General features: G+C 42.7%; 1 long non-coding RNA gene across 1 annotated transcript; it reads left to right on the forward strand.

Annotated features, from left to right (window-relative positions):
* The first annotated feature begins 9,944 nt into the window (after positions 1 to 9,944).
* LOC122462060 lies at positions 9,945 to 35,632 on the forward strand. Its single transcript, XR_006284399.1, has 3 exons — positions 9,945 to 10,077; positions 25,157 to 25,159; positions 35,622 to 35,632. It is a non-coding gene; the product is annotated as an uncharacterized LOC122462060 (long non-coding RNA).
* The last annotated feature ends 36,457 nt before the right edge of the window (positions 35,633 to 72,089 follow it).

The raw sequence follows: 72,089 nt of genomic DNA on the forward strand, positions 1-72,089 counted from the left end.
GGTGCCCATACTAGCTGGATGAAAGCTAACTGGGACATGAGCTGCAGACACACCCTTAGATACTGTACAGAGGTGTCACAGTGAGGTCAGACTATGATGTACGCTGTTTACGGTATGTCCTTAGTTTTTTAATGCATCACAAAGTTTGAAACCAAACATTTTAAGTAGATTGTTAATAGAAAATTACTATGTCAAACCTATCGTGTTGTTGCTTTCCCAGGAATATTTTTCCAACAGATGTGAACATAAAAATTTGTAACACAGATTTTATTTTTCAGTCTTGTTGGTTCCTTCATGTAGCTTTAGTATTGCTAAAATGCATTTTTAAATAAGATGGGTTTTCATAATCCTTTTAATATAAGAGAGATTTTTTTCAGCCTACTCAGCAGCTAATGTTTCCATCACCTGTAAATGAAGCAAACACATCTGTTGGCAAATTGCTTTATACAAGACTACAAAATTGTAGTCTATAGTCTCTGTATAAAAGCTATCAGTGTATCATTCAGTTCATCTACGTGCATAGCTGGGGTAGTTATTCAAGAAGCATATGCATGGGCTAATTGGATTTTCCATTTTGCATTACTTCATTGTTGAATACGTACAGGCTTAGAAGATTCAGGCTAATAAAACTGGCATAATGCTACATGTATATGATTACCTCTGTCTTGTCAATGACTTAATCCACCATCTATTACAATATTAAACTGACTCTCATACTGCATTATTAGATATGCAGAATTAGAACTATATTTAAAGTTCTTTCCGGCTAGAAAATTGACCCAGATCTAGCCATTTCTAGATAGTGTTATAGAGCTCTGAAACTCTGTTGCTCCATGATGTCTGAACAGCTGTTAAGAAGGAGGTTACTTTAATAAAATTTTAAGTTACCCACTTTTTACTGCCCTCATATTAACAACAGTTAAGGTTTTGGGTTCTGTCACCACGGTTTTGGTTTTGCTTGTTACCACTGAGGAAAAATAGCATTTTAAAACACTGAGTAGTTCCTGGCTCCCAGTTCTGTGCTCAGACTACTAGATAATGCCTTTCTCCTATTAGGTCAGCAATTCCCAGGCTTTTCTACAGGATATTTGATATTATAGGTTCATTCAGTCAATTTTTTGGGGACAATTTGTGCTAAACATACTGAATCACTTTCATTCACAGATAGTCATAATAATATTAACCCAAAAAGAAAAGGAGTACTTGTGGCACCTTAGAGACTAACCAATTTATTTGAGCATAAGCTTTCGTGAGCTACAGCTCACTTCATCGGATGCATACTGTGGAAAGTGTAGAAGATCTTTTTATATACAGACAAAGCATGAAAAAATACCTCCTCCCACCCCACTCTCCTGCTGGTAATAGCTTATGTAAAGTGATAACTCTCCTTACAATGTGTATGATAATCAAGTTGGGCCATTTCCAGCACAAATCCAGGTTTTCTCACCCCCCCGCCCCCCCCCACACAAACCCACTTTCCTGCTGGTAATAGCTTATCTAAAGTGACCACTCTCCTTACAATGTGTATGATAATCAAGGTGGGCCATTTCCAGCACAAATCCAGGGTTTAACAGGAACGTCTGAGGAGGGGGGTGGGGGGTAGGAAAAAACAAGGGGAAATAGGTTACCTTGCATAATGACTTAGCCACTCCCAGTCTCTATTCAAGCCTAAGTTAATTGTATCCAATTTGCAAATGAATTCCAATTCAACAGTTTCTCGCTGGACTCTGGATTTGAAGTTTTTTTGTTGTAATATAGCAACTTTCATGTCTGTAATCGCGTGACCAGAGAGATTGAAGTATTCTCCGACTGGTTTATGAATGTTATAATTCTTAGTTGGGGGCTGAAGGTGACGGCTAGTGGCGTTCTGTTATTTTCTTTGTTAGGCCTGTCCTGTACCCCTACTCTACTTGCGCTATATTGATGACATCTTCATCATCTGGACCCATGGAAAAGAAGCCCTTGAGGAATTCCACCATGATTTCAACAATTTCCATCCCACCATCAACCTCAGCCTGGTCCAGTCCACACAAGAGATCCACTTCCTGGACACTACAGTGCTAATAAACGATGGTCACATAAACACCACCCTATACCGGAAACCTACTGACCGCTATTCCTACCTACATGCCTCCAGCTTGCACCCTGACCACACCACACGATCCATCGTCTACAGCCAAGCTCTGCGATACAACCCCATTTGCTCCAACCCCTCAGACAGAGACAAACACCTACAAGATCTCTATCAAGCATTCTTACAACTACAATACCCTCCTGCGGAAGAGAAGAAACAGATTGATAGAGCCAGAAGAGTTCCCAGAAGTCACCTACTACAGGACAGGCCTAACAAAGAAAATAACAGAACGCTACTAGCCGTCACCTTCAGCCCCTAACTAAAACCCCTCCAACGCATTATTAAGGATCTACAACCTATCCTGAAGGATGACCCAACACTCTCACAAATCTTGGGAGACAGGCCAGTCCTTGCCTGTAGACAGCCCCCCAACCTGAAGCAAATACTCACCAGCAACCACATACCACACAACAGAACCACTAACCCAGGAACCTATCCTTGAAACAAAGCCCGTTGCCAACTGTGCCCACATATCTATTCAGGGGACACCATCACAGGGCCTAATAACATCAGCCACACTATCAGAGGCTCGTTCACCTGCACATCCACCAATGTGATATATGCCATCATGTGCCAGCAATGCCCCTCTGCCATGTACATTGGTCAAACTGGACAGTCTCTACGTAAAAGAATAAATGGACACAAATCAGATGTCAAGAATTATAACATTCATAAACCAGTCGGAGAACACTTCAATCTCTCTGGTCACGCGATTACAGACATGAAAGTTGCTATATTACAACAAAAAAACTTCAAATCCAGAGTCCAGCGAGAAACTGTTGAATTGGAATTCATTTGCAAATTGGATACAATTAACTTAGGCTTGAATAGAGACTGGGAGTGGCTAAGTCATTATGCAAGGTAACCTATTTCCCCTTGTGTTTTCCTACCCCCACCCCCCGACGTTCTTGTTAAACCCTGGATTTGTGCTGGAAATGGCCCACCTTGATTATCATACACATTGTAAGGAGAGTGGTCACTTTAGATAAGCTATTACCAACAGGAGAGTGGGTTTGGGGGAGGGGGGGCGGGGGGGGGGGTGAGAAAACCTGGATTTGTGCTGGAAATGGCCCAACTTGGTTATCATACACATTGTAAGGAGAGTGATCACTTTACATAAGCTATTACCAGCAGGAGAGTGGGGTGGGAGGAGGTATTTTTTCATGCTTTGTCTGTATATAAAAAGATCTTCTACACTTTCCACAGTATGCATCCGATGAAGTGAGCTGTAGCTCACGAAAGCTTATGCTCAAATAATTGGTTAGTCTCTAAGGTGCCACAAGTACTCCTTTTCTTTTTGCGAATACAGACTAACACAGCTGTTACTCTGAAACCTAATATTAACCCAGTCACTGATATTTAATAAATATTTTTGAAATCATATGCAACTTGAAGGACACAACAAGACTTAAATGCTTATAGTTTTTACCTATGGCTTTAAAAATTCAGATTGTACATCTTTATATTATGCTGTACCACCTTTCAGGCAGACAGCTCCTTCATCACATACAGCCCATGGTATATCAGACAGCAAATTGAATTCTGCACTTTCAAAGAGTCCTCACAACTCATCATACTGCTGAAGCTGCAGGAACAGTTGGCAGTAAGCCTTACAGAAAAATCTTTCACTTCTGTTATTCTCCTATGAAACTATGGCAATTTAGCATAGACTTGTACTAACAGCTCACATTTTATATACTTAAGAACTACAAAATCAATGCTTGAGTAGATGGACAGATACTAAAGTGCCAGCAGTCTGAAAGGGAGGTTCCTTGTAAGGTTCCCACTTTATCATTCTGAATAAGCATCCCGAAGTCTGGAAGCTTTTGTGACTGTAAGCTCCCTAATGATGGAAATCTCATGAGAACACAGGATTTCTGAGACTTCCTGGTTTCAGAAAGAAAAGGAGTACTTGTGGCACCTTAGAGACTAACAAATTTATTTGAGCATAAGCTTTCATGAGCTACAGCTCATTTCATCGGATGCATGTAGTGGAAAATACAGTGGGGAGATTTTATATACACAGAGAACATGAAACAATGGGTGTTATCATACATACTGTAACAAGAATGATCAGGTAAGGTGAGTTATTACCAGCAGGAGAGCGGGGCGGAGGGGGGACCTTGTGTAGTAATAATCAAGATGGGCCATTTCCAGCAGTTGACAAGAACGTGTGAGGAACAGTTGGGGGGGCGTGGAATAAACATGGGGAAATAGTTTTTACTTTATGTAATGACACATCCACTCCCAGTCTTTATTCAAGCCTAAGTTAATTGTATCCAGTTTGCAAATTAATTCCAATTCAGCAGTCTCTCGTTGGAGTCTGTTTTTGAAGTTTTTTTTGTTGAAGAATTGCCACTTTTAGGTCTGTAATTGAGTGACCAAAGAGATTGAAGTGTTCTCCGACTGGTTTTTGAATGTTATAATTCTTGATGTCTGATTTGGGTCCATTTATTCTTTTACGTAGACACTGTCCAGTTTGGCCAATGTACATGGCAGAGGGGCATTGCTGGCACATGATGGCATATATCACATTGGTAAATGTGCAGGTGAACGAGCCTCTGATAATGTGGCTGATGTGATTAGGCCCTATGATGGTGTCCCCTGAATAGATACGTGGACACAGTTGGCAACGGGCTTTGTTTCAAGGATAGGTTCCCGGGTTAGTGTTTTTATTGTGTGGTGTGCAGATGCTGGTGAGTATTTGCTTCAGGTTGGGGGGCTGTCTGTAAGCAAGGACTGGCCTGTCTCCCAAGATCTGTGAGAGTGGTGGGTCATCCTTCAGGATAGGTTGTAGATCCTTGAGGATGCGTTGGAGAGGTTTTAGTTGGGGGCTGAAGGTAGTTTAACCCCACCTTCCCCCCGCTCTCCTGCTGGTAATAGCTCACCTTACCTGATCACTCTTGTTACAGTGTGTATGGTTACACCCATTGTTTCATGTTCTCTGTGTATATAAAATCTCCCCACTGTATTTTCCACTACATGCATCCGATGAAGTGAGCTGTAGCTCATGAAAGCTTATGCTCAAATAAATTTGTTAGTCTCTAAGGTTTCACAAGTACTCCTTTTCTTTTTGAGGATACAGACTAACAAGGCTGCTACTCTGATTCCTGGTTTCAGTCAGTCTGGAATACCATGTGAATAGCTTTTTCTTCCTTGCAATGGGATTTTTGCTTCTGTCCTCAGATAAAACCAAAAAGTGAAGGCAGCTGAACTCTCACAAAACACATTTTTTAACCTCCAAAAAGTTTGGTTTATGTTTAAGGGCAAAGATTCAGGTCAGTTCTTACTCCGTCTGATCCAGTTCACTAATCCCTAACTGGAGATGCTCACCGTGCTTTATTTCAGTGAATCAGCTCTCACAAAACAATCTTGCTGCAAACCCTTCACATTCATCCTCAGCCCCTCCCCTAACTGTACATCTCCCATGCTAACATTCTTGTCAGGCGATAAGGTGGAAGTCATAAATAGCTCTGAAACTGCAGTTGAAGACAATTTGTATGAATAGTACATTTAATTGCCATGAAATACATATGTTAAACGAATGTTATTAAGGTTGCAAAGTCAAGCACTCCAAAGTGAGGGAATGCCACATATAAGTCTGCCCATGCAAGTTTAACTAGGCTTCCTTTTGTGCATGCATGATGCTACAGGCTTTAATTGTGTGATCACATACTCTTTTTTTCCACAGGACCCATGCTTCATTCGGTGCACAGGATGGATGATGCTCACCAAAGAGCAGCTATTCAATATTTTGTTTTCTCTTCATTGTTCAGCGTGAGCCCCAGACTTTATTTACTGCATGCTGCCCAAGCCCTGCTCTGAAGACAGATTTATTAATTCCCTCATAGGCTTTTCTATGGCACTCATCATTATAGTATCTGAATGCTTCATAAACATTAATTAATGCATCTTCACAACACCCCTATGGGATGAGGGGTATTGTCAGCCCCATTTCACAGATGAGGGAACTGAGGCACAGAAAAACTGAGTTGAAAAGTTTTTCCACTAATTTTGGGTGCCCAATATGAGATGACCAGAGTACCTAGCCTTATATAGACATGTTACATTCAAAATGCAGCTCCCAATGACTTCAGTTGCAGCTGTGAGTGCCCAGCCTTTCTGCAATCTGGACCTCAAGATATCTGAATGGGCACCAAGAAAATGAAGAACACATAAATAGTGGCCACGTGTGAAAAGACTGGATTAATCACCTAGGAACTCTGTGGCAGAGGCAGGGATAGATCCAAATCTCCAGGGCAGCATGCAAATGCCTTAACCGTAAGACTGTCCTTTCTCTTCCTGCAGTTCCCTGCTTCATTCACTACCTTCCAACGTCTGCAACAACTGAAGCAAGGGTCCTGCAGACACCAGCTTCCTTCAGTCCACACAGCCCTGATTCTTCCCCAGAGCACAGTCCAGTCTATGCGTTGAATCAGGGAGGGGGCCCATGGAGAAACAGTATGTGAACCTGTAATTAAAAACTCTCATAATGGGGCCATATTAAGGTTTCATAGGCAACATTAATTCCAGCATTTTCTAATTTCTGAGAGTGTGATCTTGCAATTTTAATAATGTGCTTTTAACATATCTTGTGTGTGTAATTTCCTGTAAAAATGAAAAAACAGACATTGCTTCATGTGGCATTGTATTGACTCCCAGATGGGTTGTCGGTAGAGGTGAGCAATTGATTTTTTGGTTGAGGTGGGCCAAACTGAAAAATCTGGGGAAAAAATAGTTTATTTTGAACTGAAACTGATTTTTTGTTTGTTTTTGTTTGTTTTTCTCACCAAAACAGCAGCAACACACACTGAAAGAAATAGTTTTGGATTGAAAAACACTCAGAATGAAATAACCACTAATATGAACAAAAAAATGAAAAAAACGTTTGATTTCCAGGATGGTTTTCAATATGAAACCAAACATTTTTGGCTTTTTGTTTGTTTAGATTCTGGGTGTTTTCCACACTCCTTTAAAAATAAATATAGGGAAATTTCAAAACAAAACATTATTTGAAAATAAACAGTTGAATGATTTTGTTTCTAAATGGCCAAAACAAAATTAACCTTTTAAAAATATATAATCAATTTTTGGGCAAAACTCTTCACCAAATTCAACTGAAATTCACAAATAGCTTCAGTGCCCTGAAAAATACTACATTCCCAGGAAAATGCACTTGCCAAAAAATTTTTGCCCAGCTCTAGTCATCACCAAGATTGGTCCCTTTAGATCCCCTCCACAGACCTCTGCCGTTTGAGCTATCAGTAAGCAGCAGTAGGTTGTAATTCTTTGTGGACCAGTTCTAGTTGGGGATGGAACAATCTGCCATTGGCTATAACAGATGTCTGCTGACAGCAGAGGGAAGGTGAGAATGAGGAATCCTGGGTTCTATTCCAGGTTCAGTAGGCGGAGATTTCTAGTGGGTAAAGAGTCTTCTGCATATTGTCCCTTCTGCCTCCCACCTGTCCCTGTCCTGCTTCTCCCCCACCACTGGCTCGTTGTCTCAGTCCTGTCTCCTCACCTACACAATCTCAGTCTCCACTCCTGTCAAGGTTCCTTCCCCGCTCTGAACTCTAGGGTACAGATGTGGGGACCTGCATGAAGGACCCCCTAAGCTTATTCTTACCAGCTTAGGTTAAAAACTTCCTCAAGGTACAAACTTTGCCTTGTCCTTGAACTGTATGCCCCCACCACCAAGCATGTTAAACAAAGAACAGGGAAAAAGCCCACTTGGAGACGTATTCCCCCAAAATATTCCCCCAAGCCCTACACCCCCTTTCCTGGGGAAGGCTTGATAAAAATCCTCACCAATTTGTACAGGTGAACACAGACCCAAACCCTTGGATCTTAAGAACAACGAAAAATCAATCAGGTCCTTAAAAGAAGAATTTTAATTAAAGAAAAGGTAAGAGAATCAACTCTCTGAAATCAGGATGGTAAATACCTTACAGGGTAATCAGATTCAAAACGTAGAGAATCCCTCTAGGCAAAACCTTAAGTGACAAAAAGATACAAAAACAGGAATATACATTCCATCCAGCACAGCTTATTTTACCAGCCATTAAACAAAAGGAAATCTAACGCATTTCTAGCTAGATTACTTTCTAACTAACAGAAGTTCTGAGACTGCATTCCTGATCTGTTCCCGGCAAAAGCATCACACAGACAGACAGACCCTTTGTTCCCACCCCTCCCGATTTGAAAGTATCTTGTCTCCTCATTGGTCATTTTGGTCAGGTGCCAGCGAGGTTATCTTCGCTTTTTAACCCTTTACAGGTGACAGGGTTCTGCCTCTGGCCAGGAGGGATTTTATAGCACTGTATACAGAAAGGTGGTTACCCTTCCCTTTATTTTTATGACAACTCCTCAGGCTTCTCATCTTAGTCCCATACTCCTTGTCCAGCCAGTTCTAGTCTCCCCTGCAACTCAGCTCCTTGTTTGATCTATTGCCCTTCTCCATCCACAATTTCCTAGTCCCATTGTTCTTGACCAGCCAGTCCCAGTCTCCCAGATCCCCTTTCAATCTCAGTGTTTTCCTCATTTTCCTCACTGACTCCCAGTCCCTGTCTTTCCCTCACAACTCCCAGTCTCCTAGCCTAACAAGTCTTAGCCCCAGTTCCCCCTCTGGATCCCTGTCCCAATTTCCTTGCCCAGCCACTCCCATTTCCAGTTTTTCTCTTCCTCCATTCCCAGTTTCGCCAAAAATCCTTGTCCCAATTTATTCATTTCCATCCCCTCTGGAATGGCTTTGTCCCCTCTGCATTTGAATACTCCATGGTGCCAGCATGAGTGTCACTAAAAGCACAGGAAAACCAGGCTCCCAGCTCTCAGTTCCAGACAGTGTCCCCCCTCCCCATCCCCTATAGGGTGACTAGATAGAAAGTGAAAAATCAGGACAGGGGATGGGAGGTAATAGATGCCTATATAAGAAAAAGCTCCAAATATCAGGACTGTCCCTATGAAATCGGGACATCTGGTCACTCTAATCCCCTAGCCCAGAGCAGCTGGAAGCAGCCTTCACGGGGAATATCCACCTCACCCCAGTAGCATTGGTCTGGAGAGTGCTCGGTCACTCTGTGGCGATGGTGCAAGTGTAACCCGGTCAGGTCAGTGCTAGGAGCTATTAGGACAACTCATCAGCAGTTAACATAGTCATTCAGTGCATCCTGGGTGTCATTTTGCAGTGTGGCCAGTCACACTCAAATTGGCTAACCCTAGAGTAACCCTAGGTAATTTGAGTTAATCCTGCGGTGAAGAGAGACGCACAGGCTTCAAGTGTGCCAAGGACACAGAGCCAGCTAACATTGCCTGGAGCACTGGCCAGCCCCAAAGGGGATGTTTGTTTGCATGTAGAGCAAGGTGGGGAAATGGCCCTGTCCCCTCTGCAATGGAAGCAATTGCCACCCCTTTTTAGAGATGTAGCATGACACCATCTGTGCCGTGTTCCCCACTGTGCATTTGAAGTCAGAATGCTTCCAGGCAGACCTTTGCATATGTAACCCACACACCACCTGCATGTGGTGTTCTGTCCCATCTAGAGAGAGAGAGAGAGAGATTAATGAGTCTGCTCTGCAGCCTTAGCTAGCATCCAGTTGGCTTTTGACTCATGCACTGAGGTCCCAGGTTTGATCCAGCCTGACGATGACCAGGATCTGTTGGCGTTACAAGTCGGGGCTCATCTGGGATTTCAACTGGGAAGTCTCTGAAGCTCGGGAAGCATTTCCTCAGCTAGGGGAAATATGTAACCCACACACCTCCTGGGTATGATGTTCTGTCCCTTTGGGTGGGCATGGGAGGAGAGTGAGAGATTAATGAGTCTGCTCTACAGCCTTAGCTAGCAGCCAGTTGGCTTTTAGCTCACGCGGTAGAGGCTCATGCACTGAGCTCCAGAGGTCCCAGTTTCAATCCCGCCCGCCGATGACCTGGGTCTGTGGGTATTTCACGTACCTAGGGGGTATCTGACAACCGCACAGTGCACGTCTTCTCTCAGCTCCACGTGGTTTAGCTTCAGAAGATGTACACCTGAGCCCTAAATATTATCAGGAATATGCACATGTATGTATAAAATGCCATATATGAAGAGCATATGCATGTTCCATACAAGGACATGTATAGAAACTGGGTGATTTAGTGCTGTTAACTGAGCAAGCCAGTGTCTGTTCCAAAAGTGAAGCTAATCCCCCAAATCCAGGGAGACAGTAGTTAAAAACTGCCTTTCAAACTCCTTGCTGTTAATGGTACAGCCTAGATAGAGCACTTAGATCTCCTTGCTCTCTCTCTGGGATAATTCATCTCCAGAGCAATATTACAGATCAATCACTCTGAATCAATAATATTTGCATGCACTTATGTGTAGTTCATGCTAAAGAGGGTAAGCCAGAGCTAATCAAGCCAAAACATCATTTGTACCCTTGGCAGCTCCCTGCTAACTTTGAACAGTCCATTACATTAAAGTGCAATGATCAAACGATCTAGAACTGAAATAGTGAGTACAGCTGATTTTTAAATGGAATTACTATAAAAGTCAAAGTGCCTTGTGAAAGCATATGGGTTTCTACAAAGCTAATAGACAGATCTAGCTAATACCTAAATGCAGGCAATAAATTTCCCACAACCAGCAGACAGTTCTCAAATCTATCTGTCTAATCTATCAATCGTGGAAATGTGGGAAGCCTTAATCCCAGCCATGCTGATATAATCTAGCTATCTGCCTACCTACGTGTGTAGCCCCAAGAGTCACACTGATATTTAAAAACTGAAATAATATTGCTCTTCCTGCCTGGCCTGTAGGGGAAATAGCTTGATTTGTTTATAGTGGAGGGTTTTTTGTTATTTTTGCCTGTTTGATTATATGTGTAAGTGAGTGGGTGTGTTGTGTGCCTGTATGACTAATCAGGCTTTCTTTCTTTGTCCGGAGGTGAGGATTTCTGAAAAAATAGACTGGATTTTATTTTAAGGCCCTCAAGCCAGGACAGTTATGAGTTTAGGCCCTTCTATCAAGCTGTATCTGTATTCTGGTCTCCTTTTAGATATTTGGCAGCAGCAGCAGCAACATTCTGGCAGAATTTTTCAAACTGCACAGTTCACAAACTACGTGAACATGCAATTAACTATATCTGTGGTTTTGGTTTGCAATGGATTGAACATTAATCCAATATGTTTGCATTTGTGTACAGTGCATTTTTATATTTAAAGGCTTTTTATTTTCATCTTTTGACTTCAAATTTTGGGCATTTAAAACCACATGTGCATATTTTGCTACATACACACACGTTTTGCAGAATCATACTTCTGCATGTGCAATTACTAATTATAATACCTGCATGTAGGATAAAGGCAAGCGATAGATTTTGCATCCTTAAAAACCATTTGTCCCAACAGGCTTTACAGAGGCATATTCCTCCACTTACACACATGCAAAGTTTAACATTTTTTAAAGTATGTGCACAGTGCTTTGCATCGAGACGTGCGCATATAGATGTGGAGACCGGAAAGACTTTGAGAAGAAAGTTGCATTTACTACTATGAATAACAATTCTTTGAACATTTTATAATTTACAGCTTAGAATACAAGAGTAGCAATGATTGTGAATCTCCATAAAACATCCCTTTTTTTGCAGATAGGGGCTGAGAGAGAGAGAACTTAGCTATTCTTCCAGGCCATACCACAGTTGTTAGCTAATCTTGTCTGGGTAAAAATCCAAAATTAAAATTGTCAAACTGAGCAGCAGATGTTGAAAGGGAATTGGGCATTGCCAGAAAGTTGGTGTGCCAATGTAAGCTAGTGGATGCAGCATGGAGAAAATTGAAGAGAAAGGAAGTTCCAATTAAATAAAACCCAGCAGGTGACAGGGACACAGAAAGTTAAACTAGAACATCTAGCCAGTTTATATTTTGGCAGCCACATTCATGTTTTTTACACTGCTGTGCTACATCCCTACTCCATTTTCTGAAGGCTTGGACTGGCTTCATTTTACAGGTGACTCCTCTACAGTCTTCTCCTAACTTATTAGATGTCATGATCTGGTGATTTAATGACTCTGCCCATCGAGTTGTCTGCCCACCTATCTCCACTGGTGCCTGCAGCCATAGGCACATTATGCACAGTGCATACCATTGGCAGCCTTGCTCCACTTCCAGCACCTCTCAGGGATGGGGAGTGACAGTGCACCTGGGTGTGCTGCTCTGGAAGGTTGGGGCTGCGTGTGGCATGGATTTGATGTGCAAGGAGCTATGGCCCAGTGGCTGCGAGGAGGATGGCTCCACAGGTACTGATGGTGTGTTCCCTGAGAAAATTTCTGGGGGCACCCCTGACTAGCTCCACCTGCACACAGTCAAAGAGGCTTCTGTTGGTTATTTGTGGGGATGTTGAATCCATCTAGATTTGCCAGAGTAGCAACACCACTGGGTGAGCTGTCTGGTATATATATATACCAGATCTCTGATTTAGTTGGTCAAAAGGGAAGTGACTAGGTCACACATTTTCAGCCGAGAGCTCAGGATTTTCATTCTTCTTTCGTACGGCGATAGTGAAACAGGCAAAGCAACTGCATGACTACAGTTGGATCTTGAGGTTTCTTATCCAGTTCAGAGCAGAGGGCGTAGCCATGTGAATGGCTGTGACACCTCCAGGATGAGCAGAGATTGGACAATCATTTGTAATATGTCTGACCATTTGCACCACGCCACAGTTGCAGTTCTGCAGTTCCCTCATTTTCCATCTTTGGGGGTAAGTATGCGCATCTTCCATGTTGGGTGCAGATACATTTTAGAGCTCTCCATATGCGCCATGGGGAGGGGTAGCCCAGAACTTGTACAGTTGGGTCCCCAATTAGATATTTGTGTGGTACGCTGGCAGCCGTCCATGCTTCAAACCATCTTCTGCGAATGTCCTTATTTTCCACAAGGAGGGCTGTGGCACTAGACCAGATGGCTTTTCTTGATTTTAATAGGTGGTGAAGGGGGTGTTCTAGATCATGGTGGAGCAGCAGTGTGGTATTTGCCATGATCTTTATGTGCTCCCCAACTGTCGCAGTGTCTCGTTGGGTATTTGCTGGCGCATTGCTAGCCAGTACCGATAGCCATGGAAGTGGCATTGATGTGAAGGTTGTTACCAGATTTGCCCGTTACTTTGGGGTATGCTCATTTATTAGGGTTACTCTTCTGGCGGGGCAGGTCCCCTCCCAATGGAGCTATCCTGCAGGACCTAAGTTCCCCAGGGCTGTGTTCCTCCAGCCCCAGAACCAGATGAACACGCACATGCGTACACACACACACACACACTAACAGAGAAAGTCTGAGCGGACTGGGTCAATCAGCATTTTCAAGATGTCATCGTTATATGTCCCTGGACTCAGTGGGCTGGGTCAAGCAGCACTTTTAAGCTGTCACCCTTATATGCCCCAGGGCTCAATAGGCTGGGCCAGGCAGCATTTTCAAGCTGCAACCCTTATATGCCACAAGTACCGCACTGGAATAGAGTACACCTGAGCAGGCTGGGTCAAACAGCACTTTCAGGCTGCCACCCTTATATGTCACAGGTTTAGCACGTCCCTATCCCCACATTCACGTCACAATTGTACTGGTTGTAACCCACTGGATGAGAAAACCCCACAGTATTTTTGGGCGCTACAGGGATCTTTAGCTTAGGTAAGAGGAGCGTTGCTGCAGAGTAAATGGGGAAGCTAAAAACACAAAAGAATAAAGTTCAGAGAGAGAGAGAGAGAGAGAGAGAGAGAAGCAACCAGCTTAACCATAAAAGTTATTTATTGAATAATAGTGATAACTACACAAGGAGAGCCTAAACCAACAAAACAGTTACATTATTAAATACCTTAATACCTAAGGGTAGAATAATACCTGGGGTAGAAAAGAAGAGAGAAAGAGAGATCTCACCCACTCCCTGAAGCTTGAACTGGTCGGGGTTCCCAGGTGATGGTGGTAGCTCAGGGTCCTGAATGCTGGAGACTGGCAGAGCCCCCAGCATGATCAGTCAGGAGAAGATGAAATCCCAGTGGAACAGGTGCAGAGTTTGGGTCCTTACATCAAAACACTTACTTGAACATAGGTAGGGGTTTTTATAGAGAAACAACAATGGTTCAAGAGAGAACACTAGATTTGTTTATGTGTAAACTGATGACTCAAGGGTTTTCTTTAGGCTAGACAATAGAAGCTGATCACTCTTGGCTATGGGTGGTATTTTCTACCAGGGAGCTCACAATGCAATTAGGCTGCTTCAGTATTTTGGATATCAATCAAGGATTCATTACTAGAATTGGTCTGATAACTGCTGAGCTGGGTGTATGCAGGCATAGGTTCATTAACATCTGGAGCAGAGATCCTCCATGATGCAGTGCTTCCCTGCTTTTCTGGTCCCAAAGTTCAGTGCAGTTCTCTGTTCTCCATTCTGTATGCTAATGGAGATGTCTCCCTGTCTCATCTTTCATGCAGATGAGGCTAGGGAAGTTGCCTCTGTTCTCCATTCTGTATGCTAATGTAGATGCCTTAATCTTGTCACCCTTGTCAGGAGGGGTCTAAGTGTGTATCCCAATGCCCTTCACTGCTCTCTGCAAGTCTTTGATCGGTTTTGGTTCAAGCAGAGACTGGTGGTGGGGGGATGTTTTTCATGAGTCAGACAGGCTAGATACTGCACCCTGGTTCCCCCAAGAACACAGAGCTGACTGGTATCAAGATACTGTTAATTATGCAAAGAGCGGCATTAATTTCAGCATCCACTAAAATGCTGTGGACCTTCGCTCCAAACTGGGGCACAGTATTTCACTGTGGAATGGACCAGGGCTAGTGTCAATATTTGGAGCGTGTGGTCATCACTTCCCCAAGATGTTTCTGCAAACTTTTGTATGATGTTGACGCTGGTCTTCCTTTTCCTTTTGGTTTCTTCAAGGTGGTGATGGAAGCTGAGCATGAGGTCCAGGGTTATCCCCAGATGTAGCGAGGTGGTGTGACTCCCCGCCGCCCCGGAAAGGGTCGAGCCCCTCCAGACACCAGAGTGAGCGGAGCCAGGAAGCTCTGAGCCCAACCCTCAGAGGGACAGGCGGCGACCCGGAAGTAGAAAGGCACGACCTGGAAGTATAAAGGGGGGCCCTCAGAGCTCACTAGAGGACCAGCCGCCGGAGAGGCCAGATGTAGCCAGCCTAGCCTGCGACTGGGAAAACCCCACGGCCCCAGGTCCACGCCAAGACTGGCCGGGCCTGCCCTGCGCCCGCTCTCCAGGGGAGTTGCTGGGCCTGCCCTGCGCCCGCTCTCCAGGGGAGTTGCCGGGCCTGCCTGTGTTTGTACCGGGCCCACCGCTTGTTCACTACCCTGAGAAGCCCCTGGTGCTGGACCCCCCGGAGAACACCGCTGTGATCCAGGTTCCAGAAGGAGGGGAGCTAGGAAGTAGCCCGGAGACAGCCGACTCTGGTCTGGCTGTAACTCTGCCAGAACCCACGTCAGTGTGTTGTGGTCAAGATCCCCACTGACCCAGCAGCAGGTCGTTTGCCGCTGCTAGGGCCCCGAGCTGGGACGCAGTGCAGTGGGTGGGCCTGCGTCTCCCCTGCCACCCAACTCCTGGGTGGCAGCCTCCCCCTCTTCTAGGTCCATGGAGGCCTGGGCTAATTCACACATGCTGTGCTGCTCAACCCCTGCTTGAGGGCCTGAGCTATTGACTGCTTGTTTAACGCTGAACTATTTGCTCAGCCCCTGCCTGAAGGCCTGAGCTACTGACTGTTTGGTGCCCCGCCCTGACTCAGGGCCCAGGCCTACGGTGCTCGTCCCAGTTACCACAAGGGCTGCCAAGGGAGACTCCAGTGGCCAGATAAATTCCCCAAAGTCAACCGTGTAGTGAGCCAGTGTGGCTCCCCACCGCCCCAGAGAGGGTCGAGCCCTAGCCTAGCCCCTTTACACCAGGTATTGTGGATTTTCATTAAACCTGGAAAAAGTCTAATTTTCTGTCTTCTCCATCACCCAATGTTTTCTCTGTGGCAGCTGCTGCTGCTTTATGTGGCAGACAGCCTTGGGTTTTTAAAAATTTCCTTAGTTTGATTCATTTCTCTTGAATATAGATTTTTTTTTCTTGTTTTTGGCAAGCAGAGAATTCTGGCCTCAGTGTAGATTTCTGTCTCAGTCTCTCACACACATACTTCACTTCCTTTGCTGTGTCCAACCTTTTCAACTCTCTTTTTTTATTGCCTGCTGTTTTCCCCTAAAGAGGCAGTAAGCAATGGTCAGTATCCATGGGCCACCATGAACTGTTAACTCATTAATAGATATAATGTGGTGCATGGATTAGGAGCCTCGCATGTTTCTGAAAAACCACACACATTAGCAAAATAAAATATTTTTTCTTTACGTGAGTGTGTGTGAGAATTTAAGCTGTGCCACTGCGGCCCATGCTATTGTGGCTATGCTACTATTTATCCTCATGCTAGCTTGGTGTCAGCTGGTGAACGTATGTGTACACCAGATGGGAATCGCACCCCTAGCTGGTAGTGTAGAGAGGGTTTCCAACTTTCTAATTGCAAAAAACCGAACATGCTTGCCCCACCCCCTGTCCTGCCCCTTCTCTGAGGCCCTGTCCCCACTCACTCCATCTCCCCTCTCTCTGTCACTCACTTTCCCCACCCTCACTCACTCGCTCATTTTCACCGGGCTGGGGCAGAGGGTTGGGGTCCAGGAGGGGGTGAGGGCATCTGCTGGGGGTGTGGCTCTGGGGTGGGGCTGGGGATGCGGGGTTTGGGGTGGAGGAGAGGGCTCCAGGCTGGGGCCAAGGGGTTCAGAGTGTGGGAGGGGGTTCCAAACTGGGGTAGAGGGTTGGGGCAAAGGAGGGGGTTCGGGGTGCAGACTCTGGGAGGGAGTTTGGGTGCGGGAGGGGGCTCAGGGTTGGGGCGTAGGAGAGGGCTGTGGTGCAGGAGGGAGCTCAGGGCTGGGGCAGAGGGTTGGGGTGTTGGAGGGATTTTGGCTGTGGGAGGGGGGGTTGGGACAGGGGTTGGAGCATGGGAGGGTGTGCAGGCTCTGGGAGGGAGTTCAGATATGGGAGAGGGCTCAGGGCTGGGGTAGGGGGGTTGGCGTGCAGGAGGGGTTTCAGGGTTCGGCGCTGAACAGCGCTTACCTCAGGCGGCTCCCCACAAGCAGTGACATGTCCCTCAGCTCCTAGGTGTAGGGGTGGCCAGGTGGCTCTGTGCGCGCTGCCTCTGCCCGCAGGTGCTGCCCCCACAGCTCCCATTGGCTGCGGTTCCAATGGAACCAATGGAAGCTGCGGAGCCGGCACTCAGGGTGGGGGCAGTGCCCTGAGCCCCTGTGGCCTTTCATCCACCTAGGAGCCAAGGGACATGTCGCTGCTTCTGGGGAGCCATGCGGAGCCAAGTAGGGAGCCTACCAGCCCTGCGCCAAATGGACTTTCAACAGCCTGGTCAGCAGTACTGACCGGAACTGCCAGGGTCCCTTTTCGACTGGGTGTTCCAGTCGAAAACCGGACACCTGGCAACCCTAAGTGTAGGCATAGCCTCAGTACGTGTTTGCACGGCAGCTATCACAATAGGGCCCTTATCTTCATTAGGGCCTATGGACTTGATCCTGTGCCAATTGAAATCAAGAGTAAAGATCCTTTGGACTTCAGTGATGCAAGATCTGGCCCTATACATGCTACTGTAATGCAAATAATAAAATAAAGTGTTTGGGTTCATCTGGATGAGATGATAACTTCATGCCTCCAGTTCTTGCCATATTAGTCAATGCTTCCCATTAATGTGATGGTAGTTTTTGCAATGTGGACACCTGCCCATCAGGAAATGTGCCAGGACCAGCAAACTCTTGTCCATTTTGGCAATTTGCCCATTTTGACAAATGTAAATTATGACCATTTTGAAACATTATTCAAAAAAATTCTGAGTAGAGATATTTGTCAAAACCAACCCTTTCCCACAGAATTTTTTTTTGACAAATCATTAGATTTTTAATGAAAAAAACATTTTGTCAAAAAATTCCTGACCAGCTCCCCTTGTTGTTCTATTGACAATCCTCTGACCCAAATGCTGTGTTGTTTCCTTGGAATGTAAATGACTATAAGGTGGTGTTTAAGATATTTTTGGCATATTTCCCTGTATACTTAATCCAAAATTGCTCATATATGTATCTTGCCAATTTAGCATCACACTATCTGTATTTTCTAATAATCTTATATTTTGCTACCTGAAATAATTCCTTTGTATTCTGTATATTTAGCTGAATTTCATCCTCCTATTTCCATCCTTACTAAAGGCAACTAGATTAATTGTAGTCAAGATTCCAACACAGAAAGGAAGGCGAAATCGCAAAAGAGAAAGAAAATGGCTATATTAAGAATAGGCTTTTTGTTTTGCTCAGCTCTCTAATCATAAACAAAACCCAGAACTCACCGAGGTTCAGTGAAAGGTTCATATGAATGCTTTGCTAAATTTTTTTTGCTGTCTGGCTTTTGGAAGATTTGGTAAATGTTTACCCAAAATAAGCAGATTTTGTTGTGAAACTGATGAAAGCCAACAATCTCCTAGCCAAATCATCAGGATTTGTTATGAAGCCAAAGATATTTCTCACTGGCCGAATTTCACATTAAGTTTTTAGGCTTGTATGAGAGAAAAGTACCAGCCATGATCCCACTTCATTTCTGTGAACTTTGGAAAGTTCTGGATTCAGAGCTGGATGTTGCAGTTTGGGTCTATTGTGTTTGAACCTGAAACACTGAGCAAGCCAGGAGGATCTGAAAACAAGTAAACTGAGTCTAATCACAAGTGTTCACCAAGTGTCATGCAAAACAAAAGGGATGATTCATGACAAGCCCTAGCCTTACACTGAAGTAATGACCAAGGTCAGAAAAGGCAGTATATTACCAAATACAGTAAAAGCTGTGTTATCCGGCCCTGTACCAGCCAGAAAGCTCTATTCATAGGAAGTCTGGTTTATGGCTCAGTTGGCACGGGGCTGGCAGGCTCCCTATGTGGTTCCCCGTAAGCAACACCATGTCCATGCTGCTTCTAGGTGGAGGAACGGCCATAAGGAGCTCGGCGTGCAGGGGGTCGGGGCGCAGGGGTGCAGGCTCTGGGAGAGAGTTTGGGTGCAGGAGGAGGTGCGGCGTGCCAGATCCGGGGGGCACTCACCTCAGGCAGCTCCCTGCAAGCGGTAACCAGTCCCTGCAGCTCCCAGGCAGAAGTGTAGCTAGGCGACCCTGCGAATGCTGCCCTCACCCAGTGCTGGCTCCACAGCTCCCATTGGCCGGGAACCGCGGCCAGTGGAGCTGTGGGAACAGTGCCTGCAGACAGGGCCCCCCTGCCCTACGCCCCCTCCTGCAACCAAACTCCCTCCCAGAGGCTGCACCCCAACCCCACGCCCCCCCGCAAGCAAACTCCATCCCTCTTAGTTAACTGGAATTTTTCACTTACCGGCACCCCCTCATTCCCCCAACATGCTAGAGAAAAAGCTTTAACTGTACATCTTCTGTTGTTCTTTAAGGGCCATGTTCATCAACTAGTTACGAACTACAAGAGCTCATAGTTTTAAAAAAGTTTTAAAAAAGTGATGAGTGATTTTTGGGGGCCCTCCATTTTTGGGGTGCCGAACTTGGGACACCTTAAGAGTCATGATTTTCAGAGAGTGCTGAGTACCACCCTCTGAAAATCAGGCCACTGAATAACTGATCCTGAATAGCTCTGTCTTAAAAAGCATATATTTTGCTTAACATTAAGCATATGCTTAAGTGTTTTCCTAAATTGGGGCTTCTATCAGTTTTATTAGCTCCCTAAATAAGAATGGAGGATAGTAAGGAAACTACCTTTTTTTTTTAAAACAAATGTATCAGCTAAATGTACACATGGAACATTTTAAAGTGATGGAGGAATACTTAGCAATAAACATTTTTAATGGGGAGCCCTATTCTCAGTTTATTTTCTGCCCTCAATCATATGGTATTCATAGATTCTTAGATACTAAGGTCAGAAGGGACCATTATGATAATCTAGTCCGACCTCCTGCACAACACAGGCCACAGAATCTCACCCACCCACTCCTGCGAAAAACCTCTCTCCTATGTCTGAACTATTGAAGTCCTCAAATCGCGGTTTAAAGACTTCAAGGAGCAGAGAATCCTCCAATAAGTGACCTGTGCCCCATGCTACAGAGGAAGGCGAAAAACCTCCAGGGCCTCCTCCAATCTGCCCTGGAGGAAAATTCCTTCCCGATCCCAAATACGGTGATCAGCTAAACCCTGAGCATATGGGAAAGATTCACCAGCCAGATACCCAGGAAAGAATTTTCTGTAGTAACTCAGATCCCACCCCATCTAACATCCCATCACAGACCATTAGGCCTATTTATCATGAATATTTAAAGATCAATTAATTACCAAAATCGTGTTATCCCTTCATACCATCTTCTCCATAAACTTGTCGAGTTTAATCTTAAAGCCAAATAGATCTTTTGTCCCCACTGCTTCCCTTGGAAGGCTATTCCAAAACTTCACTCCTTTGATGGTTAGAAACCTTTGTCTAATTTCAAGTCTAAACTTCCCAATGACCAGTTTATATCCATTTGTTCTTGTGTCCACATTGGTACTGAGCTTAAATAATTCCTCTCCCTCTCCGGTATTTATCCCTCTGATATATTTATAGAGAGCAATCATTATCTCCCCTCAACCTTCTTTTAGTTAGGCTAAACAAGCCAAGCTCCTTGAGTCTCCTTTCATAAGACAAGTTTTCCATTCCTCGGATCATCCTAGTAGCCCTTCTCTGTACCTGTTCCAGCTTGAATTCATTCTTCTTAAACATGGGAGACCAGAACTGCACACAGTATTCCAGGTGAGGTCTCACCAGTGCCTTGTATAACGGTACTAAAACCTCCTTATCTCTACTGGAAATACCTCTCCTGATGCATCCCAAGACCGCATTAGCTTTCTTCACGGCCGTATCACATTGGCAGCTCATAGTCATCCTATGATCAACCAATACTCCAAGGTCTTTCTCCTCCTCCGTTACTTCTAATTGATGCGTCCCTAGCTTATAACTAAAATTCATGTTATTAATCCTGAAATGCATAACTTTACACTTCTCACTATTAAGTTTCATCCTATTACTATTCCAGTTTACAAGGTCATCCACATCCTCCTGTATGATATCCCAGTCCTTCTCTAAATTGGCAATACCTTCCAGCTTTGTATCATCCGCAAACTTTATTGGCACACTCCCACTTTTTGTGCCGAGGTCAGTAATAAAAAGATTAAATAAGATTGGTCCCAAAACTGATCCTTGAGGAACTCCACTGGTAACCTCCCTCCAGCCTGACAGTTCACCTTTCAGTAGGACCCGTTGTAGTCTCCCCTTTAACCAATTCCTTATCCACCTTTCAATTTTCATATTGATCCCCATCTTTTCCAATTGAACTAATAATTCCACATGTGGCACAGTATCAAACACCTTACTGAAATCGAGGTAAATTAGATCTACTGCGATTCCTTTGTCTAAAAAAATCTGTTACCTTCTCAAAGAAGGAGATCAGGTTGGTTTGGCACGATCTACCTTTTGTAAAACCATGTTGTCTTTGTCCCATTTGCCATTGACCTCAATGTCCTTAACTACTTTCTCCTTCAAAATTTTTTCCAAGACATTGCATACTACAGATGTCAAACTAACAGGCCTGTAGTTACCCGGCTCACTTTTTTTCCCCCCTTTCTTAAAAATAGGAACTATGTTAGCAGTTCTCCAATCATACGGTACAACCCCTGAGTTTACAGATTCATTAAAAATTCTTGCTAATGGGCTTGCAATTTAGTGTGCCAATTCCTTTAATATTCTTGGATGAAGATTATTTGGGCCCCCCGATTTAGTCCCATTAAGCTGTTTGAGTTTCGCTTCTACCTCAGATATAGTAATATCTGCCTCCATATCCTCATTCCCGTTTGTCATGCTACCATTATCCCTAAGATCCTCTTTAGCCTTATTAAAGACTGAGGCAAAGTATTTATTTAGATATTGGGCGATGCCAAGATTATCCTTGACCTCCACTCCATCCTCAGTGTTTAGCGGTCCCACTTCTTCTTTCTTTGTTTTCTTCTTCTTTATATGGCTATAGAACCTTTTACTATTGGTTTTAATTCCCTTTGCAAGGTCCAACTCTACTTGACTTTTAGCCTGTCTCACTTTATCCATACATGTTCTGACCTCAATAAGATAGCTTTCCTTGCTGATCCCTCCCATCGTCCATTCTCTGGATGCTTTCTGCTTTTTCTTAATCACCTCTCTGAGATGCTTGCTCATCCAGATTGGTCTACAATTCCTGCCTATGAATTTTTTCCCCTTTCTTGGGATGCAGGCTTCTGATAGCTTCTGCAGCTTTGGTTTAAAGTAATCCCAGGCCTCCTCCGCCTTTAGATCCATAAGTTCTTCAGTCCAATCTACTTCCCTAACTAATTTCCTTAATTTTTTAAAGTCAGCCCTTTTGAAATCAAAAACCCTAGTTGCAGATTTATTTTTGTTAATCCTTCCATTCAGTCTGAACTGAATTAGCTCATGATCACTTGAACCAAGATTATCCCCTACAACCATTTCTTCTATGAGGTCCTCACTACTCACCAAAACCAAATCTAACATGGCATCCCCTCTAGTCAGTTCAGCAACTACTTGATGAAGGAATCCATCAGCTATCGCATCTAGGAAAATCTGAGCCCTATTATTATTATTAGCACTTGTCCTCCAGTCTATATCTGGGAAGTTAAAGTCTCCCATGATCACGCAGTTTCCATTAGTATTTACTTTATTAAAAACATTAAAAAGGGCTCTATCCATATCCGATCCCTGAGGTCTATAGCACACCCCAAGCACTATCCCAGGGGAGGCTCTAATAGTTTTCTTCCCCAATGTAATTTTTGCCCAGACGGACTCTGTGTTATCCATTCCATCGCTTCTTATTTCTTTACATTCTACCTCATCATTGATATACAATGTTACTCCACCACCTTTACCTTTATTTTGATCTTTCCTAAACAGCACATATCCTTCAATACCTGTAGTCCAGTCATGACTACTATTCCACCATGTTTCTGTTATCCCTATAATATCTGGTTTCACTTCCTGCACCAGTAGCTCTAGTTCCTCCATTTTGTTACCTCGGCTCCTTGCATTGGTGTACAAACATCTTAATTTTTCCTGTTTGGCCTCACTCACATTCTGTACCCTATTAGGCACGGTCATTCTACAGCCCGTATAACCTATTAGACTGGTATCCACACTGCCCTTCCTCCTGATATACATTCTCCTACCCACGGCTGTATCCTTTCTTACTTCGTTTTCTTCCCTCTCAATGCTAAAATCCGGCGTGGAGATTACCTGGACACCTCCTAACCATCTCCCCCAAATTCCTAGTTTAAAGCTCTTTTAATCAGTTGTGTCAGCCTCCATCCTAGAAGTCTATTTCCTTCCCTACTCAGATGAAGTCCATCCCGAGAGAACTGTCCTCTGTCCATGAATGCCTCCCAGTGACCATACATCCCAAAGCCCTCCTTATAGCACCACTGCCTAAGCCATCTGTTGATAGTCATAATCTTGTCACACCTTTGTTGCCCTTCTCTAGGAACAGGCAGAATCCCACTAAAGATCACCTGAGCCTCGATTTCCTTAAGCGTCTTCCCCAGCCTAGCATAGTCTCCCTTAATACTTTCCAGCGAGAATCTAGCCATATCATTTGTTCCCACATGAAGGATAATTAGGGGATTCTTTCCTACTCCCTTTAGGATCCTTTTCAACCTCAGGTCTACATCCCGTATCTTAGCACCTGGAAGACAGCACACCCTTCTATTCTCTGGATCAGCTCTGGTTACAGACCTGTCTATTCTTCTCAGTAAAGAGTCCCCGATCACATAGACCTGCCTTTTCCTGGTGACGGTGCTGTTCTCCAGTCTATCCCCTGTTCCCTCTGGCTACAAGTTCTTTCCATTCCTATTCTCCCTTGTAATCCTCTTCAACCCATCCTGTATCCTCCTGGGGCTCATATTTGGTGTCGTCTCCATTGACTCTTCCCCTTTTCCTATAGGACTAGCCTCTCTTCTCTTCTTCCTTGCCCTTCCACCTTCAGTGACTACCTGCTGAGCCCCTTCTTCATTTTCCAACTCTGCAAACCTGTTCTTGAGCTCTATTTCTCCTTCACTAGCCTGTCTTTTCCTCTGCCTGGTTCTTTTAGTCACATGCTTCCACTGACCACTTTCCTTACCCAGTCTCCCCTCAGAATTCCTCAGTCCTGCTTCCATCTGCAAGTCTGAGCTTTTCCCTTCAGATACCTCATGTCTTTGCTCCATAATCTGCTCAAACCCCTTCCTAAACTCAACCAGACTTTCCACCTGCATCTCCAAACCTCGGATCTTTTCCTCCACCAGCTCTATCAGACAGCATTTCATGCAGACAAAACTCTTACCAGGTACCCCCTCCAGGATCATGTACATACCGCAGCTTCCACATCCAGTCATCTTCATTGTGCCTTCCACGACATGAGTCACTCCCACTGCTGCCTCTGTATCTGCCATAGCCTTCCCACCTAAATCCTGTCAATCTGGGAAACACAAACCACACCAAACCACCACCACCCACAGCAAAAACAAACTCCAAACAAGCACCGCAATAGAAACTCCCACTCAAACTCCCCTGTGTACAGCTCTGTTTGCTGGCTCCTGTGCCGCGGCAGCTCTCTGTGCCGCTGCCTGGCTGGCTGGCTACCTTTATAGGACCCCTTCTCCTCCAACAGAACTCCAACTCCCACTCCTTTTTCCTAGGCAGTCATTTTCCATTTTGTATGTGTGCAACTGATTGTTCCTTCCTAAGTGGAGTACTTTTCATTTGTCCTTTGAGTTTCATCCTGTTTACTTCAGACCGTTTCTCCAGTTTGTCCAGATGATTTTGAATTTTAATCCTGTCCTCCAAAGCACTTGCATCACAATACTAGTGATGTTCCTTTGCTTTAATCAGAGCATATGAACAGCCAAACTGTATGGAATTGCAAAAATGTGTCTAGAATGTAGTGTCAAGAATGTGGTATGATACTAAAATTTAGTAATGAATGCTCTGGTATTGAAATTGTGAGAGAGATTTATCTTTTTGCATCTATCCTCTCCACATTGAATAGTCATGCTTCAGTTCAGCAATGGTGACTTTACAAAACTAAAGCGAATGGATATCAGAAATGGCACAAAGCATGACACTAGTAATTAGAGATAAATGAATAACTGACTTGATTGATTTGACCATTCTTCATTGTACATTTTCTGCAGTTTCCTCCAATGTATTTATTATTCTGCATTATTCTACACACAACTTCTATGAATGGTTCTTGGCAGAAATGAGTGTTTGATATTCCTAAGCCAATACTAACTCAACGTCAGGTCGTCACAATGGTCACAATACTGTTTGTCTTCTCTGATTGATTGTGTATATTTTTTTACAATTAACTTTCTGGAGCAAGTATTCATGATCATTGATTTCTGGGTGAAATTCATGCCTGTGCTGATAGCCACAACCAGGCTACATTTAATCCTACTTAAGCCATATTTTGAAGACTTAAATGGTGCACAAGGTATTGTACTGGGCCTCCACAGGGGGAGACATTGATCCCCTGCAAATATTCTTTGATAGTCACTGAATTGGGCAAATCATGAGTCCAGAACTTGGTTCTACTCTTCCCATCCTCTAATACCTGCCACAGAGGGAGCCTGCATGGAACAGAGCTCTGTGCTAATCACGGAGCTGTGCTGTCTGCATAACCCCACTACCACATACACCACTCCTCATTCTTGCAGACGTACTGTCTCGTTTCTGTTTGCAAGAAGTGCTCTGCAGCTGCAGCTAGGGCTGCATTTGTCCCCAGATATACTGCCGTTTTGTGAATATTCCTACCAGCAAGATCATTCCCTAGAATATTCATGAAAAAACAATGCAAAGGGGACATGAATGCAGAAGACGCAAGTTCAATTTTTTATTTAAGTGACTGTTATAAATTTACTCCACAGCATTCACCCAAAATGAATACATGATTTGGCATGAAAATGTTCAGAAGGGAAGTATCTGTGCTTATTCACTATTCATGATTCAAGGAAAAAACATACCTCCTGATATCCGTGGAAAATTCAGTCTAATTACTTTAGAGGCTGATGATTCTGCTGTGCTCGAACAAAGGTTACAGGTTCTTGGATCTACAGGTAGTGAAATTAAGGAAGGAAATTAAAATGGCTGGTCAGGTTTAATTTTTAATGGTTCATAAATTTCTGGGTAATAAACACACACTTTTAAAATCAAGAACAGATTATTCCTTGGCTTAATCATGTAAAAATAGTTCTTTTCATGTCATTCTTGCATGCTGTTTTTAAGGATTGCATGAAAGGCAGCTTTCCTTTCAATAATACACTAGTATCAGGACTGTTCCACTTGGCCTTGCAAAGCTCTACTCACCAGAAAGCCCCTGGTCAGTAACTTCTGTTAATGAATAAGTAAAATACCACTCTCCTTTCCTATCACCATTAGCTTGGTAGGGTGAACAAGAAGCATATGTGCTTCAGCTGGTAAATTTAACAAGTGTGGCCTTAGGCCCCTCGGCTTCACATATGCATTAGCAGAATCCTCTTTCTGCACGTACTTGTTTCTTTGTGTAAAGATTTTATTTGTAGAGGAAAAAGATCCAACCAGACACACCAAAGCCACAACTACCCAGCTTGTTTCAATATAAGCATATAGATTGAAATATAGAAGGGCTAACCATTTGCCTCTACTGAAATACTAGGCATTCATTAAATAAGAAGCCCCATTACCAATTCCATATGCCGCTTTATTCAGTCCTAGCCTTTCAGAAAGCAGGACCATAACCATAACGTATGTACTTATATGATGGGCAGAGAAAGGGTCCTTCTCATTGTTGATGGAGATGGTGTTTGTATTCAATTTAAAAACTATTAAAAATAATTGAACAATGAGGGTGCATAAATTTCTGGAGCCTGCCTGAGGTTGACATAACTTACACAATACACATGAAAGATTTGCAAAGGGGTTATATTCAACATTCATAAAATAAAGAAAAAAGCTCATTAAATCACAGCAGCTCTACTACTCCGAAGATAAAGAGCTCTGTCTTGAACAATATTTACCCATGCACATTTCTACACAGACCAAGAGGATGAAATTAATTCACAGACTTTTGGTTAATGTGCAGCAGAGTTTGTCTTCTACTTGAGACAAACTGGAGAGAGAGCAGAGCATCACACTTCTGCCCTGAGAATATAACCCATCAGCACTACTTGATTCAATAACTGAACCCATCTCATTTCCAAACCGTTGCCCCACCCCTAAGCTCAGACTGCATAGACTCATCACATTCAAGTTTTTCTCTACCACTTGTGAGTGATGAGATTCATCTCCAACTTATGAAAGTACCTTGATCTCAGAAACGGGGAACGGCTGACACATTTTACTGAAGTTGTAATCCCCGTGATTGGGGAAAAAGCACGTTCTCTATTATTAGGGTCCTGCTGAGCTCATCATTGTAGAAACATATTGTAAGAGATGGGCCCTGCCTTAAAGAGCTACTATCCACAATAGATAAAATATGAGGCAAGGGTGCATTATTACAGATGGGGACCTGAGCACACAGAGGGGAAATGACTTGCTGAAGGTCACATAGTAGGTGTGTAGCAGACCTGGGAATAGAACCCATCTCTCCTTAGTCCTGGCCCATTGCTTTAACCTCAGAACCCTTCTTCTTCTCTCCCAACACTCATCTGGAGTGAATGTGAGTTCTGGGGAGATACTATGGGTCCAAGTTGTTGCAGTCAATGCTCCATTACACTCCCACATGCTGTATGCACGTGTGCTGCTGCCAGACGTGAAGGTGAGCCAGAAGAACCCTCTAACACTACCTCAGAGAGGTGGGTTATGCGTTTGCAGGAGTGCCCTTAGATGGGCTGCCAGGAGAAGTCCCCAGCCTCTCAGATTGTCCCCCTTCTTTAGCCAGGCTGGCCCCTGTAGACCAACGGGCAGGGCATTTCCACAGATCCTTCCTCCCACCCCTCGTCAGCCAGGGAAGGTTTTTCTCCTTTTCATGTAGTGTGAGATTTCACAAAACTGGAGCCCATTTTGTGAGGTTGTCAGACATTTGACAAGGCTCCCTCTCAAGTCCTCAAACTTCAGTGGGGCTTGAACCTCTCCAACAGGAACACACATTCACCCACCACTCTGAACTCTCCCTTCAGGTGGAGAGAGGGCCTGATTCTGACCCTAACAGACTCAATTGACAAACTGCCACTGACCTCAGTGGTACAGGATCAAGCCCATATGGCTACATGAGCACCACATTCTCTAGACTAATGGTCTCCCCAGAGCCTGTCATTGCTCCACTGCTCAATCTGCTGGCTCCTATAGAAACCAAAGACTCTCTAGTGCCAGTGCCACTGTTACCGTTCTCTCTTCAGGCAAATGCTGTTCTGTAAAAACAAACGCTGTGGTGTAAAACAATGGCACCGATCAAAGCCAGAGGGCAGCACTCTCCATCCACTCATAGCATTGCAGTCCAGGATCAAAGCTGTTGATGCCAATAGAGGTATAACAGTGTAAGAGCAGGTTTCAGAGTAACAGCCATGTTAGTCTGTATTCGCAAAAAGAAAAGGAGTACTTGTGGCACCTTAGAGACTAACCAATTTATTTGAGCATGAGCTTTCGTGAGCTACAGCTCACTTCATCGGATGCATACTGTGGAAACTGCAGAAGACATTATATACACACAGAGACCATGAAACAATACCTCCTCCCACCCCACTCTCCTGCTGGTAATAGCTTATCTAAAGTGATCATCAAGTTGGGATCACTTTAGATAAGCTATTACCAGCAGGAGAGTGGGGTGGGAGGAGGTATTGTTTCATGGTCTCTGTGTGTATATAATGTCTTCTGCAGTTTCCACAGTATGCATCCGATGAAGTGAGCTGTAGCTCACGAAAGCTCATGCTCAGATAAATTGGTTAGTCTCTAAAGTGTAAGAGCAATAAAAATTGGTCCCAAAGTACTTTTTTCAGTGTCTCAGGCCTATACTTCACTGAAGCCTCCACTTACAACACCACAGCCTGCCTGGAGTTCGAATCCAAGAGCTCCTAGATTTCAAAGCCAAACAAATGTAGCAGTTAATGGATATTAACTGTTTCATGAAAGAGGAGGAGCACATTGTTTAAATGAATACATTGTCTTAATTTCTTGTCATTCTCAATCTCTTTTCTTTGTACCCTCCCGCTAAACTTCTCTTCCCCCGTCTTCCTCCTATTTTTTCTATGCTTCCTCTGTCTTTAAAATTCTCTGCTCTCTAGTCCCCACCATTTACTTTTTGCCTCTCTCTTTTTCTTGATTCTTCCCCGGCATCTCCATTTCATTGCTGTCCTTTATTTTCTCTCTCTCTCTCACTAAATCCCTATGCCGGCCTGTCATTGATCTTCTTTTAAACAACTAAGAGTGTGTAATTTTGTATCCTGCACTGGTCAAAACATTGTTTGTCTTATCTATATGTTAATCAACTGGTTTTAAACTTTCTCATTGACCTGTAAGGCCAAATATGTTTCCATTTTTAGTCCTGAGAAACCAGTGGTTTATAATCACAAAACAGATTTGAAACACATTGAACGCCACAAAACAAGCCTGCGAGCAAAAATAACTAAAACAATATATCAGTAGGCATTCCACTGCATGTTTTTGTATAAGAGAGAATCTCTATATAATAATAAACTAGAATATAGTCTTCCAAGAAAAACTGTAGAGGCTAGGGTATGAACAGAAGATATATGCAATAGGACAACTCCATTTGAATGAGCTAATTGATTAATTACATGTGCAAATCAGCTGTTTGCACTTACAGATAATTGTGCATGGAATTTCCAGTTTATAAGCCTGAACCAAAGCCCAGTGAAGTAATTGGGAGTCTTTCCTTTGGTGTCAATGTGCACTGGATTGGGTGCATGGGCAAAACAGATGGGTTTGCATATGCAAATGGGGGGTGCAATGGACCTTTCCCTCTACATTTTAAAATGTGGCACAGAGATCTGAGAAGAGAGCGGAGTACATGGAGTGACCAGTTGTGCTGGTAATTTTATAAGTAAACTACTACTGCCTATACTGAGAATTTCTAATTGGGAGCTTGGCACAGCAGCTGTAGAAAGCAGTTCAGCAGGTAAAGCGGGAGGTAAAATGGGGTCCAGTCAGGGCTACTCTTCCTCCCTCACACCCCTAAACCCAGAACTGTGCAGGGGAGACCACCCCCTATGGGGCAATAGAAGCCATAGGTCAACCTCTTCAAAGTCATGTGACTTTTGAGAAAGAAACTAGCTAGAGACTGAAGCCAGTATGTCAGCTGCAGTGGCAGTTTAAGCAGGGACCAATAGACATTGATGATGTCTAGCTAGATCTCTGTCTAGCTAATCCCCCCCTAACATAACACCACTGTAAGGGCTTAAATAATCAAACAAATCATGGAGCTGACATGACATCTGTTGCCATCATGTTGTTTACTTTTCTTGTGTGTTCTACCTCTTCCTTCTTCCTTTTGTCTGTCTTGGCTACTTAGATTGTAAGCCATTCAGGGCGGGGACTGATGCTTATTCTATGTTTAGAATAGACATAGTAGAATGGGTCTCCTTTCTCCGTTGGACTCTAGGCTCTGTTGTAATAAACATGACTGATAATAACTCTGCCGGCAACAATACATTTGGCCTCAGGTATTTTACATGTGAGCAAACCAGACAAAAACAAATCAACAGCTTTGGGAGGGGAAATGTTGGACAGGGATGTGGATCAATCCCAGGTCCAACTGTGGGAGCTTTTCTGAATAAAGAACCTTAAGAATCCTTGCTAAAATAAATGTTCTTTGCATGTATCTGCACTTTCTCATTCTGCCTGGGAACAGAAATGGACAAAATACAGTGAAATAGGATGCTTTTGCATTAGATCTATCCTAGTACTGAAGACCCTAAAGGTTTGGATAGGGTCAAAATATTGCTCTGAACATTTAGATGCTTATCCAAACCCTGAATCAGCTTCTTCCAGTGACATTAGTGTTGCTACTATGTGGTGCAGGAAAAGAAGAAAATTTATCAGAAGCCTTGGCAACTACAAATCAAGGTAGTGAGAATGGGGCAGTTAATGATACCTTTACCCACAATGAATAGTACCATAATCCACAAAGTGGTTCTTTTGATTTCAGTGGTAAAACTTGTGGAGTAGGCTTCTGTTCAACATCAGTAGCAGAATCTGTCCCAATATTGTCAAGTTTGGTAGGATTCAGGTCTATTTGTAAATAAACTGAACATAATTCTAGGGTAAATTTATTGTCTTTAATGCATTCTTGGCCAATACACAGGGTAGTTTTTCTACCAAGTTCTATTCTTTCCAATATTTTCAGTGCAAACTATTTTTCTTGATATTGCCTGACTGATGGCTACATCTCATCTGTTTGTACATGGATTATATTCTCCTCCTTTCTCTTGACTAGATCCTCAACTGATGCAGCTCCAATGAAGTCAAGGTACAATTATACTGTACTAATATATACGTCACTCTGTGAACCAATGCTGATTTACTCCAGGTGAGGAAGGGCCCTTGACTTGTGCTGTCATTTGCTGTGTTGAATTGGATGAAAATGGCAATTTGTTGGGCTCTCAGTAAAAATGTAAAAGCAATGTAACTCTTGTTCCTCCTTTCATCTCTGTACATTCTAAATGAATCTGTAAAGATGGAGCTACAGCAGTTATCCATCTCATTAGTCCCATTCCAAGTTTCAAAAGTTTTCTCTCAAAAATTGGCTGCTTTTGGCCAATGATCTTTTTAAAAAAACCTTGCATTTTCCACTTGAAATCCAAATCACCAAGAACAAGGGCTGAAGACTAGGTTTGAGTGGGTATATGACTGTGTTCCCCACCTATCACAGGAAAAGCTCATGCTCTTTATCTTAAATGAGTGACCCAGTCTATTGGCCTGATTCACCTCCTGTTCTATAATTTCCCCTACTTCTTTCCCTGCCATTTGTTTAGACTTGGTAATTATGAATCTGGTGATTGTGATACTTTGGCCTCTAAAGCTTACATTATCCCTTGAAGGCGCAGGCTTATGGTAGGGTGGATCAATTCCACCCCAGGAGGGACTGTGCCTGGGCCCCATGAAGGGGAGCACATTCCACCATCCTCAGGGCATGCACATTTTCCCTGTAATCCCTGGACTGCTGGGGAGGGGGATTGTATTTGCAGGAAATAGAGAGGGAGAGGAAAGGTGGTGCAGGGTGCTTCACCCTCCCTTACTAGCTAGCACAGAGGAGGAGAAGGGACATTTTCCTGCCTTTCCTCTGCTTCCTCATGGGCAATTAGGGCTCTGACGTGTTAGGAGGAAGGTGAGCATAGGGCCTGTGATTTTTGAGTGGTTTTTGCAGGGGGGTAGTTGTGAGGGTGTTGGCACCCCATCAGTGTGCACTCACACAAGCCTAGCCTGTGCTTTGGGGCACTTGAAGCCACTTAACTCTTCTCACAGAAACAGAATGTCAAAGGCAAACAGGAAGAGACAACAATTCCCACACCCAGCTCAGAAAACTCGGGTGTGCCATACCCGAGTCTCCAAAACATAGGAGATCCTAGGAGCACTTTTTTGAGAGAAATGTCTGATCATGGTTGAAACTCCTCAGTGTAAGACCATTCACTTACAGTAGGAAATCTATCCCAGCACTCTTTTGCGTGGTAGCTTTAAATTTGGCAGAGAAATGCAGCTGCAGCCCTAGAGGGGTCATTAGGTAGTTGGCTGCTCATTGGTACATCTCCCTTGCTTCCAACTGGTAAGTCTTCTTAGCCCTTAATATATTTTCCCCTACTGTTATTCCTGAAAATAGCCCATAGGCTGGGCATAGCATGTGGCAACTCTTTAACTAGTTATGAACGGATGTATTATGTTTTCCACATTCTAAATAACTGTTTTTAAAAAGCACTTCTCTTGGCAAGTGATTTTTTTTTCTTATTACTAATTTTAAAATGTCCAGTAAATCCTTTGTACAGGATTTACAAGATTCGTGTTGGTTCTGTACATCCTGACTAGGGAGCCCAAGGAAATTACTAAATGTACAAGAGGAGTAGATTTGTTATGGGGTTTAGAGCAGTTGCCTATTCAGTTCCAGCCCAGATCACTAGTGACTAAAAGTTATCAGCTGATTGTTACTGAGTGGCCTAAGTGAAATGAGTATTGGTGGTCTCAGTCAATTTCCCTGTAGACAGTTTTCGCCATTATGACTGACACCATCCCTTGCATTCTTAGCAGACTGGTGAAGAATTCAATGGACCATAGATAATGAGCCTTTTAGGTCAGGATTGAGGTATATTGGCAGAGCAGTGTGAGGGGGAGTGTAGTGTTGCTGCCTGTGCTTTATCTGTTCTGTGGATTCCATACACAAAGGATTTCAGCAGAATCAATCTGACATAATTCACAAAGACTATATTCACATACCATATTTACAAAGCGAAGAAATTCTGTTCCCAGAACTGGCCTAGCAGCCTCAGCGATGCTGATGCACAAATGAGGGAATAGCCCAAACAAAAAGAAAAATGAGCCCAGCTGATTTCAGTTTAATTGAAAATGCACAGGAAGAACAGGGAGTATTTCTCAAAGGGAAAAGGACAGAATTGGTTGCAAAAGCAATGTTAGTTGCAAACTCCTGTCAAACAACACAGAGACTAAAGAAAATTGCTTCCCCCCCCCCCCCCCGTTTTTTTTGTTTTGTTTTGTTCGGATAGTTTATTGGTTTTATAATGAACAAACACAGAAATACAAGAGAGAAAACAACTTCAAAGACCTACAATGAAATGTTACTGAGATTAGTAAGGCTGTGGGCCAAATTGACACATGTCTGTGAATGCAGAAGTGCACAAACACTTTGCCATGTGTTGATTTTAGTTGCACAGATACTTTGGTGCAGACTTTGGACAGATATTGAGCTTACATGCACACATATGCAGTCACATATGCAGAGTCAGGAGAGTATAAAATTGTGGGTGCATTTTGCTCAGGCCCATTTACAAATCTGTCCTGTAAACCAACAGTGTCTATTCATCTGTATAAATCTTCAGTGATGCGCCTTCTTCTTTCACACTTCCAAGGCTACCTGACTGTGGAATTGGAGTTTGTCCCTTGTGCTGATTTTCATAATCACTTGGTATTTAGTGTATAATGTAGTCTTACAATTTTTTTACATTTTTTACATTGGCCAACTTTCTGTTTCATGAACAATTCATCTCCTGCTGCGTGTTTCTGCCCTTTTGATTAAGGAAGTTTAATGGCCTGTATTTGCAGAAAGGGCTTGTTTTGCTTTCTAACCTAATCCAATTTAAATGTATGCTGGTCTAATTTTTGCTAGTCTTTCTTTTGATCCAGTCACTCGAGGGATAGCTCAGTGGTTTGAGCATTGGCCTGCTAAACCCAGGGTTTTGAGTTCAATCCTTGAGGGGGCCATTTAGGGATCTGGGGCAAAAATTGGGGATTGGTCCTGCTTTGAGCAGGGGGTTGGACTAGATGACCTCCTGAGGTCCCTTCCAACCCTGATATTCTATGATTCTATCACAGATTCTGAATTATTTCTCTGCAGTAAATATCACCACATCAACATTTGTGACTCGCTAATGCGCTTACACCTGTACATTTTCTGGAGACATAAGAGGCCTGCGCCAGAGGGGATATGGCTTTTAGTTTGAATTTTTATAACTCAGCATTAGTTTTTTTTAATGTATTGGAATTTGTAATCAGTTTGGCACACCAAGACATATTGGAAGCATGCAGGAAGTTACTAATCTTTTCAGATTGCTTATTTATCTCTAAAGGTATTAGGGGATCATATAAAAGTCTGGTGCTGCAGAACTGTCCCTCCCCTTTCTTCACCCCATCCTCAGTTTCCACAGGAGAAAGTAATTAGTGTCTTAAGATTAACCTCCCACGCCTCTTGTTTAATGGAACATGAACAATTTATTTGAGTAATTTTTACTTCCCAGGATTTTCAAAGTGCTAGTCAGAATAAAGCCTATTATGAATATCCATAATAATGTCTACCCTGAGTACTTTTTAACCTGAAAAGAAAGGTAACTTGTCTTTTAAGAAGAAAAGGAGTACTTGTGGCACCTTAGAGACTAACAAATTTATTTGAGCATAAGCTTTTGTGAGCTACAGCTCACTTAATTTAGTCTTTTTTTGGTCCAGTTGCCCTAGTGCCTTGGCAGCCTGTTGCCATGTGGGAGACCTGGGTGAAGTTGATGTTTAGTAGATATCTGTTTGTCCTGGGCCCTTGCATGCTACTCATCATGCATCTGCACAAGCAACAATCTGGCACTAACTGCAGTGGCAGCTGCTGCCTGAAATAAATGGTGGGCTCCCAGTAGTGAGTTCCCCTCTCGAGGGCCTCTTTCCTACACTCCCCTACAGGATAACCATACTTTCAAAATTAGAAAAATAAGGATGTTACGGTCAGGGAAGTATTTTGGTTGGGGACAAGAAAGGCTTGAGCAAAAGCTAGAAGTAAAGGGATGATTTCTTCGCTTTCTTCCTTTCTACCCCTTTTGTAATGAAACTTTGGGCCAGTAAAGAGCCAAACCATAAAAACAGTACAAACAAAACCAGGTTGGATCTCAGCTAATGCCTGTGATTAAATGGGAGGACGTCAAGGTGTCCAACTTGCACTTTGATGACGTAAATCAGTGTCCCTCAAGAGAAATCACTGGAGCTATGCTGATTTATGCCCTGCGAGAATCTGGCTCATATACTTAGCTGGGCTTGATGAACCCTACTGATTTCTTTGTGGATAAAAGCAGCAGCACAGAGTTGGGAGGGATTCATCTTAATTTCATCCTGTTGGCAATCCCCAAGCTGCTTCTTGTCAATTTCACATCACTGCCTCTCCCCAAGCTGCTATTTGTCAATTTCACTCTGCTGCAGAGTGCTAAAATGACAAGGAGTGATACAGTGACCCTTGCCGACATTAAAGTTATAATGAGAAGCACAGCAATTGGCCAGCCCATATATTTTGCTTTTCATTCCTCATACATATATTATGTGTCTGTTTTATGAAGTTGAAGGAAGAAGACTCAAGGTTGTTTAAAAGTAGGAGGGAACACCTGTCAGAGCCACTTTTCAATGCTAGGAAGGAATAAGTGCAAGTATATTATTTTATCAGTAAATTATAACTCTCTCTTTTTTTTTGAAAAAGTTTAAAAATATTAACCTCAGGCCACTATGTAAAATCATATTCTTTGCAAGAAATGCTGCTCTGCTGGCCTAGTCCAATAATGAAAGACGACAGGAGACCATAAACAGGGACAGTGCAAGATGCTGAGAAACATTCCTTTCCCAGGAGGGTGTACTTAGCTTTGTCTTCAGACACTTGAGAAGCATCATTACCATGACAAAGCAAAATAGCAGACCCTGGGGAACATTACAGCAATTATAAAATGATCCTCTTTAAAAAAAGAAATTGTGACTTATTTGGGCTTTGCTCACTGATGTTTTTCACTTCCATCATTCAAGCACTTGTTCACAGCTGCAGGGTAAAAAGCTTTATTAGATGAGAAATGAAGAACAGGCTGGAACAAAGTTTCAGACATTGGCACCTCAGTTACACCGTTTGCCCATTTTACAAAAACAATCTACATTTGCAAGTGTGATAGGCATAGACTCATCATTATCATTATTATTTATTTGTATGACAATAGCACCTAGGGCTCCTAATGATGGACCTAGACCACACCATTCTAGGCGCTTTACAACCACAGAACACAAAGACAATCCCTGCCCCAGGGAGCTTATATGTGTTCTGTGGCTGCATTGTAGGTGTTGACATTTGAGCATTCAGCCTATTTCTCTAATACCTTGAAAAGTGCTATAGGAATATGTGTTATAATGTATTATCATTATATTGATTTTTATTTCTCGTCTTAAAGAACGTTAGAGCCTAAATAAAGGTGTTTTTTAAAGCCTATGGGATCTCTTGTCTTACTAAGCCCCATTCCCCGGGTTTAGCTTGACATGAGAGAAAACAGTTCTTTTAATCAGAAGAATTTCTGTTTGGGAGCATGGGTAGAGAGAGTAGGCTGGATGGGTTTTCATTTCTGTGTATTTCTGCTGTGTCCAATGGCTCATATTTAAAGAAGTCACCTTCTAAGGACAATAGCCAATTTCTTCCTCTAGAAATCAGGCTAAGCGTGAATCAGATTCATTCCAGGAGCCAGAGAATAAGTATGTGTGCAGAAGTGAATGGGAATTTCATAGAGGGAGCTACACAGAACTCCAGGCCTTAACTAATGTGTGCTGGCAACATGTGCATGGGATTAAATAAATCAGTTAGGTGCCTAATAGAGCAGAATGCAACAGTCTTTACGGTAAAGCAAGGAGAAGACTGCACACTCAGAGGAGCTCTGCACTGTATACCTAACAAACTGCCAATATAAAGAGACTGGTTTCAGAGTAACAGCCGTGTTAGTCTGTATTCGCAAAAAGAAAAGGAGTACTTGTGGCACCTTAGAGACTAACCAATTTATTTGAGCATAAGCTTTCGTGAGCTACAGCTCACTTCATCGGATGAAGTGAGCTGTAGCTCACGAAAGCTTGTGCTCAGATAAATTGGTTAGTCTCTAAGGTGCCACAAGTACTCCTTTTCTTTTTATAAAGAGACTGTTTGGACAAACTCCATGAGGAATAGTTTTTGGGTGAGTTTCTTGAGGAAAGACATTCTCACAATCGAGGTAGAACCACACAAATACTTAACTAATATAGCACTTACATGCTGCCTGTGCTGTCCACGCACACAGTGCACAATATCCAATAATAAACACCGCTTTTAAATGTACCTTTTACTACCTCCTCACAAGCTGCATTGATTTCACCTAACATGCAGTAGCCTTAGCACAGAACACAGCAAGTCAAAAGAGAAAAATAAATAACCTAATTTTCTGGGGGGGTGGGGGTTAAGTTTCATCTGGGCACATATGGAACAGATCGTGTTGCAATGTAGCAAAATAAAGTATTTCAAGTAAACTACCTCATTATCATCAACAAAAATAAAGCTGTCCACCCAACCTTGCTATTTCAATTTTCTGCTCATTTTCTTTAGTTCATGTCAGTCTCAGCACCCATTTTCTTTAGTTCCTGAAAGACTCACTGTGATAGCAAACCAATGAGCAAAGACCATTTTCAGGCATGGTAATTATAATGAAAAAGGAAAATATCAGGAAAAAAGATTGAATTTCCACAGACTCTGCCATTTATAATCCACCAAACGCAAGTTAGAAGGGACTCTCCTTTTCCGTTTCTTCATTCCACCGCTTAAATTGTTAGGAGAATTGTGGCATGTGTAACGATGTAGCTCTGATGTCTTTGCTGTCTCTCTGTGGCACCTTTAAATGGCTCGGAAGGCTGCTTGTCCATCGGGGCAGCTGCCAGTGTGTGAGGCAGAGCTGATCCAGGGTACTGCAGAGGAGAGGAACTCTGTGCCCTCTCATGCAGATTTTATTTTTGTTGTCATTTCTCTCGTTTCAAAATAAATCACTCATGCAGAATGTATGAGCTGTGTAAAAACAGACCAAGACCAAGGTCTACTGAAGAGGTATAATAAAGATTTTTAATTGTTATATGTAGAGGTATCACACGCAACCTGCGAGCATCATGGTCCTGTGGATTAGCCATAGGACTGGGACTCAGAAGACCCACCTTCTATCCCTGGCTATATCTTAGACTAGCACTGCCTATAATACTTCTGTTTTTGGTGCTTATCTGGCTCCCATTATCCTAGGAGCTCAACAGCTTGAAATCTTTAATGTATTTAATAGTTACAGTGCCCCTGCAAGGTAGGGATTCATCCCTATTTTACAGATGCGGCATTGAGACACAGAGAGAGTAAGTGACTCACTTAAGGGCACACAGGAAGTCTGTGGCACTCAGGGATTTGACTCCAAGGCTATTGTCCTAACGACTGGATGGTAATGTCCCACCTTGCAGTGGTATTGTAAGTCTTAATGCATTAATATTTGTAAAGGGCCTTGTAAACTTTGTAGAAAAGGAGCTTTACCAGTGTAAAATCTTGTTTTATCCATGAATCTACAAAGCTTCCTATACTTTGCTGCAGGGGGGAAAAAGAAGAATCTAATAGGAGGCAAAGTTGGTCTGTCAAAACCTCTGTCTTTCCGTTTAATTAAGAGTGATCAAACCTAGAACCTTTTCTGAAGTCTGGGTCAGAGGGTAATAATGAAACAAAAATTGAGTCAAGAAGTTAAGGGAAAGCCACACTCCAAAGTCACCATACAGAGGTCCAGGTTATTTCAATCGAAATTATTTTCAGGCAATGTCGCTCTCCCTAACCAGCCTTTAATGCCATAAGGCAGAAGGCCAAAGCAGTCAGCAGTCTGACAGCTTAGTTTTCTTACATCGATCCAGAGAATATATAGTAGGCCGTTTGCACCATCTGCCACACAGGTATCATTCACAGGCAGTAGGGTGGAAACCTGGGACTGTCAGTGTTGAGATGCCATTAGAGGATAAATAAAGGCTGCGGTGGGAAAAGCCTGAAAAAACAAAGAACCTAAGAGAGCTGAAAACAACAACGAATAATACTTACAACCTCAGGGTAATCATGAGAAGGCAGGATGGGCACGCTTCTGAGACCTGGGGAAGCATACAACAACTTTCCAGCCTTTATCACCCAGAAATGGCTGAATATAACTCACGAGCCTGGCAAACATTTTGACATTAAAAAAAAGGGTCTTCTGCAGCACAAAAAGTGTTACAGCATAAAAAGGGAGCTGCAGAAGCAAGATGTGCACACTACACAATGAGCAGCCCTCTTGCACTGATGTAGCAGACTGTAGTATTGATAGGTTTCAGAGTATTGATAAATCCACTGAGAAAAAGTAACATTACCCTGATCCTTTTACAATGTTTTTTCTTTGAACAAAACAGACTATTCAGTTTGTGAAATTGTGCAAGGAAGATTAGTGTACGCTGGGGCAGGTCCTCAACAACTGTAAAGTGGCATAGCATTTCTGACTTCAGTGGAGCAATGCTGATTTACTACAGCTGAGGATCTGGCCCTCGCTCTAGAGGGAAGGGAATAAGGAATGCAATTCAGCTCTAGAGCTGTACCTTCGACTCTCTGAACGTAGGGAATTGTCAAGACCAGGGTTTTTGTTCAGCTGGGTACAGAAATAGCAGCCTACTGAGAAATTCAGATTTGGGTTTGGATTCCTCCTCCCCCAAGTACTGGTGTGTTTGGATTTGAGTTTTGGACCATGCCCATCGACTATTCTAAGGCAAGCTGAGGCACTTCAAGGTCACATCGGCACATGTAATATGCAGCCTTCTGATTAAATGCTGGATGTCAGTTATAGACAGATTGGAGAATGTACCAGTCTGCCAGCTGTGTCTTGTCTTTTTCCAAGGCTAGTGTCATTGGGAACTGTTTAGCTTCATTTATTAAAGGTTTTGAAATAGATCACATTGTCATCAGCTTATTTCAGAAGTTTCAGCACCTGCTTGGAGTGTGGTTCGTGCCCACTTCTGTCTCATTTATGCTAGCACATTCTGAGTTAAGGCTGTCCGCACCATCCATAACATAAAGAGTAGTGGCCGCACATTCTGCTTTGCATGCCATTTAAACTGGGCTGTGCATAATTCCCTGCACAATTAATCACAGAACTAGAATATGTGATTTGTGTCATTCAGTGCTTAATTTGTGCCAGGGTTGAGCCCCAGCACGCTAGGTTTGGCAGTCCTTAGCCCTGGCACCTCTGGGCTTGCCACATCAGTTATAAAGTAAACAAATTGCTTCAGCCCCAGCACCTAATTGCTTGAGCCTCAGCACCTCCTTCATTACAAATTAAGCATGGGTGTCTCGTATGATCTTTGGCCACTTTGGCTGCTGGCCATTATGTCAAAAAGACATGGCTCATTACAGAAGGGAAAAAGCAAAAACAAACCAACAACTTGCCAATACATCAGCTCAAAGCAGGAGGTTCAAGCTCATTGGAAATTGGCATTCCATATGCTCGAGAGACTTCTGGAACACGCACACTCTACATATGCTTCTGTTGGCAAGCTCATAAACAGAAAGGGAGATATTTTCCTCTTCCCACCTAACATTGCTCCCACTCACTTGAAATGCTCACTTGCAAATGGAGAACACTCAGATATAAGAATGACGCTAGCATATACCCAATATATGTGAAGCTGGAGAGAGAAAAATCTTGAATGAATTCGAAACTAAAGAAGACCTTGATGTAGTCACAGTAGTAGAAAGCAAAGCTTGTAAGAGAGCCTCCCACTTAGGGTAACCAGACAGTTAGCGTGAAAAATCGGGACAGGGGGTGGGGGGTAACAGGAGCCTATATAAGAAAAAGACCCAAAAATCGGGACTGTCCCTATAAAATCGGGACATCTGGTCACCCTACTCCCACTCCACAATCCGTGAAATAGTTAAAGGAGAATAACATGTGCTGTGCTGGCCACATTTATTTCCATCCCAAGTAGATCCAGATTGCTGGAAAGATGCTATCATGGAGAAAAGATTTGAAGCCCGTGTAATTCTCTTGCCTCTACTTTTCCTTCATAATAATGAAGCCATGATATATATGTGTATATATATGTATATGTGTATATATATATATATATATGGTTGCCTCTTGGGACATCAGAGAGTGTAAAAGAGAATCACCATGCTGGTAGCAGCAGTATCAACAATAGAAAGACTACAAATGCATCTGTTGTCTTTTTTTCAGACATACGTCTTTTGGTCCTTTTCTAAATAGTCAATGTAGAGCAGGAAAATCACCCCATCTTCTTAATTTGCTCCTACAAACAATATGCATGCACAAGTTCAAATGTTTGTATGTGGGGGGCAGGAAAGGGGGGGGAGAAGAGTGTCCCTACAGTTTGAGACTCCAGGTTGAGACAGCCTGTTAATCTACCCTTAAGTGACTACCTTGGGGAAGCTGTCACTGTTTAATGAAACCCAACCTTAAAAAGAATAGTTCCTCAGTGCGGACTTGTTAAAGGAAAACGGAAATGTCAATGAGAAAATAGTGCAGGAACCCATGCTTGAAGTGGGTGGTTTATATGTGTAGTCGTCACCATTAGTCAGCCTTTGCCAGCAGTTGCGACACGGAGGTACCAGAGATTTTTTTTTTTTAACATGAAACAGCTGTGGATAAGCAGTTGAAAAATTCTAAGTTTTTAAATGGCAAGCATTGTAGTTATGCTGTACCCATCCTTCTCACTTGATCTGGTTAACATTTTTCAGATTTCATCATTTTGACAAAATGAGAGTTTCCATTAAATTATTGTGAAATTTCCCACTATTTGTTGACCAACTCTTAGAGCTGGTGGAAAATTTTCAAAATGTGATTTTTTTTTAAAGGGGAAACTATTTTTAAAAATGAATTGTGCAATGTTTTCCCTGCCTCAGCCAAATCTACTGCCTTACCCTGCCCCCTGAGAAAGGGAAAAAAATTTTGGGCACCCCGCTCTGCTTGGCTTGAGTTGAAGTGATAAAAATGAAACAGCCCCCACCTGCAAGACCTAAGACAATTGTTTATCGGATGTTAAATAAGAAAATAATGGAGGAAATTGTTGTATGTTTTTATTTGTATGTGAAATGGTTATTTAGTATAAAGCGCCCTGAATATAGTATGCCATCAAGTACCTATAACCGGTAAATCTGGCCTTAGACTGTATTTCAAGTTCCCTGATAAGCAACACAATATGAAAAGGCCCTCTGCTCTTCCAAGGGGTCGTGATGGAGTCCTTTCCCTCTTTCTAGCACCACGCAATTGAATTGGAACATCCATGTCATTCAGAAAATACATAGGGCTACATTCTGCACTGACCTGACTCCCACTGGCAACCTCACTGAAAATCAATGAGGTCACACAAGCTGTAAGGCAGCAGAGAATCTGCCCCACAGAGGTTGAGGTTAAATCTGATCTTAACAAATACGTGCCCACAGCATTAGCAACGATGGAAAAGGCTTCCAAGAAAAATGAGCACAAACTAATTACTGGTATAAATACACACCGCTTCCATTAAGTGAGGTCTTCTAATGCAATACATTTATGCTAGCAGGAAGGTAAAGCAAGCCAATGTATTTAGAACAGTTCGATCAACCTTTTTTTTAAAAAAAACCTTTCAATACCCAGAATTTGACACTGAATAGTTCTATGTGAAACATTCCTTATAATAACCAACTGAAAGGACACAAGCATCACAAAACTGGCAGCCATGCTCTGACCCTGATTCAGCTAAGAGTTTAAGCACATGTTTAACTGGCAGGATCCCAATCACATGCTCAAGGGAATGGGCTTGGGGGGCAGCACTAGCGCCTCACCCTGTCTTGAACAACAAATCTGAGAAGCCCTTCTTTGACTCATAAGAGGAGAGACGAGTCACACAATGATTTGCTTAGAGAACTTTTGGGTTTGGCATGCATCTGAATGTGTCCAGAACCCCTTTGCTGAGTATTCATTGTATTTATACTTCTGCATGCTCCTGCATTTCCTGCTTTTGCCAGGGATGAGAGATGCAAGTTCTGAAATTCTGTGGAGAGAAAAAAGTCTGTTCCTTGTATATGGAAGCATGTAATTGTAACATTGTGTAAATAACATGAGGGAAGACCTTATCTTTGTGAAATTCCCCAGGCTGTCTCCTGACTGGAATGCTTGGATAAATTCAGATCAGAGTTGTGTGGAAGTCAGCAGTTTTGATGTGGAAAGGGTGAGGAGGGCTCATGTGAATCTTTTCTTCTACTTGTATTCATCTGGCTATAGCAGTCACACAAGGCCACCGCATGGAAGAGCCCCCTAGACCTCAGTGGGATTTTTGATCAGTAAAGCTCTGCAGAATTTGCCTCTACATTCCCAGGTAGTAATGTGTGCTTAACTAATTGGCTAAGCCTGCGAGGCCCTACGCTCAGTTTCGTGGCACTTCTCTGGCTGTTAGGTGTAATGCAGTAGATTTTGCTCATTGCAGCTGATCAATTCCAAACATTCAGGGGCTGTTCTAGGCAGAACCCTACTGATTTCAGTGAAAACTGGAAAACCAGAGCATGAAATGGGGGAACACATGGGAGCCCTGGCATCTGGTTAGCAGACCCAGCAACTTCAACATGCACTGTTCTCCACTAATTGAAGAAATGGCATCCGTTAACACCTTCCAGCATTGCAATGCCACCATCACAGCTCTGCTGCCCTCCTACTAGAGTTGAATATGTTGATTCCCTGAATGACTCATCTCCCAGGCGAAAAAAGAACAGAAATTATAGCTGGGGAATGGGAGCCACACAGATTTCTGGCATAGAGGGAAGAGTGGGAGACCCTAGTATGGGGGCAGGAGGAATAGGCAGCCACACAGTGACCCTAGCATTTAAGGACAGGGGGAACGAGCGGGCACATGCAGCCTCCGGCATGGGGGAGGGAATGAGGGGCTGCACGGAGTCCCTGCAATAGACTGGGAAGGGGGGTGGTGACACACAGGAAGCTTGTGGGAGGGAATGGATGAAGGATCATCTGTCTCAATGGCTCCATGTCTAGTTAGCAGTTGGTATCAAGCGGAGTGCCCCAAGGGTCAGTCCTGGGGCCAGTTTTGTTCAATATCTTCATTAATGATCCGGAAGATGGCGTGGAATGCACCCTCAGCAAGTGTGCAGATGACACTAAACTGAGAGGAGTGGTAGATACCCTGGAGGGTAGGGATAGGATACAGGGGGACCAAGACAAATTAGAGGATTGGGACAAAAGAAATCTGATGAGGTTCAACAAGGACAGGTGCGGAGTCCTGCACTTAAGAAGGAAGAATCCCATGCACTGCTATGGACTAGGTACCAAGTGGCTAGGCAGCAGTTCTGCAGAAAAGGACCTAGGGGTTACAGTGGACGAGAAGCTGGATATGAGTCAACAGTGTGCCCTTGTTGCCAAGAAGGCTAATGGCATTTTGGGCTGTATAAGTAGGGGAATTGCCAGCAGATGGAGGGACATGATCATTCCCCTTTATTCAGCATTGGTGAGGCCTCATCTGGAGTACTGTGTCCAGCTTTGGGCCCCACACTACAAGAAGGATGTGGAAAAATTGGAAAGAGTCCAGCAGAGGGCAACAAAAATGATTAGGGGGCTGAAGCACAAGATTTATGAGGAGAGGTTGAGGGAACTGGGATTATTTAGTCTGCAGAAGAGAAGAATGAGGGGGGATTTGATAGCTGCTTTCAACTACCTGAAAGGGGGTTCCAAAAAGGATGGATCTAAACTGTTCTCAGTAGTAGCAGATGACAGAACAAGGAATAATGGTCTCAAGTTGCAGTGGGGGAGGTTTAGGTTGGATATTAGGAAAAACTTTTTCATTAGGAGGGTGGTGAAGCACTGGAATGCATTACCTAGGGAGGTGGTTGGATCTCCTTCCTTAGAGGTTTTTAAGGTCAGGCTTAACAAAGCCCTGGCTGGGATGATTTAGCTGGGGATTGGTCCTGCTTTGAGCAGGGGGTTGGACTAGATGATCTCCTGAGGTCCCTTCCAAACCTGATATTCTGTGATTCTATGAAGGATCTTGGCCTACAGAAGCTACAGGAAGTGTCATCCCATACTTGCAGGCAGTGTGACTTATAGGGAGTCACAACTCCCAGCTTTACTAACGAGCCAAACTTCCTAGCTACTCTCCCTCCTCTCATTAGCAAAAACATACCTTGTACAAAACCTCTTTCTTTGCATTTAGCCTCCATATCTCTCGCAGTCTGTGCCTGCTTGTTCTTCATTATCGCACCTCTATCTTTTCATCACCTGGGGCCCAACCCTGTGAGATGCTGGACACCTGCAATGCACTGAATGCTCCCAGGCTCCCGCTGAAGTTCAGTGCATCACCCTGGGCTCTTCTAAGGCACACAAAAGAGCTTTGTTCCGTTTTTTTTCTTTCTTTTTTTCTCTCTCTCTCTCTTAATGAATGACATTAGCAGAATACAGAAATTCCATTGTTCAGCAACGCAGACAATAGTAGAATAAACAGTGCAAAGTGGGCAGCTGAGCCAAAACGCATTTATTTCTGTAGCCTATGGGATGGTCCCTCCTGCATTCTGTTGCCTTTTCAAATGTTTCTGAAATATTAGGTTTTTCCAGGTGATAGACAGGTCACCTATGCGCCTTGCCAGTCACGTAGCTTCCTCTGGTACTAGCAGTGCCTATGACTACGAAAGAAATAATGGATGTCAAGCCACTCAGTGGATGTTCTTATCACTGATATGTACCGAGATCTTGATTGCTTCTCCACCTCCTTCTCCGTCTATGCCTCCCTATTGCATAGCTGATGATTTGCTGCATGATGTGTGAAGGTTTTTCTCCCCATGCTATTGCATGGTTATTTTTCAGTGTACCCGATCTGCAGCATCTACCTTCCTGTCTTCCACTAATGCATTCTCCGACCCCATTTGAATGCTGATCTAAAAACACTGCTGGTTTTATTTCCTCCCCTACCAATAGCATTGCTTCCTATGGATATATTCTCTAGGATGGTTTTTCTCTTTAGATTCCCTCTTTGTCCCTGTGCCTTGTACCCAGAACCAAATCCTTCAGTCCTTACTCATTGAGATCAATGGAGCTAGGATCTCATCTAAAGGGTACAGGGTACAAGCATATTTTTAATGACAGGTTTCAGAGTAGCAGCCGTGTTAGTCTGTATTTGCAAAAAGAAAAGGAGTACTTGTGGCACCTTAGAGACTAACAAATTTATCTGCGCATGAGCTTTCGTGAGCTACAGCATCCGATGCATCCGATGAAGTGAGCTGTAGCTCATGAAAGCTTATGCTCAAATAAATTTGTTAGTCTCTAAGGTGCCACAAGTCCTCCTTTTCTTTTTGCATATTTTTAAGAGGCTGCAGCATGAGAGATGCTGCTGCTCCTGCTATACTTGTACAGCCTGTTCCTCTCTTCTCTTTGCAGGAGGAACACTCTGTCCTTTGCTCCTGTTCTCCCTCTTCTTCAACAAAACAAAAAAGAAATCATTTGGAGCTTTACAGTTTTTCTTTTCCTCTCACAAGTAGAAGGATTTGGCCTGCTGTTCACCCTCTTCCCACTGCTAGAGCTATTGCATGGTGGGAGTTAGAACGAATGAACATATTGCACACAAAAGTGGCATAAATACCATATGCAAAAGTAATTTTCTCTGTGGGCAGCAAATACAAAACCCAGCTTTTGACACCAACATTTGGGGTAAGGGAGAATCACACCTGGTGAAAAGACGTCATCAGGCAAAATGCAAATGTATCCATTTTTCATGTTTAGTGGGAATGAGGGAGGCCTATGGAGTACAGGGTTTGCAGACCTCACAAGCCAAGTTCATAGGGGTTGCAAGTCCATATACCTATTTTTCCCCTTTCCCTGTACTATAAACCCATGTTGTTTTCTAGGGGTAATTCAATTTAAAAAAACCCAATCTAGGTAAATGGAAGAATGAGCTAAATTGGGAAAGAAGGGCAATCCACAAAATGTAGGTTGATACTGGGGCCAGATTTCATACAGCTGGCACAGATCTCAGACACCACGGCAGTTGGAAAGTCCACCCAAAAATGGCTTGCAGCAGTGCAATGTGCCCGCACCCTCCCATCCACCCACTGGGGGCCCCACAACTAGCCAGCAAAATTCCAAACATGGGCAGCGTTGAGTAATGAGTGGGTGTGCTGATTCCCCACTGCAGCCTTAGATCCAGCTGCCAAGATTTAGGCTGCCCCCGCCCTGGGGGAAACTCCCAGGCAAAGTTGTTCTGTAAATACAATTTGCACCTCCCTGCGCTTGCAGTTGTGACTCTAGCCCAGATATTCACGCTGCCTCCCCATTGCTCTGTTTTTTACCCTGTTTTTTTCACTGGACATTTTTCTCCCTGTCTCTTCTCTGCCCCCTTCTTTGTACTCTCTCCTAAGCAGAATATGCCGGGGTCAGACAAACTTTGGGGCCCACAATAGTTATGTGGGTTTCAGATTGGTTGAGCTGGTTTAAGAATGGAAACCTATTATTGTATACAGTTGTCAATTGTTCAAAACTGGTCAATTGTTCATTTTTTTTTCAGAATCTTTTAAGGGTGTTGGAGTGAGTGAGATGAAATTTGTATTGAACACATGAATGAAATAGTTTTTGAAATTTTCATTGAACAAAAAAATTAAATAGTTATTTTGCTAACAATTTTGGATTTTTTTTTTAAAAAAAGGTATAGGGTAAAATCCTGGCTCCACAAAACTCAATGACAAAACTCACATTAATTTTAGTAGTGGCAGGATTTCAGCCATAAGATTTAAAAAAAGAACCATATTTTGTTTTTTAAAAAGGCCATTTTTCAATTAAAGCAACTTCAGAATTATTTTGGTCAGCTCTAGAAATTAGGTTAAACATGTTTGCATTGTCCACTGGAGACAAGAGCACAAACTTTTATTTCTACATGATTCAGGGACTCAAAATCACATCCTGTTTACTCCATACTTACAAGCAATAATAGCATCTTATTTTGTCCGGGAGACCAAAGGAGCTGATCTTCTCAGGGATAGAGAAAACAAGGTGTAACTTTATTTCAGACACTGTCTTGAAAGAGTTGGACAACTGAAATCTTTCCCAGATGTACTGAGAGCATAACTTTCCCCAGGCCATGAGCCTAATATCAATTTGTGTAGATGGCCTCATCTGACCATGCATTGTGGTCTTCTAACTACTTACATCAGTACTAGAGTCTGACTTGGAAATGCTGTAGCAATCTAGGAATGTATTTCTCTTAATTTTTTTGTCACTTCTCTGAATTAGAATGTGGCAAATATTATAGGCCAGACCCTCAGCTGATGCAAACTTCTGCAGCTCCAGGGCTGGGGTTTTACACCCGCTGAGGACCTGGCCCTATGCGTGTGCATTTTAAGGACTGCATTAGAAAATGTTGATTCAGTTCCTTGGAAGGACTTAGCAGAAGGAAAGGCTCAATTACAAGCTTCTTCTGTAGCTGACTTTAAAACTCCCAACTGTAAAATCTCAAACATTTGCAAAATAAAAGAGTTGCAATATGTTGTTCTCTCTTCTGTTTAGACTGAAGAAATTAGGGGGAGGGTTCTTGTCAGTCTTTGCTGAATTTTCTGTATTCAGTGATATTTCCAAAGCTCAGTACATAAAAAGAAGGTACAATTAATTCTTCCTGAATTTGGACAGCTTGGAAGTTTTCTGTTGCCCTCTGTCAAGCTTGGCACATTGAATTCTCTCTTTGAGATTTCTTAGAGCATGCTGCTTCAGGCATTTCAAAGATGTCTCTGCCTGCTCCTCTAGAAATACTTGAGGTAGTTTGTGCAGAGAATGTTTCCAGGAATTGCATAGCAGTGGCAATCTCCTGTGCTTGCTGTCTTCAGAATCAGAGAGCAAATATGTATTTTGTTTATTTGTGAAAATGCTCCATCAATTGGTAAGTCAAGTTGCTATTAAGAGATGAACAGGGGTCTGAGGTACAGACGTAACCTCTCATTCCTTTATATTTCATAGTGCATTATTTGGATGAGTGGGTATTAGCTGCCTCCAGTTGTACCTGCTAGTAACCTGAGTTCCAGTTTCCACTCCCTTCAAAGTTTGTGCTTAGTATCCCATAATACTTGCTTTCCATGTGGTTTATACGTCCACTATTTTCAGTAGCAAAATGGTTTTTGGGTCCTTAAGAACAAAAAATGATCAAATTGTGGTTTTAGCAGATGAGAGGGTGGGGGAAATCCACAGGTTTCTGCAAAAGCAGACATTTTCAGGAGAATGAAAGCACTCTGGGCCTGAAGAAGCTGTTCATGACAGTGTGTGACATGAGAGGTGAAGCAGCCATTTGGAAACCTCTACCTCTACCACACATTGCTCTTCTCCTGGATCTCCTCCGAATATCATTCCTTCATCTCAGGTTTAGAATTAGAAAACTATGTAAATAAATTAAACTAAATAACATCAATTAATTCCACTTTCTTTTCATGAACTGCTCATGAACTGTCTGGGTCCCAGATTATGATTGTCTCAAATTGATTCATTATCTGTTGAACAATTTTTGTGAATAATTCTTGACCTGTAGATTGTTCTTGGTTAGTACTTTAATAATCAAGATGTTTTGATTGAATGCATTAGTCACGTGGTATGTTTTGGTACCCTGATTGGACAAGTGCAACTCTTCAAGCGTCTAGTATGGTTACAAATTCATAATTTGTTTCTCATTAATATTGTGCATAAAATTCACCATTTTGGTTAACTATCATGCAAGTGAACTAATTCATATTAAGTGAACATTAAAGGGCCGCAAGCGTTGTCAAAGACAAATTAATATAGCACAGGCCAAATAAACTCTGTTCTGCAAAAAATCTCAGTTCAGCCATATGTGATAACTCCCTGTAAGTCCAATTACCCCTGGCTGTGGGAAGACAAATGTCGGCTTTCAGGATTTTTGTAAATTATCATGTTCCTCTGAAATTAGGATACCCTGTCCTAAAGCAATGACTAGATTACTGTTCTGTGGTGCCAGGGACTTGATCCTTCAGTTCTTACCTTTACTAAAGCAGACCGAGCATATCTCAGAAGGAGTCAGCATATTAGTATTCTAAAGTTACACAGTGTCTCTTAGCGCTGTGAAAGCATCAGAGGGGTAGCTTCCTTCCCCCATTAGAGTTTTATCAGTTATCAGATCCTCTCATATGTTCTTTTTCCTCCAGTTGTATCTTTCAAAAATAGTATTTTTCTGGATTTTGCTCTCATTTGGTTCCAAATTAAGGCAAGGACCTTGCTGGGCTGTATGATATACAGGTCAGTATGGCTAATGAACTCAGACTTTAAAATTGTGAGCGTTGGGAGGAAAGCTCTTGCACAGAGATGGCGGTGGGTATTCCTGAGGGGTAGTAGCCAGGGTTACGGTCTCCAGATTGATAATCTACAGCAGGGGTGGCCAACCTGTGGCTCCGGAGCCACATGCGGCTCTTCAGAAGTTAATATGTGGCTCCTTGTATAGGCACTGACTCCAGGGCTAGAGCTGCAGGTGCCAACTTTCCAGTGTGCCGGGGGGTGCTCACTGCTCAACAACCTGGCTCTGCCACAGGCCCTGCCCCCACTCCACTCCTTCCTGTCCCCTCCCCTGAGCCTGCAGTGCCCTCGCTACCCCCCCTCCCCCCGAGCCTCCTGCACTCCACAAAACAGCTGATCACGGGGTGCGGGGAGGGAGGCGGCGGTGCTGATTGGCAGGGGGGCAGGTGCTGGGAATGGGAGGGGAGAGCTGACGGGGGGCTGCTGACGTATTACTGTGGCTCTTTGGCAATTACATTGGTAAATTCTGGCTGCTTCTCAGGCTGGCCACCCCGATCTACTGCAGGTAGCATGGAGATGGTGTTTTTTCACACCGTTGAACAGATTGTCCTGCTCTCTAGCACTCCAGTAGTCTGGAATCAGCCAAAACTTTCTCAAGTTATTCTGTAATAACTGGTGTCCTAGCCCTTGCCCTTCACACAAACTATTAGACAAGGTTACCCATTTCTCTCTCTTCTTGAGGCCTGGTTCCGATCTCATTTACAACATAAATGGTTAGTAACTCTATGGAGATCAACAGAGTTACACCGTGTAAGCGTGTTCTGAATCGAGTCCTTACTACTTTAGCCACTGAGTCTTTAGTTTTCTATTGTTTGAGCTGTTAACAGAATTCAAACAAATTGGGCCTCCATTTTCCTTCCTTTGGAAGGAACTTGGCTCCTTATGTTAAAACAATTGTTTTAACTCAACAGTCTCCCTCGTAGGAGACAGGTTTATTTCTTTTAAACATATGGATCAGCTTCCCTCCTTCGACTGAATGTGTGTGGGTATGGGTTTTATGGAAATATCTGCTTCTCTTAGCTCATCAGTCTCAAATTTCTGCCATGTTATTTATTGTGTTTGTTATAGCACTTCCTAAGGACCAACCAAGAGTGGAGCGCCATTGTGCTAGGCACTGTACGAACTCAGAATAGTTGACGGTTCCTGCCTTGAAGAGTTTATACTCCAAATATGCCATGAGACTTCTGTAGGGTTTGGTTTCAACTGTAGGAACCATTAAATCTTAAGGATCACTAAGTAAAGAGAGATTGTGATTATCTACGTTGAGCTACCTAGACTATATTTTATTTTGTTAGGACAAGGGCTTCCCTTTATCAAGCTTTAATGGTTTAGCTGCCAACTTTAATTAGTTTCTAGGGCTTTCTTCACTGCTTTTACAGGCTATGGATGTGGTAAGATTAAGAAATGTCTGTTTCCCTTTTACTTCAAGGGATTCTCTATGAACTCAGCACGGTTCTTTTATTATACGATTTCCATACCTAACTACCTCATCATCAGCCGTTCTATCAGTGTTCTGTACATGGTTCAGCATACGTGAAGGAGTTCAACTTTTTAATCAATAGATACACTGATGCTTTCTCTGGGATGGGTAACCCTTTACCCTCCAGGAAGGGATTACCAGTAGGAAATATGCAGTGGAGGATGTGGTCAGCAGTTGTCTGTTCCTGACCTTTTCAGAGCTGAAGCAGAAGTACAGCATCAACTTTCCAGCAAGTCTTGTATGAGTATAAATTGGTTTGCTCTGAATGCTATTTATTTTTTTTTCCTTTCCCTCTTGTTGCTCTTCTACATCTATATCTGTCTGAATCCATGTTGATGTCTCTGGTGCTGATTTTTCTTTGGAAAAAAGAGTTTCATTTTCCTGAAGCTGGGATTTAGTAGTTTAGAGGAATAGGAATTAATCAGGGTTTGTTTTCTTTCCGTTTTCACAAAAGTATCCGTAAACAGTGTTTGAAAACAACTAAACTATATCTAACAGGTTTGATTCATATTTGTGGTGCACATAAAGCAAAAAGCATGCCTGATCTTGCTTCCCTTGAAGTCAATGGCAGAGCTATCATTGACTTCAAAGGGTGCAATATTCAGGACCTTAAATGCTATAATTTTGATCACAAGATTGTGGGTTAACAGTTAGACCAGGTGACTGGATGACAGAGCTCCTGGATTCTGGTCCCAGCTTTGCTACTAGCTCACTGCACATCTCAATTTCCTTCCATGAAAATGCATTTAAGATTTCAAAGCAACATTGTATGGCTGAAATAATTATAAATATTCTTAAAGTGGGATTTCCTTGCAGTAGAACATCATGGGTTGCCCTGATTCCCATACATTTTCTGTATGTCTCTGTGAAGTGTCCTCATGATAGTTCCCTTCTGCATGTTGTCTGGTAATCACAAAGCTGATATTCAAAAATTAATGAAAATGTGGAAGCGCAAAAAAAGAAAATGAACAGCTGTAGCTACTGTAATGATTCCTACACCCACAGGCTCAGCAGGTTCTGGAGCAATCAGCTATAACTTGGCTTAAAAAGCGTAGAATTTCTGGTACTACATTTGCTGCTGCTTTGCCCAGTTTAATTGAGGGGACTCTTCAGAAAGGAATAAGACTTGAGGTCTCAGCTGAATCCCAGCCTGACATAACCTATGAGACCGCTGGAATAAACATCAACCTTCAGGCCAGTATATACTGTCCTACAATGAACAAACTGTAAGAGACCACAATTTGTTGCACAGATAGAAGAAACGGTATATAATTTGCAGCAGGTATTAGGAATGGAGATGTTGTGCATTTTGGGATAACCTCCATCTCTCTAATTCAAGCCAAAATCAGCTCCAGCTGACTGAGATAGATAGGTAGAGAATCTGCCAGTGACACAGAGCAAGGCAGTGAAAGTAGAAACTCAGGATTTAGCACTGTGGCGGAGGGAGGATTAGTGCCAGTTGGACCCTCACTCTCTCTCTCTCACCTGTCTGATTGCTGCTTCTTAGTCCATCTAGGGAGGCCAGGGACCTCATTTTCCCACTCTCAGGCTCCATGTAACTCCTACATGGGGTGACTGCAAGGCTCTAAAGAAAAAGGTTAAGCACAATTCAATCTGTGTAATTCTTCCTCTGTACAAAATTTGTACCTGATGCAGGCGGGGACTTGCTCCTCGTCTCTGCTGCAACTGCTACTCCTTCCATTGACCTTAATTCATTTCCGTACCCTGGTCTCAACTTATTGCAGACTGGAGGGTGCAGTAGCCCAAGATAGCCATGTAAACTCTGTCATTTTAGAAAGAATGACGCAGGGGGCTCAACCACCTGTGCAGTCAGAACGTGAACTGCTTTTCTCTCAGTAGACAGCTACGTGTTCATAAAATCATAGCCAAATCAGTTTGATTAAAGTGAACAAAAGGAGAACTCAGAACCTTTCCTTCTCCCTGGCAGAGAATGTGAGACTCATGCAAATGAGGTCCTTGTTTCCCCTCCATCCTATCGTCTACCTGTTCCCTAGCTGGTACTCCCTGTACTACTGCACTAACCCACATGTGGATCCAAATGGCAAAGGTTCTCTGTTTTTTATTTCTTCCTTGAGGGTCACTGTGGATGTCTTTTCCTCTTATTCAGGTTGTAGGAGGGAATCTTTGCACAGATCTCCATCTTCTCTTCCTGGCTGACAACTTCCTAACTGTTGGCTAGAAGATCCATCTTCAGGTCATGCAGCCCCTTTGAATGCCTCCCAGGCAACCAGAAACCCACATTTCTGGATTTGGCCCTCTCACCCTAAAAACTGGAATTGAATTTTAGGAAAGGCACAATTTATGAAGTATAGCCTTGGCCTTTCACAATTCCTGTTGTTCTACAGAGTGAATTCCATTGAACAGCGCAGATTTCCTCAAAGAGCACACTTCCTGTTGGAGAAATTCTAAAGGACAGAGTCTGTATGCACTATAGAGTACCAGTGATATTACTCTATATGTTACATCATACTGCATCTCTGCAGAGTCCCTTTCATTCAGTGATCACACAGTAATTTACAAACTTTAATTAATTAAGCCTCAAACCACCCTGTCAAATACATAAGGAGTATTATTGCCTATAAAATTGAGTAAGATGAGGCACAGAGAAGTTAAGTGTCTTGTCTAAGGTCACTTGTCATTTCTGTTTCTGATCTGTTATGTCCTGAATCCTCGTGCCTTGCTCTGAACATTAATTCACACTCCAGCTCTGAAATGTCATGACAGAGAGTTTGGGTAGCTACATCGTGAAAGAGAGATTTGTGTTCTGACTGGCGCAAACTGTTAATTTTCCTTTCTCTGAGCCCTAATATGCAACAGAAGAGAAAGGCACTCAGTTATTCTAGGCAAGAACATCATAGCAAGGGAAGACAGAATCCAGTTCAGATCAAATTCAATAATATTTTGCCTTTATGTAGCGACGTTCATTCAAAGTTCTCTGAGTGCTTTGCTGTTCAAAGGTGGGTGGAAATTCGACAATGTGTGCCTAATTAGGAGTACAGCTATGTAGCTGATGGTACCAATGCTCTAATTTGTGTTTACAACTGACTTTTGCTACCTAAAAGTAATTTTGCAGGCTCATTTTTCACCCACAAATAAGGAGGTTGGGCCTGAGGATTAGCCTTGTAACCATACAGTACTGCCGAGGCCACCGTGCACAGCTGTCATTGCCTATAGTTTGCTTTCTCACAGCCCCAGTGGTATTGAGATAAATGGCAAACCGTTGCTTAATCTGATGCCATTTTTGTGCAGGGTATGTTTGCTTTGCTTGCAAATCTAACAGGTGTGGAGAGAGGATAGTGGGTGCTGTTAACATTTTTCATCAACATTTTATCTGGGAGAAAAGTTATTGCCAGTTCCAGTGCTATCTGGAAGGCGCAGCCAGATTTCCAAAGGTATTTAGGGGCCTTGGGCTAAAGCCACAAAGGAGACCTAAGCTCAGCATTGAATATTTTCTTAGCATCTTACCTACCATTGAAAAGATATTGTTGTATATTATTTCCTATAGCACCTAGCAGACCTAGTCATGGAACATGTTGTGCTAGGCACTGCACACACAAAGAACATAAGACAGTCCCCAAAGAGCCCCAGATAGCTTACAATGTAGGTAGGGCCAGATTTACAGAGGTAGTTAGGTGCCTAAAATGCAGATGGGTGCCTAGCGGGATTTACAAAAGCATCCAAATAAATCGGGTGCCTAACTCCCATTGACTTTCAGAAATGCCAATGGGAGTTAGGTGCCCAATTCATTTAGGTGCTTTTTCAAATACCATTTGGGGCTAGATCTACAGAGGGAATTAGATGCTTAACTGCCATTTTAGGTGCCTAAGTCCATAGTCACATCCTCAAAATATCCACTCGGCTGCTGCCTAACCCTGTATGCTCCTAAGTTTCTGCTAGTAAAATTCCTAAGACACTTAAAAATCTGCCCGTGAGCATGGGCACACCTGACAAAGTCCTGACTTCCAGAAGAATCCTCAGACTAGCCATGCCCCCCGTCTCCCGCAGGGCTCGACCTGATAGATGTTCTCAGAGGCTGCCTAACAGCTCTCGCCCTGCACAAAACACAGCTGGAGGAGAAAAAAGTGATGGTGTGAGGTCCCCCCCAAACCTTTAGCCAGTGGTTAGGGCATTCACCAGGGTGTGGGAGAACCAGATTCAAATCCTTCCTCTGACTGATGTGAAGCGGGCATTTGAGCCAATATCTCTTATCTCTTAGGAGAGTGCCTAACCACTGGTCTATGGGATATCCGGGGCAGGTGGGGAGGGAGTCTCTCAGCCTTTCCTGTTGAAGCTGTTCCATTTTGTATAACATACTTCAATGGTCGAGAGAGAGAGAGAGAGAATGACTCCATAGCTCATGTTAGTGGTTAGTGCACTCTCCAGAGATGGGGGTTCAACTCCACATCAGGCAGGGAAGGGATTTGAACTTGGGGTTTCCACATCCTGGGTGAGTGCTCTAACCACTGAGCTACAGGTTATAAAGGGCTCCAAGGCCTAAGTCCAGGAGAGAGTTCATGGCTGAAAACCCGAAGTGGAAATAGGTGCCTAACTTCCCTTGAGGGGCGGAGGTTAGGCCACACTTATCTCATCAGTATTTCCAATTGGCTGTCTTAGGTGAAATCCTGGCCAAATGGAATTCAGTGAGTTTTTCCATTCAGTGTGCTGGCTTTTCTAGTTCCCATTTTTAGGCACTTAACTCTCCCCAAGCTTTGTACAGGGAGCCTCGGTGCCCATCTTGGGGCTATGCATTCCATTCAGTGGTGGCATGCTTAAAGTTACATCTTGACTTTTTGATTGTGTCCACTGTAACTGCTTCTTCATATTTTTTCTGATGTAACCTCTGGTACCGTTTAATGTTTTAATAAGCATTCAGGAGTCAGGTTTGTCCAGAGTGAAGATGAGGCATTTGCCATGAAGATCACTAGCACTCACCTCATTCCAAGACTGCTCAGGTTTCCGGAAACATCTCGTGAAAATCCCAGCCCCATGGAAGTTAATGGCAAAACTCACTGAATTCCATAGGGTCAGGATTTCACCCTTACTTTAGCATACTGGGCATGCTCAGAAGCTTAAGCTGGACATTAGCATCCTCAGTGGGAACTAACATCAGCTCATTAGCAGACTGACTCCCATGCTTGTAACTTGATACCTAGCCTTATACCCGTCACTATTTCCTCCACTGTCAGGAATAATAGCCTCTGTATCTAGCTCATTATTGCCTTCACTGTCATTGAGTTTAGAAGAAACAGACAGACACACCACTGTCACCTGAATCAGTATCAGCTGTACCTGGTAATGTATCAGCTGAGTCTGACCTGGCACCATTTTTCTGATATCTTTATTATCCTTATTGGTAATTTCAAGTTCAGACAGAACCTGACTGCAGCAGTTCCTTGAGAGTTTGATGTGTCTGAGCTGCCAGGTTGGGAGGTGGACAAGGACTCCCCTAACCCTCTGCTCTGAGTTGAGCTCCTTGCAAGCTCAGCCTGTTTCTCACAGATTACTTAGTGGTTATTCTCTGAGGGCTGATATCTACTGCTCGCTTTATTTGATCTATTGATTGATTCTATTTATTTTATCTTGTGCTTTTACTGATGATGAGAGAAAGAATAGGTTGGATCCAGACACACAAACTAACTAGTTAATTGTTCTTTCCCTACTCTTTAATCTGTTCCTCTGTGTATTTGCTTAAATTGGAGTTCACCTTGTTTTTCTTCTTTCTTATGTACCTGCACCCTTTTTTACATATCCCATCTATAACTCATTCTCCAGTTCTTCTCCTTCCTCACACTAGAGGACAATTGGATTGTGCCCATCCTTTTTGGGGCACAGCCCAAGGGCATCCAGTAAGCATAGCAATAATTTATGCAGCAAGGAAATACGTCTGTCTTTGCTCTGAAATTACACTCATCGAACTGTGCTGGATAACCTTACCTGAATGCCAAAGCCTTCACTCTGTGTTTCACTGAATATTTGTGCTGTAAAGTGTGGCAGGTCATGCACAAAGATGAATAAAATGAATTGTATAAATACCAACCTTCATGCTGCTAAAATTGATACATTCCAGTTTTATAAGAGTGACCTATAATCAAAGAGTTGACTCAGAATTACTGCAGTGGAGGAACTGGAGAAAATTTTAAGACCTTTGTGGTAATGAACAATAATCCTGAATTACTGTCCAAGACATGACAGCTCCTTGCCAGGACACATAGAAAGTTTGAGGTCAGAGAATGAGTGAGAACTCAGTGAGAGAGAAGAATATTGAAATGGTAGCAATAAAGAAGCCCTTATGGTCAGGAATAGAAATAGAGAGTGTGTAGAAACAGATGGATACTACATGCTTAGGTCTCTGAAGATCCAGACATGTCATTACATGTATCATTACAAGTATCATTTCTCTGGCTGATTATCAACATTGTATGTGTGTTGAAATCTAAAGCCTGGGACAGATCCTGAAGAGACATTCATGTCCATATAAAGCCCTGACAGAGCACAAACACAGTTTCTACCACAGCAACAGGCCAGACAGCAGAGACTTCCTGAAGGAAGTATTTGCTTCTCCTGCACAGCAGGGTAGCCCTCCATAGCATTAAATGGAGGGCAAGCAGAAGCGTTGGATGGGTTTGCATTGTGCAAAAAGCAAATCGAGAAGAGCCAGGCTCCCTCCTCTCCCACCCCTTTGAAGAACAGGAGGGCACTGCCTTATGCAGCAGCTGGCTAGGGGAAAGGTCTGAAGAATTCTGAGGCAAGCATTGTAGTGGTGGATTCTTTTCCTCTGTCCTGCTACGGTTCAGAGCATTTCCATTTTATACTCTAGCTTTGCTCCATTACCATAGAGCCTCTGTAAGTCACAGGTGGTGGCCGTAGCAAGAGTGAGCCTCATCTGAGAGAAATAAATCAGACAGTAATTATTTATAGAGATAGGGCAACCAAATATTAATTGGAATCAATGGCAATTACCATACTAGGAAAAAACAAATTAAGATTAAATCAATTAAAGGTAATGCCTTGACGGAAGGACAATGATATTTAAATTAAATTGTTCTAAAGGGTACTTCACAGATACAAATTGTTATTTCCATTAAAATATTTTAAACACTTTAACATTGAAAATGAAATTGAATTATTTTACAAAGCTAAAGAGCAAAAGTGGTATTGGCAGCCTTTTTTATTCCGTCAGCCAGGTCAGGAATTGCATAAGTAGCATTTTACTTAGCATGCTGTGCACATTTATTTTATACTTTCAAAGTACTGTATATGGTCTGCTTGTGTGAGAGGCTTAAATAGCAAAAGGCATTCACGTCTTTTAAAAATTTATTTTTCTTACATTCAAGATCTTTTCTTGAATTTTTGTTGTTTTTTCCCCCCACAATGAAAGATCGAGATCAAATTATCTTCTCAAAGTGTCAATTACAAACCCCTTCAAATTAATGTTTCTTTGCTGATCAGTAGGAGATGTAAGATGTTTACCTCATGATTTTTATATTTCATCCTGTTCACATACATAAGGCTGCAGTCTCTGAAATTACATGAAGTTGGCTTTCTTGAGTTTCTAGGCCTGGATTAATAGTAACAATGCTCAGATGTTGCCCCAAAAATAAGAGTACTATCCATCCATCATTTCCTCGTCCTCCTTTATTATCATCCCTTAAATTAAGCAAGCCACTTTCTAAGTTATATATAAGGCTATATATTACGCACTGTATGTGAAATACTCATATCCTATTATTGAGATCAGGTGTGACTTGCTGTTGTATGGGTGTTGATACATGGAAAGAATATAATAGGAGACTTTCAAAGGCATGTGTTAACTCTTCCCATCCCATACTTCCTACCCTACACAGATATGTAACACTACCTACATAGTATATGTGACATAGTATATACAGCAGATCTGCATCCTTCACATAGTGAAAACTCCTCATTTACTTCATTTAGATGTTTTCTTGGGTGAAGACTGAAGGATCAAGCACAATACCAGTATATCTAAAATAATTGTTTCCCAACTGGCAATGGTTTTGTACTGTAATTGATATGCTAGGTTTTTCTTCTCTTAATGATGGGCATGTGCCCTCTTCCCCATTGGGTACCCTTGTGCCAGACTTGATTCAGTTAAGCAAGGTTTAAGGGCTTGTTTATAGTGGTACAGCTTTTTGCTAACTTTTGTGCTGGTGATGTGAATACATTGTTCAGAACAATTCCAGATAAAATGCTCTAGTGCAAAGTGAGACAGTGCTAGAGGTGACCAGAGGTGGCACAGGCTAGGGTGACCAGACAGCAAGTGTGAAAAATCGGGACTGGGTGGGGGGTTATAGAAGCCTGTATAAGAAAAAGACCCAAAAATCGGGACTGTCCCTATAAAATTGGGACATCTGGTCACCCTAGCATGGGCTGAAATGCCAGCATAGGGAAAGCCTAACTCACAGCAAAGCTTGGTCTGATTACGAGACAGGGGTTTGCAGCAGTTCAGCCTCCAGCGCGGACGGAGGTGAGTACAGCTGATTGGAAGGCAGCTCACACCACCAAGGGTTTAGCCAGATATAGTATTATAGTTGCTTGAAAAGGCTGGGAACCCCTCTCCTAAGTCATATCATGTGCATCTTAATTGGACTTGTTCTGCAGAGTACATCAATCTTCAGCAAAGTAGTCAGAGTAATAATTTCAAAGAAAAGCTATAATTACAGATACCCTTTATCAGAAGGTTTGCATGTTCTCTGAAGGATGTAGGTTTTGAATGTGTCAGGCCATCTATTTGGGGGATCCTGATAGCTTAAGCTGCTCCATGGCTTAAATTGCTTCAAGTTATTAGTTATATTTCACAAATGACAGCGCTGCTCTGTAGAAACTTGATGTGGCCTTACCCAGACAGTGCTTCATTACTGACATTTCTTTCCCTAGCTAGTGCCTTTTCCTTGGAACCCGTTGTCTCGAGTTGTCTGTCCCTGTCTCTGGCTTTTAAACCCCAGAGAGTTGTCAACTGAGTATCAAACTGGGGCCGAGGTGACGCAGGTCACTGATGTTTTAACTGACACTTGCTTGGCATAATGTGCAGAAAGCGTGCAGGCTGAGCTTCAAGGTCAACCTCAAAATATAGACACTCCTTCTTAATATTATTTTTGTATTAATTGTGCATACTCTACATAGTGATGCCAAGTAATTTTTGGCTATAGTTAGGAAAGAATTTTTTTTCCAGAAAGTGAACTTACAGGACTAAAGGATTGTTTTTTCTCCCTTCACAGGAGGTAAAAAAGGCACTTGTTTTTACTTTACTTTCCTGCAAAGTTTCCATCGAACTCTGCCAACATGTGGAGAAATTAGCTATGAAGGTCTGAAGGTAGTTCTTCACTTTATTCATGAAGTAGAGCTGCCATGAATACCATACTCCTACTTTGGTGTTCTTTTTGGTGAAAATCTAGAGAAGGTCCAAGTAAACCATCTAGACCTATAGAAATAATGCTACATAATATCTGACGCTAAGGCTAGATCCTCAGCTAGTGTAAACTGGCATAGCTCCATTGAGTTCAACAGTGTTATGCTGATTTGTCCAGCTGAGGGTTAGGCCCTTAAGACTTATTCTAAGATAACATGGTTAAAAAGGAAGTTTCACAGGACCTGATTCCTCTCTCAGCTTGCATTAATATATCTCCATGGACTTCAGTTGAGTTACTCCTGTTTTAAGACTGATTTAAATGAGAACACATTATGGCCCACAGTGTACATGAATATCTTGATGACATTTCTTTTGACAAGGACAGCCAAAGAATTTATCAACCCAGCTTTGGGGCTTGTCTATCTCATTATCTCAGTGAGCATTAGGTAGGAGAAGACATCCCCATTCCAAATTAAGTTGTTGCAAAACTCTTGTTGCAATAAGTATTCAAGGTTTCCCAGCAGCTGGTGATTTAAATATTTTTTAAGCTTGCTATGTACAAGAAAAGTGGTGTTTGCTGCCTTTACAAACCTCTAGAGAAACGTTCTGTGTAGCTCTAATTCAAACTAGACCAGCTGGGCAGATAAATCACTATGTAAAAATCCATCATTGCCATCAGAATATTTTAAGGAAATGAGCAAAACTAGGTATGCTTCCCTTCAAGAGTTTCCCCCCAAAATGCTGAATTTACTATAATTAGTTTTGTTCTCTACAGAAACCTTCATTTAGTGGTAACGCCATAAAACAAGTGAAATACAAATTACAAGTGACATTTATATGATCATAATCACTCCTTCCTGGCTGCCAGGAATATTTTCTCATAGAGAACCTGCATTTCTGCAGATGGTATGAAAAAAAATGAGGCCTGCAGAACACACCATTATTCCTGTGAGGCCATCAGTTCATTAGTCGAAGCAGCCAAGTCTTGACGAGCTGCAACTGATCAGCAAATGGGAAATGAGCAGGAGTATAAATTCCCAGCAAACTGAATCATTAACATTTGCTGCCTGCATCCTGGAAACGTGGTAAATCAAGTGTCATGATGTATCAAGACAAAATATCATTACTAATTGGGATTAATTTGCTGCCGTGGGATTGCCGACCTTTGCTGAAAGAAAATAAAACTGCTCATTAACTTATTTTTTATAATTAATTATTATTATTATTTATTTAGGATAGACTAAGGTGCGACTATACCAGATCTTTCACTCAGTTCTATTCTTATCATAGTTTGGTGCTTTGACTGACAAATGTAGTATTTTCTGCTTGGACCGGATATTTGTGTTCAGAGAAAGTAACACGCATCCACACTATGTTAGTTCTGATTGAGAAGTATCAAAATATTGTGAAAAAAATTATTAGAAAAATAATGAAGGTGGAATTTTGTCCTATTTGAAGGAAAATAGGTAAAAGTAAGATATTTTGGATTTACTTTCCTATTTCTTTTAATTGTTAAAATGAGGCATAGGCCGACTGTGGGGACACCAACTCCATCTGGCACTCATTGGCATTCCCCAATGCTTGATAATTCTTAGCACTTACACAATATCTTTTCATCTTCAAACAATTTTGCAATTGTTATCCAGCTGATCCTCACAACACTCTTCTGAGAAAATGTTACTGAGAATACGAGCTACAGAGCCATGAATGGAGGATCGGGCCTATTATAATTTTTCCACAGTGGCCGCTAGGAGCCCTGAAAGAGCACTCACTGATAAAGTGAAGGCCATCAACCCTTATAAATATGTGACAGGGCAGCTTGGGTGGAGTGGGCCTACTGTCAAACACATGGCACCTGAACACCTATAAGCTGCAGGTGAGTGTGTGTTATAGATCCCCCTCTGTGTCAATCCACAGAGCATATGCGTTGTTACAGCTCCCAGCTACAAAGTCTTGGCTATTTAGCTCACGCTGTAGCACCTAATGTTTTTAGCTCTGGGGGCCCCTGTTACCCGGGGTTCTTTCAACCCAAAGCTCTTGGTAACTTTTACTCTGTGCAAGGTGGTGGCAGGAAATAAATCAGGGGAGAGACGGCCATCCAACTGATAGGTGGCTAGCACAAACAGGACAACACAAGAGTGCTTTCACTTAAAGCTAAACTTTACTTAGTCTCCAGCCCCTACGCATGTCTGCAACAGGTTAGTAAAACACCCCTGTCAAGGTTCCTTCCCCACTCTGAACTCTAGGGTACAGATGTGGGGACCTGCATGAAAACCCCCTAAGCTTACTTTTACCAGCTTAGGTTAAAACTTCCTTAAGGTACAAACTATTTTACCCTTTTTGCCCCTGGACTTCCACTGCCACCACCAAACTTTATCTGGGTTCCTGAAAAAACGTAGTTTGGACACATCTTTCCCCCCAAAATCCTCCCAACCCTTGCACCCCACTTCCTGGGGAAGGTTTGGTAAAAATCCTCACCAATTTGTATAGGTGACCACAGACCCAAACACTTTGATCTTAGAACAATGAAAAAGCATTCCGTTTTCTTACAAGAAGACTTGTAATAGAAGTAAAAAGGAATCACCTCTGTGAAATCAGGATGGTGAATACCTTACAGGGTAATTAGATTCAAAACATAAGAGAATCCCTCTAGGCAAAACCTTAAGTTACAAAAAAGACACACAGACAGGAATATTCATTCTATTCAGCACAGCTATTTTCTCAGCCATTTAAAGAAATCATAATCTAACACATACCTAGCTAGATTACTTACTAAGTTCTAAGACTCCATTCCTGTTCTGTCCCCCACAAAAGCATCACACAGACAGACACAGACCCTTTGTTTTTTCTCCCTCCTCCCAGCTTTTGAAAGTATCTTGTCCCCTCATTGGTTATTTTGGTCAGGTGCCAGCGAGGTTACCTTTAGCTTCTTAACCCTTTACAGGTGAGAGGATTTTTCCTCTGGCCAGGAGGGATTTTAAAGAGGTTTACCCTTCCCTTTATTTTCATGACAACCCCCAAACCTCTATAATTACTTAAGCTGAGTGTGGCTCTCGAGTGGCACAGTGGCTGCCCGTGGGGAACATAAGATGTACCCAGAGGGAGAGTCCAGTCCTGAAGAGTATCTCTGCCTCAAACTTTTCCCCCTTATTTTATGACATTAGTAACACGACATGTCCCTTAAAGAAAACTTGTTAAGCAAGCACTTTCAATGGTCAAGCAAGAGGTTTTCTTCTGATTATTGATTAACCAGGTGTGGTTTTTCCAGAGTTTGCAGCCTGGAGGCCCCAATAGACATTCCTGGGGCACATCCTGCTCTTCTAAAATGCATGTATCAGCAACTTCAACACAATTCTTATCAGGAAGTACGCGGGGTCAAGCTGCCCTTTCTGTGGCACCCAAAACTCCCTCCCCTCCTGCTTTGGTGAAGCTAAGCCTGCTGACTTGGCTGCTTTTAGCAATAAGCCATAGTGGTTTCAGGCACTTTACTGGTTTGCTGACATCTCCCCATACAGATCCCCTCCTTAAAGGTCACCTTTCACCTTTTCTGGATGCACCTGCGTTGAGATCCAACAAAAGCTCAAGGCTCTCAGCTGAGACTGAGCAAATTATCTTCTTGTTGGCATCCCATACTCAGCACACCAGCATAGCAATTTACAAGCAATCGTTTTACCCTCCTTTCCTATTTGAGGGAGGGGTGACAAGTTCGATATGTTCCTTTCCCAGGGGTATGAGTGTCAGTGGCAGTAACCACTGACTCATCTGTCGGGGAACTTGCAATTGCCGTATTTTGCGCCAGGCCCAGCATGTCATCAGGCTGGTAACAAAAACCACTACTATTTGGAGCCCCAAGATTACTATAATGGGGTGTTGGACCAAATTCATGATCCCTGTGCCAGTGGGGGACCATCTCAATAACACTTCCCACCAGTGGTGTGACAGGTCTTGGCCAATTCTTGCAAATACCCATTTAATTTCATTGGCATTATGATGCACAGTACCATGACTCTACACCCTTCCTGTTTTGCAGCATATAGCTGGTTCTGTAAATCAGTGTGTACAAGCAATGTCTGTAAAGCAGTTAAATCCATTCCAAGGGGCACAGGTGTTACAATAGAATACAAAGTATAAGAAACTTTTAACTGACTATATTTAAATTCGGGTACATTAAATTCAAAATCACATCCCCTAATTACTACGATATGACTGAAACATTTATTCTCATAAGGATTATGATGTACTTTATGAACATAACTTCGTTTATTTGCCAATACCTCTATGTTAGTAGCATCCAGCACTCCAACTTCTAATCCTCCTGCCTTGGTCAAGCTAAGCCTGCTGACTTGGGTGCTTTTAGCAATAAGCCATAGTGGTTTCAGGCACTTGACTAGTTTGCTGACATCTCCCTGTACATCCCCAGTTCAGTCTGTGGTGCATCGGCCATTGTGGATACCATCACACACCTATGCCCTGAACCTCATTCATACACTAGTACAAAGTGGAGGTGTGATGGGGCATTCACCCCACCCCAGCCCCAAAAGGGTTAAGGAATCTGAGAAAGGGCCAGTTAGTAAGATAGGTCACACATGAGGGGTGTATGCTGGAGAAGCAACCCCTGATGAGAAGATGGAGCTCAGCTAAGCAGGTGCTAAGCAGGTGTGGGCTAAGCTAGTATAAAGCCAGGAAACTGGCAATAGAAATGACTGCAGTGAGGAAGCCTCTGTGCATTAAAGAGGGAAGCCTGGGAAAGAGTGGGAGCCTGGCCCTGAGGAAACGGTGTACACAGAAGAGAGAAGGGTGAAGATGAGAGCCTGTGGGAGGTGGGTAGCGAGCAGCAAAGGTAGGGACTGAGCAGACCTTGCAGGGGGACTGCAACAATGTGTATAGTGGGGGTGCTGAGAGCCTTGAACTAAACTGTAAACCCTGTATATGATGGAAACCCCTTCAAGCCAGGGTATGCCGCCACACCCCCAGTGCCCTTAGTTCCAGCACCTATGACACCTTGGCTGTGTGTTGTAGGGTCACTGGACTGGAACCCAGAGTAGTGGGCAGGCCCAGATTCCCCTACCGGTCACTGACTGAGTGGCGTTGCCTGGACAATGGGTCCAGTGAGAGACTGTACCTCAGAAGGGGAAACCACATAGTGACTGGCCGGAGGAGGAGTTCTGAGGAGGAAGCTGCAGCTCCTGGAGCGAGAGAGGAGCCACAGAGTGAGAGGGACGGCAAGGGGAGGCGTCAGACCTGGAAGACAGCTAATCCCCAGAACAGCTAGGAGCAGGCGCCACCTGCGGTGAGTACCCCATGACAGGAGGTACCGTTCTGACTGGTTCAGCATTTTAAATCCAATTGCACTGGTGTAAATGCCTACACAATGTCCAGTCACATACTAGAGTTCACCACATATTTTGTCCCGGGCTTATTACTCTGTGTTGGGTTTCATAATGTGCGGAGGTCATTTTTATCTGCTATTAACAAACCCATTATTTTTCCGATCAACCCAATGAGGGGAGAAGATGTATTTGTGTATCTGCTCAGTCTCCTCACAATAGGCTATTCTACCACCCGGACTCTTCCATCATTGTGAGATAAGGTAATGGTTATAGTAACATTGACAGTGCATATTTGGGATATTCAGACTGACACTAGAAAGGACAATGGTCTATAAATAATTAAGAAAAAGTCATTTGTGCACTATGTTTAGTGCTCAGAGATAAGCTCTCATTTCAACTTCAGGCATGTTGCAGCCAAAATTGATAGTCCAAGGTCAACTTGAGTGTTGCACATAGCTCTGTCTGAAGTAATGTTGCCCTTTTCAGTTATAGGGGCCAGACTCAGCTGTGGTGTAAAGCTGGTACTGAAGTCAATGGGAGGTTTATTCACTATTGCCAGTATTAGATTTGGCCCAGAATTTGTTTTGAATATCTTTGGGCTGAGACTCACCCCTGCTGCAGTGGTGTGTAGGGGTCGTAAATGAATCGCCAAGGTCCAGGGAAGAATTCTCTCATCTCAGGAGCAGTGTGGAGCCAATGAAAGCCCTACATTCCTGCTTCTCACGAACCACACAGAGGGGAGAAGCTGGGGCGGGCAGTGGGAAGAGAGATGTCAAGGAGGGCAAGGGAGTAGTGGTAGCACTTGGTGCTGTGCAGAGTCTGGACTGCGATCCATAAGCAGCCTGGGACAGGCCACTTTTGCCACCCCTTCTTGCTGTGCTATATCTGCTGTGTTTCTTCTCTCACGAGACACCAAAGAGAGTCTGATCCTGTGTGTGTGTGTGTGTGTCTCCTTATTGGAGATCAAGATCTTGAAATAGAAGAAGGGCCATATTTACAGCAGAGATGAATTTGGCCAAAGATATTTACAAACATCAGCACATTAAGAAAACTGTAGGAAAAACTGCTACTGTGCTAGATTTTTTTTTTTACACCTCTTCCTAACCCCTACCTCCTCCTTCCCCCAGGCCTGATAGGTATTTGATTTTTCTGGGTATTTGTTGTGATATGTTAGGCAATGCACCCATCAGAAGACAATACAAATATTGAGAAATATTGTACACTTATCACAGAATAAATTAAAAACAGTTTATGGGCAGCTGTGTTATTCTTGTGCCCCAGACCTTTTGGCTCATCTCTTTAATATGTATGTAGGATGGCTTTCAGACACATGATAAACTACCAGCTTGTCTACTGAGCCCAAGCTGACTTTATTAACACCATCATTAAAAACACATAGACAGTATTTCATTAATTTAGAAACAAGAAGCTGTTTTAATTAGATACTGTAACTCAGCTTAAACTTCTCTTTATCTAACTTCAGAGTCGGACGCCTGGATTGTGACAATGTCTTTAGTGAAGCAAAGGTCCTTTTTCCAACCAAATCCATAAGAACCTGTGACATTTACCAGTACATTTGTATTATTAAGATAAGCAGTACCAGTCCAGGTCAAGAACAGGGACTCTCAAGTCAATAGGCAAACAGATGAGCTGCACGTCAGCAGTACAGTGATTGGGGCACTAGCCTAGGACTCGGAGACCTGGGGTCAATTCCCTGCTTTATCACAGACATCCTGACCTTGTTGCAAGTTACTTAGCCTCACAGTGCCCCATCTGTAAAGTGGAGGTAAAAATCATTCCCTACCTCACAAGAGTCTTGTGAGGATAAATACAGTACAGAGTGTGAAGCACTTTGAGATCTGCTGATGAAAAGTTCTATATAAGAGCTAGGCATTTTTAAATGTAAGGTAGACTGTAAAAGTGAGCTATTTATTCTGTGGCCAGAACTTACATAGCAAATTTAAAATGTTGCATTAATGTGACTAAGATTAAATATTAAAACAAGAATAAACTATTTCAAATCCTCCTCTAGCATGGGAGTTATTTTATCCCTGAACATAGGTGTTGATGATGATTTTACATACAAAAGACTGTGAGAACTTATCTCACATGGTGCTAGATAACGATGAATGAAGGTGGCTCAGGAACTGAAAGGGCTCTAAGACAAAGGTGCCTCCTCCACAGGCTCTAGTTCTGCCTTATTTGAACTTTAAGAAGATTTTTCCAATGAAGAAAGGAAGCCAGCCAGCCATTTCTAATTCACCTATATCTGCCCTAGCTGCTGATAGAAGCTCATCAGTCTGTCTACCAGGTGGTACCATTTTGTGCACAGTGTATGATAATGATCCTCTTTTGGCAGTAACTTCTGCAGGAACCCCCTCAACCAATTTCCAAGCTAGGACTGGTTATTCTGGATTTAAAACTGCTTTTGGCTCACATCTCCCATTGATTTCCAGTTATTGCATCAGCCATGTCATCCAGTGGCACTAGTCAGTGCTGGATGTTCCTTTGCAGTGGTACAGGCTTTGTTTTGATAAGAAAATCAGATCAGCAAGGCATTTATGAACAGGCGACCCCTCCTGAAAAGAACACAAGGCTTGTTGTGTTGGCTGAAAAAACCTTTCTGTGCAATACAATGTAGAGCTAATTTATGACCTAACCCAAGCATCATCTTCAAAGTTTCAAACTCATCACACCCAGTGGCATATTGAAATATACAAGTTGTTAATGATAGACCAGGAAGACTGAGCATTTCACACACGTTTGGTAGCTGTAGGGTGACCAGATGTCCCAGTTTTATAGGGACAGTCCCAGTATTCGGGGCTTTGTCTTATATAGGCACCTATCACCCCCTACCTCCTGGCCCAATTTTTCACACTTGCTATCTGATCACCCTACGTAGCTGTAAAGGTCCATACAGATTCCCAGCTGCTTTGTTTAAGCGACATTGATCATCAATATTATGAGTCCTATGAAAGGAAGAGCAAAATTCACATGGATATGCTGGAATGGATTTTCAACCCACCCATGACTTACGGATGCTGCTGTTTTCCTGTACATTTTAAAAATGACCTTTATTTTAAAGAAACATTGTCATTTTGAAATCTAGTCAGTTTTCAAAACTCAAGTTAAAAGGTAATGATATCTACCCCTTAGTCTCCCTACCAATTTTTTGTGATTTTTTTTTTTTTTTTGCAATCACACTTTCCAATTTTAAAACGTTTTTCTTTCCCTTGTTTCTTGTATGAAAGACCTATACAAACAACAAGGGAATCCAGCTAACTAAATTGAAAAGGAAACAGTGAAATTGAAAATGCTCCAAGTGCTGTCAAATGCATAATATAAACTGAAAAATAGAGAACAACATTTTTTTCTAATCCTTTTCATTTAAACCAATCTTAGGCGCTACTTGAAGAAAATGGTAAAACATTTTCTAACATAAGTGTGAGGTTTTTTTAAAAATTTGTTGTCCCTTTAGGAGAAGGGCAAAATAAGAGACCACAAAAGGTAACATCTCCAAAAGAGAACATGCGATCTGTGTCTGCACTGCTCTGCTTTAGAAAATGGCAGTTTCCTTCTGTGTGTTGACAGCAGATGTCTAGAAATTCAAAGGTTCAGTACACAGAAAGCAAACAGGAAAAGTTGCATAGTTCCATATACCATAAATATAGGAGTGCCATTTCTAACATGAAAAAAAACTTCCTTTTTTTCCCTTTGTACAGTCCAAAGGAAGGTCACCAAATGGAACTTGGGACAATTTGCTCCAGCTCCATCACTCCACAAAGCCTAGGTAGAGCTCAGCTGGCCTCTGCTTACTTAATTGTTTGCTTAAATAAGAGTTTGAATACACAGCAAGACTGAACCAGTACCTCTGTTTATCTGTAGTAATAGGGTGTGAGCACTTCTGATTTTCCTAGAATGTTTTCTTAGAGAAAACAAATGTAACAACACAGGACAATATTAAATCAGCTGGTCTGCATTGTCTTATGTGCAGATAAAGAAATGAGTTTGTGTGGCTGCATTACCAAAGCTTTAGGAAGAATTAACAATTTTTCTAAGATATACTAGAAAATAACACTTCATTTTAATAGTTAAAATATATAAAGACAGTTATTCACCAATTTCTGTGTTTTAGCTAATCACTCTGAAACTGAATACTTCCCATACTATGAAATTTTGCTGAGGGCTGCTCTATGTTGTTAGGTTCTCCATATGTTTTCCCTCTTGAAGGACATGTTCAATGGAGGGATTCTTTCCTCCAGCTGCTTAATGGTACATGTGCCATGGCAGACGTGGCTTCATTCTTAACATGTCCCGTTTCTTCTTTTCTAGATAACTTTGGAGATAATAAGTTGTTGAACTCTTTGACAAGTCTCAGCATTTGTTATAAATTCATTCAATTTCAGACTTAGTATTTTTCTAAAACATTTGCTTTCAAAGCGATTTAGACATCTGTCTACGTTTGGTGGAATTCCAGCTTTCACATCAGTTAGACATTTTTAAACCAACACTTTAAAAAAAAAAAAGCTTTTACATACACCCTCTATTTTGAATGTAAGATTGCATTCTGGTGTTTATGAACGATAGCCTGCATTAAAAAAGCATAGGCACAAAAGTATGGGCCTGATCTGTGTGCTCAAAACACACCTGATGTGTATACAAGTTGGGTCTGCATAGGCGTAAAGGTCTGAGCAGATGCAAATCTCAACCTTATGCAACCTATATGCAAGGATCAGACATACTTTCGTACATTGATTTTTAGAATTTAGGGCCAAAGCATGTTCCCATATCTTTGCAAACCAGTCCCTTCCTCACTCTTAGTATTGTGTCCTTTTGCATGCTAGTTATGCTAATCTTATTCA

This window comes from Chelonia mydas, chromosome 10 (assembly GCF_015237465.2).
Source record: "Chelonia mydas isolate rCheMyd1 chromosome 10, rCheMyd1.pri.v2, whole genome shotgun sequence".
In the NCBI taxonomy this organism is placed as follows: domain Eukaryota; kingdom Metazoa; phylum Chordata; order Testudines; family Cheloniidae; genus Chelonia; species Chelonia mydas.